The sequence below is a fragment of the Saccostrea echinata genome, unplaced genomic scaffold, assembly GCF_033153115.1.
Source record: "Saccostrea echinata isolate AGI-Se365-2 ecotype Australia unplaced genomic scaffold, CSIRO_AGI_Sech_v1 ptg000022l, whole genome shotgun sequence".
NCBI lineage: Eukaryota > Metazoa > Mollusca > Bivalvia > Ostreida > Ostreidae > Saccostrea > Saccostrea echinata.
In genome coordinates, this window is record NW_026889771.1 from 14,013,901 (window position 1) to 14,085,989 (window position 72,089).

Sequence of the window (72,089 nt, forward strand, 5' to 3'; positions counted from 1 at the left end):
AAAACCTTTGGCCTAGGAGTCATGAATTTTATCATTTTGGTAGCAGAACTAAGCGCAATTATAATCATGCCAACAGTTTGACTGCTTGGTTTCCAGCAGAAAAAAAATATTTTGCATTTCGTTAGCCTCACCATGGACCTGATGTCTCTACCCTTGTGTCGTTAAATCAACAATTCCTGTAAACACTGGTAAAGGATTCACTGCATAATATAACCATACCAACAAATTTCCACTTTGAAGTCAAGCGGTAAAGAAGATTATTAAATATTTTCAATGTATGACATTGTATGCATTTTCACTACAATAGACTAGTAACAGAGTAAATCTATTTTTGTTACCCGATTCACCAATTGGCGATAAGCAGTCTTTTTCCACGGCTTAAGAAACGCTATCATTTCATGCATCTGACTCCAACAAATATTTTTTCTTAGAAGGCCTTTTCAGGAATTTCAACAAGCTCCTCTGATCGAATTTGCTGTTCGCGCCACATGCCAGAATTTTAAATTCGTAATTTCGATCCCGATGCAATTAACTCCGTCACTACCCTAACTCCGTCACTTTCGGGAAACTCTGCGCTGTTTGTAAACGAATGTGATTGTGACATCATTTTTTAAATGCCGATATATTATTATAGTTAAGTTCAAGCATGCGTCAAAAATTAATAAAAATTACACGTGATCTTTTGTATCTACTATATTTTATGTGAAATCAGTAAGCATGCTCATTTTCCTTCTCTGACATGTGCGTCAACATGCTCATTTTCACGTGTCAGTCATATTTATGAAGGTCTTTGCCAAAGAATTAATATGACATACTATATTGAATACGGCTAAAAATATGTTATTTTTCGTCTCAATTTGCCCTAATACGCTATAACGTTTGAGATATAGCGTGACGTTATTACATATCAAATACGTTATATTAACGTTATTTTTTCTGTTGTTGATACGTTTTCTAAAATAAGATTTAATACTATTTCAAAACTAATTTTCTATGTTTACAAGTTTAAGATGAAGGGAGAAAAAAAAACTAAACTGGAAAAAAAAGTCTAATTAATACGTTGACATGTACATTTTGTAGAGGGCCCTGGTGACGGAGTTAGAGTTGATTGGACGCAATATACACGGATTGTGATAGGCGTTCTATTTATAGTAGTTTTGTATAAGCCCAATAACTGATTTTTTAAAAATAGTTCCGAAAACAATGTTTAAATTCATTACTAAGTTTAGCAAACAAGAACCAAATCAAAAAATAATTCAGGGAGTAACCTAGCGTGTTTTCCGCTCATGGTGACGGAGTTTGGGTAGTAGGGGATAATTCCTTTGCCCCTCCAATTATAGACAATTTCTGCAATTAACCTAGAATATGTTCTGCCTCTAAACAGGATACAAATATTCATGCCTCAAGTCTGTCTTGCTATATAAGGGCAGTCACTAAGTTTCTGGGATGGGGTGCGGGGAGTACCTGAGCTAAACTTTTTTTTTTCAATGGGCTACCATTTTGATGGATTCTGGTGCATTTTTAGTAATTTTTTCTTCACATTTTAAATCAATGAAATTAAACAGCATACCTTAAAACAGAAAATTAATTATTTTGTTTAGTCTCAAAAATCGATTTTTTTCTAAAAAGATCAGATTGTTAACGATTTTCCTTTAAGAAACTTAACTAATTTGCAAGTGTTATTCATTTTCAAAAATGTTTACCTTAATGTTTGTTTATCTGGAGGCTCCCATGAAGCATTTTCCATATAAAATTGTATATGAATTATTCTGCAGCGTTAACTTGCCTGGTATTGTTTGTTACTGCTTTGTGAATTCAGTAGTGAATAATGGTCAAAGACCAAGCTCACGTGATTTAAGTACTATTCATTATCTCAGAGAGGTAGTCACAAACTTAAAAGTGGGGGGGGGGGGGGGGCTCAAATCCAAGAAAGATCTAAAACGTGTAATATAAAGAAATTAACAGGCCTGTAGGAAGCATTTTCACTTTGAGTGGGGGCACAACCATATATTTTCAGTTGGGGGGCACTATCAATTACCAAAATTCATTGATCAGACATTATTTTTGATATAGTAGCTATGAGGTTTACTATAATTTCAACATAGCTGTGATTTTGTTCTACATTAAGTGGGGGGGGGGGGCACAGACATACTCTTGCCCCCAAGATCTGAAAGTGGGGGGGGGGGGCTAGTGCCCCCGCTGCCCCCCCCCCCCCCCCGTGACTACGCCTATGTATCTACTGTGGTCATTAGAGTGTAAAATAGTGAAATAAAGAGTACACAAACAAACTTTTGTTTTATAGTGAATTTCAACTGAGATTCAGGTTTACTTTTGTATTATTATGTTTAATTTTTCGGCATATACACGGTAGTAGTATACGTAAACGAATCTTGCAGGTATTTTAATAAATTACTTTAAAATTCACTAAAAAATTACAAAATTTTTAAAGTTATTCAATTAATAGCCAAAGAATGACCTTAGACCTCCATGGAAAACAAGGACACATAGTAAATTGGTATGGAAAGTCACAGATATGAAGGAAAACGACATGTTCTATAATTATTCCGAGATGAAAAAAAAAAAACATGCGCGGATCCAGAAAGGGGGTCCAGAACCCAATGGGATTTTTGGAGTTATATCTGAAGAAAATTGACTTGGAAAGTGACTTGTCCTACACTCCCATCTCAACCCCCAATTTAGTTGTTTTAGGTTTGGGCAAGTTGATTGTATTTTATATTTCCATATTTTCCGAAGAAAATGTCGGTATATTGTTGTTATCCTGTTCTGGCCCAGTGGTTACTAGTTTTAGAATTAGAATTTTTGAGAATTTTTTTTTACAACCAGGCAGCTAATTTAAAAATTCAGAGTAAGTGACCATTCTTTAGAAGTTGACAGTGGTAGACACAAAAATACTTCTCGAGATCATCTATTTTTTTTTTATTTCTAGTCCAGTGATTCTACAGAATGTTTGAGATTTAACTGCAACAGTTGATATTTTAATCAGATTTGTAGATAGGCAATTGGTAGTTGAGAAAGGAAAAGTTAAGAAAAAAAACGTTAAAATTAGGAGACCCCCCCCCCTCAAAAGTCGTACTATTATTATACAATGGGGATAAACTGTCATTGCAGAAACAAGAGTTTGTTGTACAACACTAATACTGTATAAAATTTTTCATTTTCATTTTTCATTTCATTTTCATGTCAAGTTTTGGTAAGTTCATTAACTACAGTGTACGTGCGTGTATCTTTATAATGGAACTCTTCTGGAAAGAAGAATTTTCATGACGTCATAATAAACAATCCATCTTCCGTTGTCAATGACGCTATCGCGAACTCTCAAAAAGATGGTCAGTCCACCACTGGAGAAAAATAACGAAGATGACGGAAAAACAGTTTCCGAAGAAGACACCGAGTCTGTAAATTTTGATTTTCGACCTGTTGCGTTTTACATCCCAGTTAATGATCAATTTGACAATGGAAACAAGTATAAAAAAAAGAAGAGGAAGAAGTCAAAATCCAAGGTACGAGAAAATTCGGAAAAGACCCGGGATGAGCCTACGTTTAAGCTAAATCATGATGAAAAGATGCTACAAGCAGACATTTTACATCAGGATCAGTTGAATGAAAAAGGTTTGTTCAAAACTCATCGGAAGACTTCAGGAATACATTTCAAAGAAAAAATATTACTCGGTTCGGGGTGATGTTAAGGTTAGAAGAGGAAAGAAAAGGGGGGGGGGGTCGGAAACAACAAAACTTTTTTTTATTCTTGATACTCTTTTTCTTCTTGTTTTGCAAAAAGAAAATATTGGACTTGTTTGTTTGGAATAATATTTTAGAAAACTTCTCTTCTGTGGTGAGATAAGCATATGTCCTGCGAAATCGACAATTCGTTGCAAGTTCATAATGGTCAACATCTTTTCGTTTCTCTGGCCTCTTTCTCCATCAATATCAAAGTATTGTTCAACAGTTTTTAAAAGATACTTGGCATGATTTCAATTTTAATTTTATTAAAATTATTAAATTAATTTATGTAATTTTTTTCTCTCGCTTTAATGGTGTGTGAATCCAGTTTAGCCTTTTGACACGTTACATGACGTACTGTATATCGCATATAGTATTTCGCTGTTGTTCTTTTTTTTCTTTTTTTAATGAGTTTTAAAGTATTCTGATAGTATAAAAAAAATCAATGCATTTTTTTCAAGGACCCTGTTCATTTTTACATTTTCAAGCATAACAAAATGGATTTTTTAAATTCCATTATGTGTATTATACAATGTACATGTGTAATATGATTTCCTAATCCAAGAAAAAAATTTCTAATGATTGTTTCAACACATAACGTTTCTTCAAATTGATATTACCTTTGCACAAAAAGGGAGAAAAATCCGCAAATGTTTTAAATAACAATTTCTTTAAAATAAAAATGTACTACGATTGTGTACTACAAATGTGTAAGATGGATCACTGGCACACAGTTAAAAAAAAAATACAAAAACAAAACAAAACAAAAAAAAAAAAAAAACAAAAAAACGAAAACACACACACACACACACCCTCACACATATATAGAGAGAGTGAGAGAGAGAGAGAGAGAGAGAGAGAGAGTTTAATATTGAGATAACACGGTAAAGTATGTATGATAAAATATCGCATACCGATAAAATGTCATGTTGCACCTGTATGTAGTATACTTAGCACTCTGCAGCACTGAATTATTCTAGTAATGTACTCTGGAAAGTGTTAATATGACAGTGCATATAAAATTGATTCTTACTTTTTGACAGATCGATACAAAATGACACCCTAATATTAGCACTATATAGAATTACTTTCTGCCAGAACATCGGGCATCAAATTTTGTATCCACCAGTCCTTAAAAATCCACCTGGCAACTTCGCGTTTCGTATATTTTGCTTTACACAGAAAGTCACGTTTGTCTGGTACTGGTGCTGTCAGTGATAAAATTTTGATGTATGTTGTTGTTGAAGTTTTCGAACACATTCATGAACACAAATGCAAAAGATGTGGAAAATGAATTGTGAATTGAAATGGACTCTATCTAGTCACCCGAGTTGTGGAAACGCAATGCTATATACAATAATAGCTGTATATTATTTTGCAGAAACGTATCAGAGCTTTTTGCGGAAACGTTGAATAAACTTTTTCTCTCTCAAATGTTGCGGAAAGGTAATACGCAAACTTGTTTATATCTAAACGGATAATATGTAGGTTTTGCATTTCTTTTTCAACTTTAGGAGAGATGAGTAGGAAACATCAAGAGAAATACGAAAAGGCTAAAACTAAACGAGAAATGATAATTGAAAATCTACGGAAAAAAACTGAGGATAAAATTATTCGAGCTGAAGAAAAGAGGAAAAGGAGACTTGCCAAGCAGAAAGAAAAATTAAAAGCCGCCGAGGAACGCCTAGAAAAAGTGAGGTGTCGTAAAGAAACAATGGATCAAAATTTCCGTGAAAAGACTGCATCTAAAATCGTCGAAGACGAAGAGAGACTCCAAAAAATGAAACAGAATGACGTGCCACTGCGCGCCATATTTCGACGAGAAGAGATTTTGCGATACAGACAGAAGTTGTATGAAGATCGCCAACTATCCAAAGAACGCACAGATAATAAAAACGAATAATTTCTGTAGTGTGTATAAGTCATGTCCTGGTGCCAAAATATGTCATTCTCAGCAGATGTCGACTAATGTCAGACAGTTTTATGCAACGTTATGAAAATAAATGTGATAATATATCTTTGTTAATCAGAAATCATATTGTTTATAATTTGTATATTTCTTGAATGACTATAAATCTATTTTGGTCTCAACGGAAGTAAAAATTGAATTTGATTTGAAATTAAAGTTCAAAGATTTACATTTAATATAACATTTTCAGTAACAAATTGCTTTGTAATTGTCAATGAAGTATCAATTTTTTTTTTATTGTAAACTTTTTACCTGGCATATACCTCTAGTATTTCATTAAAAATAGAACTTTCTTTTTTTTCTATGATCATTTAATAGCAGAATCTTTAAAGTTACGATAGTAATCTTAAATGAAAAGAATATAGTTGACTGACTGTTATATTCATAATACAAATGGCTCTCTAAGCATTTTTATTCGATCAGGGACCTTACTTGAAAAAAAAATGTACATTTCTTGATCAACTGCAGTGACTAAGGTTTATATTAAACACTGCTACATAAGCAGAACCCTTTCCAATTTTTAAAAGTGTGGAGGGGGAGGGGTAGTATACTTAACAAACTGAAAGAAGAAAATGGAAGGGAACATCTCATTCTGTGGCCAAGTTCATTTTCTCAACCAATGCACAATCAAACTACAAATGTTAAAGTGAAAATTGTGTTTTTAAACTTGTTACAACGAATTCTCTAAATACTGGGACTAATTTTTGCATAGCCCAAGATCTTTCAAGCATTATCTTGTCATGATCGTAATGGTTTTTGGATATTTCTTATATAAGCAGGTCAGAAAGTAGCAATAAAAAAAAAACAAAAGCAAAATATTTTGTCCCGACTTGTTCAATTCATCAAGTCCTGAATTTGAATGACAATAAATAACAAGAAACAAAATTGACACCTTCAGTTTATTGAAACAATCCTAGCTGGATGTCAAAAGGAGGAACAATATTTTAATAAGTTAAATTGACAAACATCTATATCTCGCATGCTATACCTACCTAGGAACCCTGATAGTAATTAAAATAAAATGATCTGATATTTCGTGAGCATTTTTTTTCTCCACTGGACTATTTCAAATATGAAATACATAAAAGCGTTCATACACTCTCATCAATGTTCAAACTGACTCCGATTGCCAGTAAGTTAGAAATAATTAATTTATCAACAGTGTTATTACGGGAAAACAGTGGGATGACATACCTAATGGATTAATTTAGATATCTAAATTAATTGTCTAATTAAAATTATTTGATTTTACACCACAATTAAGGTTTTATTTGGGTAACGGAACACTTGGAGTCCTTATATTCACAATATACACACTTTTCAAATATCAACACAATTGCCACATCCTGTGGATAAATACGTATAAAAAGGGAATTAAAACTTAATAAAAATGTCTGGGAGGGCTGATTATGTTCCAATGGAAAAGGGGGATCCGGGAACTTCCTCGTCACCAAATCTGACACACAAGGTGTGTTCCCCGGCCTCCACCACTTTGTAACTGACGGTGTATGATGTTGGATTGTTCTTCTTGATCATAAGTTCGGGTTCCGGAAGTCCGCTGGGAGCTACCATACCAACACAAAGCATGGCATGACCTAAAATATAGTAAAACATTGAGTTGCTTTCTAAATTTGTTAGTTTTTAAAATTTTTCTTTTATTTTTTACTTCTCTATATTATCTAATGGCGAGATCAAAAATGCTAACTCCTAGTTTCCCTTACCTGCGTCCTTGACATCAATGCTGAAGGTCTGAGTCTGATTGGTTCTGGCTTTCTTGAGGCCAGGTCCTCTAACCTGCACCTTACTGGCGTCACCACGGAAACGCCTCAAGGACTTAGCGCCCGGTTTCTTTTCTACAGTCTCCACGACCATGGAGGATGTTTCACTCAAAGGAGAAGGCTTTCGTCCAGATCCTAAAGAGATTATTAACACAAGTCTATTATGCATTGTTAAAAACAGAAATTTTAAGGAACATTTACGAAAAAAAAATTCATAATATTTTCCAATGCATAATTATACGATTTCAGTTACTTTTTAAAGTTTATTTGTCGGGCAATTTGAAAAAGGTAGGTAACTCGCACAGCAAAACAATTCATCAAAAGGTAGGGTAAAGGACAGAATCTAGCTACTTTTTAAAGGAAAGATCGAGGATTACACATTTTTGGTGTGAATCTTAAAAAAGCTTTTAAGATATCATGAAAAGGGTAAGAGAATCTCTATTTAAATTTGAGTGAAACTTCACTTAGAATTATAGAGGACATATGGAGCACTAGATTGTTCAACAACCTTCAATAAAATCGACTTCTAGTGACAAGATAGTGCATGCAGCATTACAACTTTGGATTCCCTTTTTAAAGAATATTTACATACAGTAGGGTACATAATTTCAATATATATATGTCACTGATATTTACTTAATATTGCTTTTGATAAGTAATGTCTATTCGATAAAATATTTAATAAAAAATGATTTATTCTTGGACTCTAGATAACCTAAAAAATACTCAAAGCAATCTTCTCGTAAAAGCGATGATTGAACACATACATGTACAATCGCTATTAAGCAAAAATAATCGAGATAGATTTCAATCCTTCTGCGTCGATCATTTTTCTTTCATCATTTCTCGCCGTTTGCAAACAAGCTTCAAAAACAGCATGCTGATTACTTGCTGATTAAAGAGATGTGAAATTAACAAACTTCCGATATTCATAACAGCTTTAAATGCCTTTTGATTGAAATCTATCACGAATGCAGCTAATATAGCAAGCCTTAAGCTGGAGGTTGTGGTATTACTATATACCTGAACCGCCTCTAGCTGTATACGTAAAAGATAAAGCCAATATAGTTATCAAAACTAAATATCAACATTGCACCTCCCTCAGCGAATTTAATTAACTCTCTATAGCTGAAACATACAACAAATAAAGCGCTCAATACAACGCAAGATAGAAAACAGCAATTAAGTGTATATTTTGAAACAAATTATATGTATTACATAATTATTGTTATTTTCACTGCAGATATACATGTATACATGTGTAATAAAACAGCAAGCAAGTAAAAACATACATGAAGTTATTCGAAAATTTGAAATAAGAAGAAAGAGAAATATATGCTGACAGAAATATCCTTATAATGCTCCAACTGTTTATGTGTAGACAAGTACCTGTGACTTCCGCCTGGTATGGACTGCCAGCAATGTTGATGTTACCATACTTTATAGTAATGAGGTAATTGCCCGGGGCAAAGGGTGTATAGCTGAATTCATATCCCTCCTCTACCTCACGACAACTGAGGGCACATTTGGAGGGACCTTCGATAAATATCGCTAAGAAACTGGATCCAGCTCCGGCAGTTCTGACGATAAACTTGTTCTTAGTACCTGTTAGAAATGAGATTTGTTTCCCTTTTTTTAATTTCTTTTATTCAAATAGACTAGATTAAAAAAAATGTACATTGGCACTGCTTCTTCGAAATATTCCTGTTATTCGACATATCGGGGACTGAGATATCTTTGGCCCACTGTATTTTTTAACTGAGAAAAAATAAGCTTTGTAAATCATATACCACATGTTCCGCGCTCCAGTCCTTCTCCATGAGCAAGCACCATAGCGGGATCGGCAGCCATAGAACCCACCATCACGGCAAATGGGCTGTCTGGAATATGGTGATCGTTCAGCTTGATGTCCAAGTAATGGACACCATTCTCCTTTGGAATAAATCTGAGACCGTACAACCCTGTGTCCATTTCCTGAATGAAGCAATCCTCGTGACCTCCCGAAGGAGTACGTACACAAGCGTTCAGGGTACCTGCTGCACCATTGTAGGATACGGTGAATGTGCTAGCTTTGTCGACCTGTGATAATACTGTTTGTTAATTCATCATATTTTTTTTTGGAAGTGAACTATTAGTTCTTCAAAAAAAGATGGAAGACGCTGAAACTATACGAGGGGTTATCAAAAAGTTCGTGGACTTATGCGATAAAATTAATACTATGTAGTCGTTGATTACAAAATTTATAGGGAACATAAAACAACAAATTTGAAGAAGTGCTGAAAATTTCAGCTTGATATGTTGATTATTTCCCAAATTATCATTAAATAAAAACGGCATTATGTGATCACCCGGCGCTGTCGCCGTTTAGTTTCATGACTATACATGAAACTGACTACAAATCTATATTAACCGTGTGTCTCTTTTATTGCTGAATCTCTTTTAGTATTTAAAAACAAGTACTATGGATGAATTTTATTTCTCTGTAGCCTGTTTAAACATTTTCTAAGGCTATGTCAGATTTTCCAGGTGCTGAAACTTTATAGAATGTTTTAAAATGACACCCTACCCCCTTTCGACGTAATTTTTAACCCTTTATTGTTTGGACATTCAAAATAAAAATTACGATAAAATTTCATTGAATGTACAGAATGAGGTAAAACTTGCAACTTTTACAAAAAAATTGCTTCATATCACATGAGTGAATTAATGGGATTTTCGGATGCCAAATGCTCATATAAGAAGAGTTTTTCTCAGTTACACTCAGGTAGAAAATACGGTCTTTTCGAGGCTGCGCCGCCTGGACATACCATTGTCACAAAAGCATTTACGATTCACTAAAAAATAAAACTTATGATTTATAGTTTATTTTACAGATAGAAAAGATGATGCTTATTGAATGTTTAAAAATTCATTGATGTACATATAGCGGTTTTATTTTTATGGCGCAAGTCCACGAACTTTTTGATAACCCCTCGTACTTGAAAACTGAATAAAGCTTACAATGGGGAGTATGAAAAGAGTGTTACTACAAGATCTGATTTCTCGAAACAGGAATAAATCTTTACTGAATGAAAAGAGTAGTTATCGGATACTCTGTAATAACTAGCTAAATAGGAAAAGTATACCTGAAGACCCCTGTCTTTAAGCGAGTGGACAGTGACGTTTCGTGCCACACCGCTATCAGGAGAAATGTGCACTCTGAATGGCGACCCTGGGATGTGGACATCATTGAATTTGATGTGGATATCGTACATTCCTGATCATAAAAAGCAAAGATTTACCAAAATTTCTAGAGTTTTATATACCTTAGTATATTAATAGTACACGCCAAAATTGGAATTGCAGTTCACCTCTACTCGATCAAGAAAGGTGTCAAAGACATAATCGGTTGTTGAAGTTATGGTTAAATAGACACATTTTGTTGTATTGCATGCTAAACATACGATTTTTGATCTTTCAGAACTTACCTGCTACCTTGACTTTGTACCTCACGCCGAGGAAACCATGGGGTCTCTCCTCCAAATTAATAACAGCATCAGATGGACCTTCAACGGCAACACTCAGTTCCCCTGCCCCGGCCTCACGGGTGTAGATATTGAACACGTCTAGAAAATATAAACATGCGTTGTTAAAGTGCTAGAAAATGAACATACATAGTGCGTTTGAATCACATCACACGTGAAATTTTATTTTCTGAAATTAGAAATTACAAACTGACCACTGACACAGGGATAGAATCACAAACACAAATCGGGTCACAAACCAACACATATTTTTTTTTTTCTATATCAAAGGATGGACAACATGCTGGTCATAGATATGAAACCAATTAATTTCAGGTAAGTAAAAATTAGGACATGTATACATGTATCATTCAAAGTGTGGGATGCATATGCGTAGGTAAAATTATTGTTTTGTTTTTTTTCACTCATTGGCAAGTTTGGTTGTGAATAAACATTGGTAAAACACGCTTTAAAACGTTGCACACGACAGAAATCCCAAGAAACAATGACAGAATGTTTTTTTCCGTTTTTTTTTTCGGAAAAATATTTCATTCCCCCAGCTTCCTATTTCACCGAAACTTCATGAAAACATCTTTTTTCCCCCTTTTTTCTTTTCAGCAATAGTTTAAAGAATAATAATAAAATGTATTGAGCATTTATTATATACGAAAACTTATAGTTTACCAAATTACTAACTTCAGATTTTTAGAATTTCAAAAAGTGCACGTATGAAACATTGACGGTTGATCTGGATCGGATATCTTGTGGATCCATTTTTACATGTAAATCTAGACTAAATATGAATGGCTGAGATGATTCTTCAAATCATATAAATCACAACGAACACTGACTACTTACTTATCAATCTGATCACTAATATTTTCAACTACAGATTAACAATTCATCATCAATAAAATTCAACATTTTTTTTAAATCAAATTTTAATACGGTGATGAATGAATTGTTAACCATCAAATCACAACCAATGTCATACAATATATATTCAAACACCACCACTCCTTATACTTATCCTTGTAAAATACGCTGAAAAAAGACACAGTCAGTCAAAAACATGTGAGTGCTGGGAGAAAAGAAAATGGATGGTGCTCGAGTTATTTTTCTTGAACAGTAAAGTAAGAGAGAAAGGAAAAAAGCCAGTTTTGCATGGTTTCAAAATATAGGATATTTATCTTTTATTAATTTGGTATGGGGAAAACTTTTCCTACATGCATTTAAGACTTTTATCATGGATTTTCAAACAGTTATTTTTCAAAATTATGAGTGATATCCTCGCACTTGGTAGGAGGAAAGAATGTTATGATGTCAGCTTTACTCAGAATTATTTCTGGGATAAAGACAGTACATGCATGGATTGTTTTTAATTTTTCTTGGAATGTTATACAATTAAATATTTCATACATTATCTATAATACTTTTGTGTCTTATATAGTAATAAAAATTACCAAAATTTCAAAGATGTGAATATAGACAATTTAACACTAAGTTCAGTGCAGTAATCGACTAGTTTTCGTCATGCTTATTTGTGACTTACACAAGAATTATTTTCATTCAATATCTACATTATGTTAGTGTTAGCTAAAATAAAAATTACACAAAAGGAGTTTCAGAAAATTAATCAAGGACTGATCTATGTAAGGTTCATAGTAATAGCTTAATTCGTAATTTGTTCCATAATATTTAGATTTCGTCTCCTTTGAGCAATAAATTTTGGTTGTTTTCGAAGTCATTTCTTAACTAAACTGGTACTTACTACTGAAGCCCACTTCTCCCTTCTCTACTCCTGGTCCTCCAACTTGTACTTTATGATAGCCACCAGATGACAACTGCCCCACGGAATAAACGAATGGACTGCCTGGAAACCAACATAGTATTTCAGTAAGAAAAATATATAATTTTTCATGAAGAATTGAACAAAACTCAACATTGCATGTATAACATGTTACCTGAAATATGAAGTCCCTTGTGTTTGATACTGAGAGTGTGTGTTCCCTCCATTTGTGGGGTGAACCTCATTCTGTAGTGGAAATCTTCCTCATCCATGATCTCACACAGTTCAGTGGAACCCTCGGGATCTGTGACAGATGCCTCCATATCGAATGGGTTTGTTCCTGGAGAAAATGAATATCAGATCTCATTAACATAGGTTTTTTTTCTGTATCTCATTTTTTTAATTGTCCTAGAAAATAAAAATAAATTTGCATTTATCTTTAACAGAAAGTTTTCAAATTTAATTAAATGTTATTTTTACACATATTTTTCAAAGTTGCAAAAATTAGCAAATATTATAGCATCATAACGTGGATTTTTAACTCAAGATCAAATTAATGTTGTAAAGTACTCATAAATGCACACTAAGATTTGCGTTTGTCTGAATTATTGTGTGAAGTAATTCATAGTTACCTGGAATTTGAAGGTAAAATTCACAATTTTGATTTTTCTTTACGGGTTCGGCTTGTTCCATCGTCTTTGTAACAGTCTCTCTGATTCGTCCAGACGGTTCACCCTCTACTTGTAAAAGGAAAGGACTTCCTACAAAATAGACATGAAAATATAGTATATTATAATATATTCAAACAATGACATGGTAAAAACATTTTGTCCATGAACGCTACTTTTAATGCAGTTTTTCTTTCCAATTTTTGTTTACTAGAATGTGAAATAAAAAACCCCCACTAAATGCATATAAAATATATATAAAGTAGAACTGAAACTGTTCTTGTTAAAAAAAATATGCTTTAAATTTTGCCTTTTAATGAATTATTACCTGGAAGATGATCATCGGCAAATCTGAGGTTCAAAATGTAGATTCCGGGTTCATGAGGGCTGTATGAAATCTGGTATTTTCTATTTTCATAATGTTTGCATTCAATCTCGGAACGATGTGGTCCTTCTATAACAATACTTAATCCACCATATCCTGTTAGAAAATACAAAACACATTAAGGGAATTTCTCTTCCAGGTCCTTAGTTTATTCAGGGGAGATCATTAATTGTATGGATAGCCAAATAATAACGATCTATAATTAGTTATTGTTACCTAAGAACAATTCATAAATAATCAATCAAGAAATTTTAATAATAAAATAATGTTTTCCAATATTTTTTTCATGTTTCATATTCATCTGTATTGTGCCACGGTTCATGTTAAAGAAAAAGAAAAATGTTATGTGTTGTCAATGTAGATATTTTTTCAGGAACCATTTTGTAACTTACACTACGTATCATACCCCATTCAATTACACATCCACATTATGAAATATATTCACAAAAATATGCTATGTATAATATGATATATTTAATATATGTGATATATTTCAAGAAATTTTACCTGCTTCACTGCAATCGATGTCCAAAATGTTAGGTTCGTTGGCCTTTGCTTTGGTTGTTGGGCCATTAACTTTAACCTTGGCAGCATGGGCCAGTTCTTTGTCCCCAACCTTGATGTGGAAGGGACTGCCCTTAATAGGTTTTTCTTCTCGAGAAATATGTACAGCATAAAGTCCGGTAGATTTTGGTGCAAATGAACCCACGCCTGTAAGAATATTATTAATTTAGGTTATGCATGCATTGCAAAAATATCTTTATCTCTTTCGAAATGAATTTTTCGATCCCCATTATTTTCGTCTTAAGAAACCCTTATTCAATAAAAATGGACGAATATGTTAAAAGGATTGGCTTTGTTTATAATTCCAATATCAATATGCTTACAAAGATGTCCGTCGGCATCCTTTTTCAGAAGGCAAGGCTCGATTGCGCCAGAGGGCAGTTTGATGGAACCAACCAGATCAACAACGTTGGTTTCCAAAACGTTGAGGGAGTATTCAGCGCTGTTTCCGAGGGAAAGCTGGGATCGTTTTCTTCCCTCACCTGTGGATCATTAATGATGGACATTTAAAAAATTGGAATCGGTATGATCATTCCACACATTTTCTTTGAAATTAGATGTCTATTTTAGGATTCCTTGAAATGTTTTCTTGTGTGTAATGATGGTAACCAATCAACAAAATTTTTCAAGATTTTTTTGTTTAAAACATTAGATATTTTTATTCGTGGTATAAAAATAATATACTTCCAAACAGTGTTCGATGATAATTGATACTATAAATTGCTAAAGATGAAAGAAATTTCATGCCATATGTTATGCGATATCATCACTGAAGAGACGCCCATACTTTTGCAATATCGTTATCACAATATATCTAACCCCAAATATTTTGCGAAAAACAGCAAGAAGCGCTTTAAATTAACACATATTAAAAGCTAAAAATCCGGGGGGCTTCAAAATTTGTTAAGAGTTGTCATTATTCCCCAAGAATTGTTTAATATGAAGGTATAGCATTATACATGTATACCATGAAGACATTAAAAATAATATATTATACCTTTGGCTTCTGGTTTGTCGGCTGCAATAAAAACCCGGATGAGTTGTTTTTGCTATCATGCAACACACCTCACTGTCTGAAGACAATGATCAAGTGGCCATTCTCCTCTTTATCGCATGCTTTGACTGCTCAATTAGCGAGTTAGTAAAAAATAATAATAACAGAAATGAGCGCAGATCTAGGAAAAAGAGTGAAACATTTTTATGCAGATGAAACAAAAGAGCCGTAGGCCTATTACGTATACAGCTCCTCCTCTGTGCAAAAACTGAAAATGATCAAACTCTATTAAAAAAAAATCAAATTTCAGTTTTTAAGAAGGCACCAGCTGCCTCACTTACATGTAGATTTATCATAAATAATTTTTTTTCCGAAACCAGAAGTTGAATGAATTTTTCTTCGCGACTGCAATGTGCATGAGCTTTTCGGATCTTTAGGGTTCTGCAAATGTTTGTTTCGAAACATCAACCTAAAGAAAATGGGTTCCCATGTACTTTTTATAAACTATAAATATAACTTTCAAATAATACCATATTCTTAATATAATTTTGATGTTCTCTCAATCTAAACTACCTCTACAGACATGAAAAGTATTAGCAACGTTTGCAGAAACAGAACAAAAGCTTACTGCCTGCCCGAGAATGCAAAGAACTTAAAAAAGTTGAAATCTGCCATTCTCTACACTGAATATTCAATACATTTTCTGAAAGAAAGATGCATTTCCTTATGTTTTATTAGTAACATAATATCAGAGCATGGTACGTGAAAATAAAACGACACCTACATGTATATTTTGTACGATACAAGAAATCTATATATTACATGTATTTCTATTCAGTAGATCATTTATAGCAATGACTAGATTAAACTAAGACTACAGCGAGATGAATGACTTACCAGGTTTCATAGGTATACCATTTTCATGAACTACGGGTAAAAGACATTATAATGGCATTACGAGATGGGATCAAAATATTTGGAATAACCAAAGTTAAAAGGTTTGTTTCCTTTCTATCAAACTCCTTACAAAATTTGCAGATGACTGTTAACATGTCTCACGTTTCCGCAAATTAATGTTACTTTTCCGCAAAAAATAAGTCACGATTCCGATATACATTTGTATTTTTTTTATGATTCAGCAAAAAAAAAAAAATCTTGTATTATATTTTCATATAGATATGTTACCTGGATCACTGGCACACAGGTTAAAAAATTATATAAATTAAGTTATATCTTTAGATAAAATAACACAGTACAACAAGCATGATAAAATGTCGCATATTGAAAAAATGACACTTGTAAAATATCGCATACTGATAAAATAGCACTTTGTAGCACTGTATAAAAATGAAAGCTACAAAATGACACCCTAGCTATAGTACATGTACTAATCCTATATACGTGATATTCTCTGTACTTTGTATGAAAGTTACTAAGGGCATCTTGCATGTCTGTTCGGGTACCAAATCTGTACCTGACAGCCCTAAAAAAATTCAGCCCTGGCAACTTTGCATTTTTAGCTCACCTCGACGAAGTCGAGATGAGCTTATGCTATACCCTCGGCGTTGGCGTTGAGGTCGCGTCCCGGTTAAAGTTTTAGGAGCAAGTCCATTCCCAAGTATAACTATAAGCCCTACCTGGACCAAACTTGCATGGTTGATGCATCTAGGGATGGACACTACCACACTTGCTTTGGATGCTGGATCTGACCTAGATTTTCCAGATGAGTGACCAGGTTAAAGTTTTTGGAGCAGGTCTATTCCCAAGTAACTATAAGCCCTACCTGAACCAAACTTGCATGGATGATGCATCTAGGGATGGACACTACCACATTTGCTTTGGATACTGGATCTGACCTAGATTTTCCAGATGAGTGACCAGGTTAAAGTTTTTGGAGCAGGTCTATTCCCAAGTAACTATAAGCCCTACCTGAACCAAACTTGCATGGATGATGCATCTAGGGATGGACAATACCACACTTGCCTAAGATGCTGGATCTGACTTAGATTTTCCAGATGAGTGACCAGGTTAAAGTTTTTGGAGCAGGTCTATTCCCAAGTAACTTTAAACCCTACCTGGACCAAACTTGCATGGATGATGCATTCAGGGATGGACACTACCACACTTGCTTCGGATTCTGAATCTGACCTACATTTTCCAGATGAGTGACCAGGGTAATGTTTTTGGAGTAGCTAGTATATAATATTATGGCATGTTATGATTAAACTTGCATGGATGGTGCATCAAAGGATGAAAACTTCAAGACTTGCTTTGGATGTTGGAACTGAGCAAAATTTTCTTGATTAGAAAACAGGTTTAAAGTTTTTTGAGCAGGTCTATTTCCAAGTAACTATAAGTCCTTCTTAAAACCAAACTTGTATGGATATTGATCTTGGGACGAACACTAACTAGAAAAAATATGATGTGAGATTTTCCTTACTTATAGATAACCTTCGTCGAGGTGAGATTCGTAATCTTTGATTACCTATGTTTATATTTTGCATATTCTGTACATAGAATGTCAGTTTTGTCTTTGTTACTCAATACTACATGTAAATTGCGGAGACGTAGTGCTTTGATACAATAAAAGCTTATATATATTATTTTGCGGAGACGTAACAAAACTCTTTGCGGAAACGTAAAAGTTAATTTTATTCAAAATATTCGGGTATGTTTTTCTTCTATTTTAAACTTACAGGTACATTTGCGTTTTACATTGAACAATTTCAATTGTGTAATTTTTTTGTACAACACTGATAGCGGTAAAGTACTGTTCTTGAGGAAACATTGTAGAAATATTAAGATATAAAATGCTAAGCAAAACTATTTTCCTTTTTGTGCAAATAACACATCCATAAAACTGTTAGGAAACAAACATTTTTAATAATTTGGTCCAAAGCAGTGTAGGGGATAGGAAAAAATAACACACAACAAAATCACAACGTCAACACCATTCCTGGACCTCACATAGTCATTAAATGATTGGATATATAATTATATATGCATAATTTCACATTGATTTCTTTAAAATTGGTATATGATATGCTATTTGTTCGTGTAAACAAAGATTACTTAACATTATAATTTTCCTATGCGATTAATTACAGTAAGCACACTGTTCAATAGTGGAAGAAAAAAAAAGTAATCTGTACTTAGGTTATTTCCTCTTTTTGTGCTTCGCGTATGACCTTATAATACTAAGGTTTGAAAAAATGCGGGTAAATGGCAGAGTGTTCAGGAATTTTATCATATCTGTCACATAAATGACATCGAGACTATTTTCAGTTGGCATTTGAACGGCACTACCATTTATCATATCCATGCCGAGATGTATATTAGTATTACTGCAGTAATGTCAAGATCAAGCGCTTCACATTGGAATCGCTGCATCGGTTGAATGTGGGCGATGGCATTACCTGAAACCTTGGATACGAAGGGGGATCCTTTCATCTCCTTCCCGTTGTATTTAATAATGATGTTATAGACACCAGGTGTCATGGGGAGGAACGAAATGTCACATTTGTCTCCATGATCTTTTCTTGTAATGTCTGTCTTTGTAGGACCATCCACCTTAACGTCCAATTTACCTGCAAAGGTAAAAAAAAATTACATTTTTAAACGAAATTTCTATGGCGGTTTCCAATATTAACAAAAATATATGTATGATTTTGATACTAAGTAATGCATATTTAGAATCTAGGTCATTAAATAATGGTATAAGCATATTAAAACTGCACCATTTTGGGAGTTTGAAGAATAATGAAGAGCGTTTCAGAACAAGAAATTCAACATTAGTACACATGAACCTAAAATCTCTTGTTTTTATTTTTTATTTTCTTGCAGAGTATATTTCTCTTAGTGTACTTTAAAGTTGTTTATCGGATTCTTGAAAGGATCTTGAATTTTTGTGTACATCTTCGTGTGTGTTTCTGACAAATCAATACACAAATCGACACAAAACAGGTTACCCACTATTGAAATCACTCAAGTATAATCAGAAAACACTGTTTCAGCATCAGAAAATCTATGTAATAAGGCAGCAGTGGCCCGTTTTTTCCCCATACTATCGTAAGTAAGCATGTAAACCTCTACATGCATATTGTAGATAAGTGGACGATTTTTTCCCTCATTTGAATCGCACGCAGCTTTGTTTTCCTGTCTAGTTGGCTAACACAGTACACCAGCATTACAAGACATTTTGAAATTAGTACCGATACACGGGAAACGAGTACTGATATAATTCGATGTTATGTTGGCCTACATAGAGCACGATTTCACATAGTCTTATGTTTTCTAACTTAAGACAGTGTGAAATCATGCTCTACATGTATGTATCTTCTCTTCTAATGCTGAGGGGCTATGTTTTTTCTTCATTAATTGGTCCTTATTTTATTTGACTTACTGAGGCAACTTATTTAAATACATTAATTAAAACTTTGAGACAAATACCTTTTTTTCCCTTTTCAGTGTGCTAAAAATACTTGCATATTATGCCGAAGTATTAGTTTTTACACAAAAAGATCTCGTGAATGTAACAGTGTAATATTTTTTTTAACCTAGAAGATAAAAAGTATACAAACATGTGGTACTGCGAAGTGGAAATGCTCAAAAGTACGTTGGGGGGGTTACCAGCAGTTAATAAATCCGAGGCTTGTGCATTGAATGGACGTTTTTGCATTCCTAATGTAACTAAGATGGTTAATTTGTTCCTCTCTCGGAAGGAAGGAATATTGGTACTTAACGTGAAAGCAAGATCCTGTCTCAGGAGTTCATTAGTCGAGCGGCCAATAAACCTACAATAGCTACTAAGCTAGCCTCTGTCCAAAGTTCATTAAGCTGGCTCACTTGATAGAAGTGAACAAAAGTATGTTTCTTCTTAATTTTTGGATGAGATTTTGTTTATTATTATCAAAGCTGTTACACGGCTGAGCTAATTTTTAGTCATAAATCATTAACTGAAGAACTGAAGACATGCGAAATAGAATGAAAATTTCAACAATATAAATTTAACAGGATATAACTAAATTCTTTTACATTCCTATGCTAAAATACACGCAGAAATGGTGGCATTATAGTTTCTTATATTTTCATGTAACTCTTCGAGAATCGACGCTGATGCAGGAAGTAATGCTGTCTGTGTTGACAGCAAATTAAAAAAAATTATGTGTACATATTTCGTTCAAAAATTGGCCAGGGACTTTTGGGTGGACTCTTGCATGAACAGAACAAATATTTTCATATTTTGGCAATATCCATAATGATTAATTAGCGCACAAAATTGCCAAATAAGAATCACTCCATAATAAACACATAAACACCAAAAAGAACATAATTTGTCTTCGGGCGACACTTTTGATATTTTTCGAAGTGAATCGTCCGATACATACTAAGGGTGCCTTGTTTGGCTGTGACAGTGAAGGCGACCATTTGACCGCTCATTCCACCTACAAGACCAGCGCCAAATGCTGTCACATAGCTGCCATCGATCTGGTCGACCATACAGGAGAACGGGCTACCTGAAAAATAAAAGTCAAATACCTATAAATGCTAAGCAAGAATTAATATTTACATTTGCAAGCGTTTTCCCTTATATAACACCATTTGAGCAATTCGTATATATCTCCGTATAGATACAGGTTGGTCACATGACCACAAATTTCTTAAAAAAAAACGGTGGAAGTAATTTGTTAATGACGTCATAAGTGATCGTTGAGACTTGAAAATATAAATCATTTCATGGGTTTAAAACTACAATATAAATCAGTCACAGATGTAAATAATTATGATAAATAAGGTATCATTTTTAAACAAATACTGGTTAATTCGTAACTTGGTAATCGAATCTAACTTATAGCCCTTCGGGCTCTATGGGATTTGATCAGCTGAACAACCCGTATTTATATCATTGATGTTTAAAAATGATACCTTATTTCTTAAATAAAAAGAGAACACTCAGTAAAGATTTAGTTATGCAAGTACGAACTATATGGTATATATTCTGATATAGTTCATGATCATGGCATTGGCATATTGTTTCAAATGTTCTTGAATCTATATAATGACCTTTGAAGTACAATTCTGTTCCCATAGCAGCTCTTGTTAATCTTGCAAATATTGACACGAATTCGATAAATAAGCAAGAAGATGAGAGTTCTACGGCATTGTTTCATTAACATTAAATGCTTAACATAAATCATGCAGAACTCTACAGGAAGGAAAAAATGGTATTTTTTCTCCACCTTGATATGTAATAAGGTGGATAAATTATACTTCAGTTTGGTGACAAAGTTTGAATCTGTATTTCAACAAATAAATACACAAACGAGTTTGCTTTTTACCCTAGGACCGAAACCAGTTCTTATTTTTGGAGTTTGGGGAGAATACAATGTCAAAACAAGTTCGAAATCAGGCAAATCTAATTTAACCATTGTTGCAACGCAAAAAAGTTACCTTCATAGTGTAAAGAGACTAGAATGTAAATAATGACACAAAAATAGATCGTGTGTGAGTTCTTTAATGTAAATCAGCAAGAGGCACAGAGGCAAACAATAAGAACCAAAATGAATCGCTTATCGTATACATTCCAAAGATTGCAAAATGCATTATACTGCAAGGAAATGAGTCAAACTGGAATGTTTTTTTTGTGATGACTTACACAGACGCTGAGCTTCTTGAATAAGTTTTCTAAGAAAAACTGGAAAACAGGGAACGTGTCCAACGACCAAAAAGAAAAAAAAATGACTACTGGTATTTCTATTGAGTGATGTATGTTCTCTATCAAAACGAGTTTGAAGGGTTGCAAAATTGGCTGTCGAGATTTAATGGTGAAAATAAGGGCCAAAATTCAATTGCAGTTTGAGTGATTCTTCAAAAGCCAGTAAAAGTTTAAGTACAGGCTAATTAAGATCCGTACTCAGAGAGCTACAGTGGGTGCTTTGGTACTTTGTAGAAATGTTTATTCTGGTTTTGTGATCTATATATCCTTGGTAAGGTACAAATATACTACCTGTGCCGGAATCCTTTTTGAGCCAGATGTCACGCTGTTTTAATTTTGTAAATGTCTATTATGATAAAACTCTACACCAATTTCATTCTAAAATATTTTGAAGAGCTTATTTGGGTCACGTTTGATATACATTGTATATATATCTTAGCGCCAAGAACAACTGAAAATAGTTCTGACATATATAAAAAAGGACATAAGGATCAAGCTCTTTGTGAGGACTTCAAGAATCATTTTTTTTAAAGATGAATAGAAACGAAAATAAAAATAATTCTATATCATTTGAAAAGTAATAAACACCTGTGATAAATAAAAATTAACAGCAGGATAGATAGTAGCATCACAATTTCCAGAACCCCGTACGCGTATTTTCGTGTTTTGAAAAAAAGTTCCATATAATCGTAAAATATAATACTACATCTTAAGAAATGGAAGACTACTGATTAAGAAATGATAAAGCAAGTCCATAAAAAAAATTATTAATTTTGCGAGAACTTAATATGTTTGTTTTGTTGTGGATTTAATATGATCATAAAAGTAATACAACGTTTAAAGACCCACAATAACAAGAACTGTTGTGTTAACAAGATCAATTGCCAAAAGCCATTGTTTACAATAAAAATTTGTTTTATTTCAGCAACAAAGTTAAGGGTTCATTGATGTTGTGTAAACAGATTATACTGTTTCGTCTTGCTGATGCAACAATTTTTGCTCGCAGTTAGACAAAACACAAGGCTGTAAACAAAACCATATGGCATGATTCTATTATGACAATCACGATCAAAGATAGTAAATTAAACTTCGAACCCACAAGTGCACTCTAAAAGCCCGACCTGTCAGTTGATCTTTTGAAGAAAAAAAAGGTTCTGACAATGTACTTTTTATCGTAAGTTCTTGTATTGTTTCGTGATTTTTAAAATGGAGAAAACGTGAACATTTATTGATTTTATCGGGGGGGGGGGGGGGCAGGGATTTTTTCACACAAATGAGCGATTAACTGCTCTAAGATTAGATAGTAATTCATTTTCTGAATTTTGTTTTTATCATACAGAGATTTGGCCAATTTCAGATTAGTTGGATTTCGGTGTTCAATTATTAGTTAATGGCACCAGTTCCATTCTTAGTTTAGCAGGGAGTCCTAGTTTGTTCGATAAAGCGCGGTTCTTATGATCTCTTGCGTATCACTGTATTCATAAAATCTTTTTTGTGTTGGAATTACCACGATGGCAGAAGAAGATGTTTAGAGGCGTCCGCCATGGCATGGCGTCACAACTTAAAAAAGAAAGGATTTTATTAACGCGAGAACGAGAGTTCAGCCAAAGTGGCGCTGTGATACACGTTGTGGTATATAGTGTGATACTGGCATTATCACTGATCAAATGCAGAATTTAATCTGACAGCTGATACACAGAAAAACTCCTCCAGCAAAAAGATAATTACGCAATACATACCAATAAATTTTAATTTATTTTAAAGTTACCTAAAATTGAATGGCTGTTAACAATTTCTGAATAAATTCTATCTAAATGTAATCACCACCAGAGAAAATGGCTCCCTTGTGTGTTTACTTAAATATTAAATATCATATAGAAATAAAGCGTAGTATTCAAATATCAGCTACAGTCAGTTGAAATATTTCTGTACAGTCGTCAAAATTTGGTAAAATATGAAAAAAGAAAGAAACAATGACTTCTTTTGAAATTTGTAAATCTTAGTAACATATTCCATGTATCTTACATTTTTCTAATGAAATTCAAGAACTTTTTGCAATGGCCCCAAGAATACATGCACTATATTCGACAGTTGCTTCGACATGGGCAAAACTAAAGATTCCCGTTATCTTGATGATAATTCATTTTCCGGAGGATGTGATTCTCAGAAACATTTATCAATCTTACAAATGTTTCGCGCAGTTTGTTGCAGGAAAAATGTATCTGGCAAGCCATCATCATTCCACTTGAGTAGAAATCAACTGCGGTTCACAGGTAGTAAACAGCTTATTGCAGAGCCATTGGAGTAGGGTGCTAACCGTATATTTTGAACGGAATCTGTTTCTGGTTGAAACTTTTTACTATTTACAACTCTTCTGACCTGAGATTGGAGCAGACTGACAGATTAAGAGTAATAGGCCATTAATCAAGGCATCTTTGGTCAGCGTGCGTTTCTAAATCTTTGTTGCAGCTTTTATAGGCCATCTAACCTACATGTTAATGGAATCATTTTCTTTTCTTGATTTTTTTTTATTTTTTTGTATTGTGTACATACATGTATATGTGCGAAACAAACATTAGGAATAGTCAAAATCGAATATTTAATCAAATACATTCTTGAGTTTTATCGTTTGTTTAAATTCTTAAGTATTCTACATGCTCTATTTGTACAGGGGTTTATCGGTTCAAGAGCAAAACCATTCTCTTTCATCGGTTTGTGATTTGAGTCGCATAAACTTGAAGTATAACAAAAGTCAAATATTCTTGATCTACAGAGTCGTATTAAAGTGAGCAGACCAAATGTATATCCTGTAAAAATAATTAACACTCCTAGCTTGATCTACAGCATCACAGATTTTTTTTTCTACACGGATCTCCTACCAGGGTTCTGTTACCAACTAATATCACTCAGACCCATTGCCCCCGAGGCCAACAATAGCACAAATCTGTCAGAATTTCTGTTTGATTTGATCGTCCGAATTTCTTCAGAAAATTGCAGTGAAAATATTTATATAATAGTGTTATGATTTGGATGTAGTATGCCGAAATAGTAGTTATGTTTTGACACATAGTGCACGAGCCGGAGGCTATATGTCAAACCCTGACTACTATTTAGGCATAGTACTTCCAAATCATAACACTTTTATAATTATTATGGTGATTGTTGTATCTATACGACAATTTAATTAAATTCTCGATAGCAAACCTTTTTGCAGACGTAAAATCTAAATGAAAATTTTCTTGAACATTCTTCTTCAAGTATTACATGTATATCAAAAAAGCGTTTTAAAGACTCCGAAGTGCCAGTTCATGTTACGTTTGGTTATTAATTTATTCGAATATTTGTTAGAGAATTTTTGTTCAAGATCGTTATCAATGAGTCTTTTAAAAATGATATTACTCCTCCATGGCACCTGATCCCACCTCTGATGTTTTTTAGATGTCCGTGTTTGCTCTGCTCCTGATTGTATTGTTTCAATGGACTTTTGAGCTTGATTACTGTTCGTGATCTCCGTATTTGATTCATTTATTTCTTGTATGAAAACTACTTAAAAATACATTTTTAATGTAACAATGTTCGTGGCGTAACCGGTTGGACTTATATGCTCGGGATCGTGAGTTCGATCCCTATGCCAATTACATTTTCTCTAGAAAAGGCACCCGTACACTATTTCGGCATAGTATGCTTATGTTTTGTAAATCCTTTGCATGCTATGCGAAAATAGTTGGGTATTGATCAAATAGAGACAATCTGACAGGGTATATAATTCATATTATATGTTATCGATAGTTACTGCTTTGTCATCCACATATTTGTGGCAAATATACATGAAACGTTGTAACCTTGTGAAAATAAAAAGTGCCAATTGCCATCGTCATCTAAAAAATCAAACATATGGACATTCACTTAAAACTTTCCTGCAATACATGTGGATACTTTCGCTAGATATTTACAAATAACACTATTTTCCTTTAACTTCAATGACAACCGCTTGCTGTTCGATCTCTTTTTTTTCTGTCATTGTATATAACTTGAAAGAGAAAAGACCTATTTGCAGAATAAAAATATACTGATATTTTGAAAGATAGTTATCCATTGATACATCTGTGAAAAAGTCAACTTATATAATTTTTTTTAAGTTGTTTTGAAAACTCGACTATAACACTGAGTTGTGTAATATTTGATTAAATCTATAAGTGAAAAAAAAAACATCCTAACATAAAAACGATATGTACATGTAAATTGTAGCACTTGGTACAGTTGACACTGGACACTTAAAAACATGAATACAATATTCCATAATCATGCCCTTTGAAAGACCTCACAGCTTACAGCTTACAATAGTATTTTGATTGGCTTCGGACTCGAGCATTAATAACAATTGGAAGGTAGATGAGGTCAAATAGCGACTAATATAAACTTATCTTGTATCATCCAAGTTATGATAGCATTACATATTGTTGATTAATCGTCAGTAGGAATGCAAAAAACTCCCGAACAGATTTTCTCACCTTCCACTGCACACCCTTCGTAACACATCTGGACTTCATGTCTTCCGCTTTTGTTAGGGTGGTACTGGACACTGATAGACCCGTCTGTATTATCCTTGATTTCCGGTCCCAATCCTTCGGCATCTGGGGCAGGCATTTTAAACTGTAAAAAAAAAAATCAAGTGTCAATTGACGACTACAGACAAATAAAAATCCTGCTTCCACAAAAGAAGCTCCGCTAAGTGATCTTTTGGCATTGGCATTCGATGGAGTGTTAGAAAAGCAACAGCATCCGGATTCTTTTAACTCAAACCATGTGGGGTTCGCGATATTATATTGACTAAAGGTTGAGGACAATGTTTTGGTGATTACTATAGGGTTACCAACCTGTTGTCGAACTCATTCAACACTGAATATGATAGGTTCATATAACGAATGTGTATAATATGCAAAAACACCAAAAAACACACATAAAAACTTGATGTTGTGTGGTAGTAATTGGAGGATGAAATATTGCATTGTTGACTTTTCGCTAACACGGTGCTATTGAACCATGTAGAACAAACATTCTACATCTATTTCAGATTTTCCTGGGGAAAGCAAACTGACAATTTTCATACATCTAAATCACTTCTTGTATATTTTTTTTACTTATCTTATTGTTGATAAATTCTCCAAATTACCTTATTAATACCAGTTCAATTAAAGAAAATTTACGTAAAACGATCAAGAGTTATGATGAGAAGCTCGAAAAAATTAATTTCAAAATATAGTTATCAGAGAGATTAAAGTATAATCAAAAGACGAATCTTTCTATTTATTATATCTGTCAATCATCTTATGAGTGCTTCATGTTTTTGAAATTTGAAACCTAAAAAGCGTGTGTATGTCAATGAAAACTGCTGGGAAAGCACTTGTACTCGTGTAAAAAATTATTTTATGATCCATCCACGAAACTCTCCTACAAACAAGCCATTAAGTTATAATTGCCTCTTTGCTTTTCGTTTTATCTTAAAGACAAGGAAAGCGTTGCATAATGAAACCGAGGGCCTTCGTACGCCTCCACTTCACCCAGACGGATGGAAATATATTCTTGCTCTGTTGTTTGATGGGCAAGGCATATAATTGTTTCGACGTTGTACACGGGCATATATTCACAGAACAAGGAGAGAAAGGGTTTTGCGGAAGCGAGATAAAATTCTACGGAGTGTCTTGGCAAAATTCTTTTTATGGTTCTGTCGATTGTGGTTGCAAGCAACTTCCGCATTGACTAACGTTACAAAAACATAAAAAAGGGTTTTTGAGGTTTCGAAAATATGCCAGAAATCGTTTTCTTGAATTTTTGTAAGTTTGGAAGAGAAAACCATCTGCTGTATATGACCACTTTTTTTTTACATCTCTCTCTCTCTTTCCCTCTCTCTCTCTCTCTCTCTTTTTGACAGTACCCATTTTCATTGATCTTTAAAAACTGTCCCAAATAGCCTTTATGTTAATAAAACTATTAAAATGTTAATAAAGCAAGCTTGTTGGGATTTGTCTATCTAGAACCTTGTGAGGATTCTTCAGATATGAATTTAATCGGAAAGAAGAAAAAATGATTGCGTCAAAGAGAAACATCAGAAAATTTGGCCTCTAAATCATGAATGTCTAAACGACCTCTTTTTTCACTTGCCAATCTAAGTCAATTCCCTACACCTGCTGAGTATGCAAAACCTTCTTGTGTGATAAGATGCAGCTCATTCTACGCTACTGTTTTCGCAAAACATGGCGTCGAATTTTCCTCTGTTGTAAATACCTCATATCTTGTCTATAATGCTAAAACTCTCCTGCCCAGTTTGCATCACTACAAAATCCAATTGATGAAGTTGGCAATGGCTAATTATTGATATTATTCATATTATCAAATGAACCGGATATCAGAAAACATCATGTGAATACCCTTTTATTCAGCCCTACACAAAAAGCTTATTTTAAAGAAGCAAGGTTTGATTGATTTCTTCCAACTGTTGGTAACATACAGACATGACATAATCTTGAATTTAAAAAAAAAATAAAAGATTGTTTTCAGATGTGCATTCCAAATTAAGGTGTGTCAATAACACAGAACCGTCTGAAGAAAAAGATAACAGTTTATTAAAAAAAAATATCAACGTTCCATACATACTCTTCTAATTTCCTCAGGGATTTCCTCTTTTTCATTAAAATCTGACCCTCTTTTGTCCAAGAAAACTATGAACTCGTATTATTTCTACATCATAGATTAAGAAATCTGCAGAAACATTATAAAGCTGTGGAATTGAATTAACAATTAGGTTCTGTTCATTGGCATTATATCACAAAGATAAAACAAGACTTATTTGAAGACATTCCGTTGTTAAATTAATGACTCATGAATTCAATCTTTCATCTTGTGCAAGAATTAGTGTTTTTATACACAATCTTTCGTTACCGCTTCGTTAGAATTTGAACAGAATTTTCGAAAGCCTATAATTTCACAAAGATTGCAACATTTAACATTGTAACTTTAACATTTTTATTCGAATCTCAACAGACAATTGATTCATTGAACGACATTGACCTATCTCCCACTTTTCTAATACTTCAGAGGGGAAAAGTCCATTATTATCCATAAATTTATGAATTTCAAAATATTTGACTATTGTACAACATCAAAAGGGAAAAAACAGAGGTGACAAGTACTCACATTTTGGAATGTATCAGCAACTGAGCCTAAAATAGTACCACTGTCAAAAACAGTAGATGAGTTTTATATATAAGGTAGATAATGATCACCAGGCGCGGCTCTGAGTACGATCTGCAGGAACTCTCGAGTTAAGCTATGTCCCGCTGTAATCCAATCAAATGATCCATAATGTTCCGCCAAGGATAACTATTTCCCGGGCATACTTGCTGACCAATCCGATTAAGAATCTAGGGGTTATATCATGACCACTTTTTTTTTACATCTCATATATTAAATGGAATTATTAATGTAACATCCTTACCTTAATTCTCCTGCGAGTTTAAAAGGAGTGTGCACGAGTTCCTTAGATTTTTTTTCTCGGTACGACCAGTTCAGGTACAACTATACACGGTGGAATATTGGGCGCACACCCTTAGTACATTTGCACGTGTCACTTGCAATAGTTGCGATATTGTTTTGTACGTGTATTCTGTCTAACACGATTCGTTGAAAATACTGCATACAAATGTTGCTTCTCTTCCCTCTCGTAAAGGTTGCTATGGTTACTTTTTTTGAAAAGAATCTTTTGTAAATATATATTCACATTTACAGATGCGGAGAATTATCTCCTAGCCCACGTTTACTTGATGAAAACCGGAGCAAAAAGGCACGTAATTTTTGCCGATCGCACCTAGCAAATAATGAAATTTATCGTTTACAAGCAATAATTTTGATTGTATGTCGGGAAAAAAGTCAAAACACCCTGTAATTTTATAACCATAAAAAAGAAAACGATTGCTGTCCGTGCTGAGGAAATATGATATCGCTACATACAGCTCTTTGTTTTAGATAAGATCTTTTGAGCATGATTATACTGTTCGTTATCTTCATATTTCATTTTGCAACAAATTTCTCCTCGAAATGAGATAAAGTTACGTGACTCATCTATCTGTTTTGACTCAAAGTTCTGTGCCTTACAATATTAACTTGCTTTCGCCATAAAGAAATCGTTTTAATATGAATCAAGTGTATCTCAAACAAAGATCATATGTATTAAAAATAATTTCAATTTTATTTTCTGCCCCATGCTAATGCCTCGTTGAGAGTTCCCTTGGCCCTGGTTGCTCCATCTATTTAGAGAGAGGAATTCTGCTTTGTGATGCCGAGGCTCGAGCATACGACATATCAATATTCTTCTACATCTTGTTAAGTCAACTGCAGATGCAAACCACCTAATAAGATTTGATAGATGAAACAGAGCACGCGTGCACCTTACAAGTACTATCAATTAAGATACAAATAAACTTCTGAATGGTAACTGCCAAAGGGAGTTTTGGAGTAATCCCTTCTCTGTAGAGTTTCAAGTGAGGCCATATACCTAATGTCAAAGCTGCGCATAGAGAAAAAAGCTTAAATAATAATAGAAATAATAATAAGGTTGTTTTTTTTAAATTAAAGTGCGGGAAGTACAGTCTCGAAAATTATAGTTATCTACCCCATTTTATCAGAATTGTATGAATAGTATATGGTGTTTCAAAGTTTACATGAAATAATCATTGAATATTTTTTCGATGCTACAACTTTTGCTTGTACACTGGTCGCATCTTTGGACTTAAGATATTATGTTTTGTTGAAATGCATTGGAAATCTAAATCGTTCAACCACCAATAAACACACTCTAAACCTTGTCACGGCGCAAGAATATTCAATAGGAAGTACAGTGTATATACATTTCTAATAATTATGAATTAAGATCATTTTGCATTGATTTTGCTCAATAAAATTGAAATTTATTACTCTATTAAATTCTTGTAAAATTATGACAATTCTACGTAAAAAAAATTATTTTTGCCATTTTTTCCCTGGTCGTATAACAGCACCTGACCATGCCGACAAATTATCATACCGCACTAATGCAGAGTATTCAATTTGTCGGAACGGCCAGTTGCTGTTGTACGACTGATGACATAAAAAAAATAATAATTCAATGCTTAAATAAACATATTATTTATAAGGCATCTTAAGACTTTTAGGGGGGATTCTAATAGAAATATGCAACATAAAAAATTGAGTTTCCTTCAAACTTTGTCATAGATGTATATAAAACTTGACTTTTGTTTAAAATGAATGAAAGGTTATGAACCATTAATATTCACGTAAAAAACTTTGCTTATTATTTCCTTTTATATTTCAAAATTCGTATCAATATAATATTCCTTCCTTCCTGTACTGTATATTTGTTTCAGATGTATTTATCATCTCCAGCACTTGACTCGGATACATTTGTCTACAGTACAGACGTAGTCAAAATAATCCAGAGTGTTTGTAATTTACTTCTATCACATGTAAGTCAAGAAAGCGCGTGTTTACTGGTCGGTTCGGTAGTATAACTTAAGTGCGCGCGCAGAAAGATCACCAACATCGCAGGCAATGTGGTGGATTCAGAGATGATTATTTGGTAATCAGAGTTAGTCTCAGGCATGAAGATCATACAGCTAAGTTTATGATTCTATTGAGTTGGGTGAATGGGGATTCATACTTCATCTTTAAATCAAAGAACTGCAGCCTGATGCAATGATGGATTGGATTGTAGGTTGTTTTCATAACGTCTGATTCGAGAATTTTTTCACTCGTATAAATAAAAAATGAAATATGAAGATAACGGACAGTCTTCAATCTCAATGTCCAATGAAACGATACATATAACACTGCCAGGCACGTAGTATCCCGGGGGGGGGGGGGGGGCTTTGTTGGCTTGTATTAAAACAATATTTGGGGGTGGAAAAAGAGTTGGAACTTACTACCCCCACCCACCCAACACACACACACACGAAATGGGAATTTTTTGGATGGGATTTTAGAGTTTGGACAATTTCCTTTTTTTGGCTTGTCAAAGAGATTTTTCAGGTAAGTTGTCAAATTTTCTACCAGGCTCCCCCCCCCCCCTTTCAAAAACGAAATTATGTGCCTGGCTATCATTGTCAATCATTGACTCAATGTGAATGTCGTAGTATCTCTAGATCTGTCCTTTCTGCTTTGTAGATGCATGTTCATTTTGCTGAGCGGTGGTGATATGTACAGAATGTGCGAAGCACGCTGGATATACCAGCAACCATTTCTATATAGTGTAACAAAGTACATGCATAACTAGCTCTTCGAATTGTTGGCTGTACATGTCACTGCTTATCTATCGAAACTATAGAGTTTTGTAATAAGAAAACATACGGATACAAATTTGAACCAACGCCAGGGGATGAAAATTTAGCTGTAATCGGTCAGAAGGATTATCTCTATTTTTTTTAAGCTCAGGTATGCATAAAAACTTGGGTTATTGCTCTTTTTTCATGTTTTTGAGGGACATTTTTTTTGTGTTTGTGTCTGTGTAAAAGTGTAGCATTCGAATATTATCGATTCTTCTAAGGCACACCTTTACACCGTTTCTTAAAAATTCGTAAAATTTGTTCACGTGTAATATTTTGTAGACAAACAGAGTTGCATTTTACATATATTGAAATAAACACTACAAGTATATGTCATGCCTTTCTGAACAAATATGTTTATGTTATATGATGATGGTTAATTGGCAAAAAGTATCGTCAATGGATTAGACCGTCAAAATGATCAACGTTCCAAACATGCACAAGCATCAATGCCAATTTCTTATCCTATTTATCCTGTGCAGTTGTGCACTCAATTGTTTACTCTGAAAGTTGCTCTCCCGCATTATGTCCTAAGATTGTTTGATTTAGGAAATGTATAATGCTTTGATTATATATAGATGACAAAAAAATGCGTCAGTATAGCCAGATGTCGAACAAAATAATTCCAAAACAAGACAAGCGAAACATAGCAAACAAAAAAAGAAACAAACAAACAAACAGAAACAAAATACAGAGAGCACTGCTGCCACACTGTGGACGTGCAAGAATGTTGCATCGTGTTAACATCACTGTTTCATATTTCGTCATTAATTAACTTCCAAATCCCGGGACCATGAAGGCGCTGAAGAATAAACTGTTAAATGTGTATTTCTCCCAAGAAATACACAGGTGAAATATGAAAGCCGAAGCACCAATCGTTCATAAGTTATGGCCAAGGTTAAAGTTTTCCAAAAGTAGGTCAAACTTCAAGGTCAAGGTCAAAGGGTCAAAGTTGTTGGTATCCAAAGGAAGGTCTTGTCACAAGGATTACACGAGTGAAATATGAAAGCCCTAGCACAAATTGTTCAAAAGTTATGTACAAGGTTATAGGTTTTCAAAAGTAGGTCAAACTCCAAGGTCAAGGTCAAAGTTTTTGGTATCCAAAGAAAGGTCTTGTCACAAGGATTACACATGTGAATTATGAAAGCCGTAGCACCAATTGTTCAAAAGTTATGGCCAAGGTTAAAGTTTTTCAAAAGTAGGTCAAACTCCAAGGTCAAGGTAAAAGGTCAAAGTTGTTGGTATCCAAAGAAAGGTCTTGTCACAAGGATTACACGTGTGAAGTATGAAAGCCCTAGCATCAGTTGTTCAAATGTTATGGCCAAGGTTAAAGTTTGGTAAAATTTTGCAAAACTGGGTCAAACTCCAAGGTCAAAAGGTCAAATATGGTGGTATCCAAAGAAAGGTCTTGTCACATGGAATACACATGTGAAATATTAAAGCCATAGCTCCAACCAATCAAAAGTTATGGGCAAGGTTAAAGTTTTTGCGGACAAACAGACAGACAGACAAACGGACGGACAAGGCAAAAACTATTTTGTATATTTCATATGGGACAATTAGGTTTCTGATCCAGGAATTATTGCACAAATAACCCCACCACCACCACTAACCCACCCCAAAAAGAAAAACAAAAAGCATGCACGCAGTATGTAGTAAATATAGTGTCGCCCATGATTTGTGATTGAATATGATTTTTATCCATCGAGTCCCCTAGCCTTTGATGAGGAGATAGAAAACGCATAAGTTGGGAAATTGTTATATCTAATCACAAACCACTGGAGCATCTTTATATGACATGCCTTTCCCTAATCTTAATGGTTTCTATCCCTTTTCCCTTCCAATTTCCTTTCCCGCATGGCAACGTCATCATTAGTACTCCACAAAAAATAGTGCGTAAATAGTATGTAATAAAATAAAGACGAAAGCTTTTTAAAGTAGAATCTGTTATTTCAACAATTTTGTTAATTAGATTATTTGGAATTAAACTTCAGCCTTCCTTTTAACAAATGCACACACGTTTATGACAGCAAGAGAAGTTCGATTACAAGATGTTGGAAATGAAATTTTATCCATTGAGACATATTGACTGCATAGGTAAATGGGTAAAATGTTATAAAAACTAATAATATATTTTAATTAATGTACACTTTCTAAATCATATTTAATATAATTATACAATATATCTCAGACCTAATCACCAAATGTGGTTTATTCCGACAAATAAAATTCTTGTTTTCTCTTGCAACGAAGGGATGAGAGCTCAAGTCAGTTTTTCTGCAGATTGTTTTGAGACAAGTGCATGGATCTTCGTGAAAGGTTTCTTTTAAAATTCACCAAAAAAGTGCATTTAACTTTTTTTTAACAACTTCCCTCACAAGTGCAATTTACTACAAAATTAAAAATAAATCTGTTCACCTATTTTACAATCTTCGATATTATTAGCTCTTCCCATGCCTTATACATAATTTCTGCTATCTTACACGCACAGATTTGCATTTTAAATACATGTACTAATAGACTCAATGTATTACAGTTGTTTATCTTCTCGATATTCCACCCCTTTGGCACGTAAAAGATCGTTTCTCAGGATTTCGGTAAAGAGTAGACTCATTGGAGGCCGCCAGAGAAACCAAAACCTTTCAAGAACCGGTCATATAAACTTAATTTTCTGCCGAAATATGGCTGAAATATTAACGAATCGGCGTTAATCAACAACAATCAGTCAATCGATCCATTGATTTGAAACGGCAGAAATTCAGAGAGCAACAGATCAAATTGCAATTTTTTTCCAAATAGCACAAATTATTCATTGCATGACAAATTATTTGATTTTAAAGGTGTATTCTCAACAACAATTTTAACTGAAAAGGTGAAATGACCCTTCTTTCTAAAACTACAAGGTTTTACGATCAAACAACACGAAAAAAAATATACAGAATTAAAATTAAAAAATGAAAATTATTCAGTAAATTTGAATTAATTACTATTATCTCTCACCTTTTTATGTACACAAAAATGAAATATTTTCGACATTGTGGAAGTTCAGCAAGTATTCCTTCAACAGAAATTTATCAAATAAAATGGGATACAAGCTTAAAGTTGTATTATATGATTATGTTGGAGATTTCACACCATCCGTCCAATCATCAGATGCTGACATTCATTACTTTTTCTGCCTGCATTTTCTGCAAAATGTCCTACACGAATTATCCAATAAAAAAGTTATTTTGTTGTAAAATATAACCCCGACCGCGTGATGAAGCATTACTTTCACATTGTAAGGATAATCCTTGGCTCCAGATAAAAGGATGCTTCATCACGTGTGACAGTGTGAATACCAAGGTAAGACAGTACCACCCACAGATCCTGAGATCAATACACACTAAAAACTGACCCCAAGGAGGAAACAGCATAAAAAGCATGAATTCATATACATGTATTTCATTTAGATTTGTTTGTGGTCGTCAATTGTAAGAGTAGATGAAAAATATAGGGCAAGTGTCATGAAACGGTTGTGGTTGAGTATTAGCTGCAGAACTGTAGCTCTCTGCTTGAGAAAATTCGGACAGATAAAGCAGAGATCTGTCCGAATTTTCTCAAGCAGAGAGCTACAGTTCTGCAGCAAGTTGAGTATATACATGTACATAATGATTACACAATATTTGAAGAACTTGGGAGGATGTGTTTGAACTATTATTTAAGACCTACATGTGTCTTCTACTGAGGCATGTTTCTTTTCTATAATTTTCTGTTGTTGAAAACTAGTCGTTTTGATACGATATTTTTAATCAGACAGTACTGTAAACCAACAATTAGTAAACTTTAATCCGCGATTCGTCAGTTTGAAATTCACTCGCGACTATTAATTTTCGCGACCGGCTATACATTCTATTCATGGTCGCAAATCTCGCAGAAATATCTCGCACGAAAAAAGTCGGTTTACAGTATTTTATATTTGGAAACATTTTCCGAAATAATGCTACAGACGAAAGTTAACATAAATCATCGTGCTGTCAACTTAAGCTCAAAACCTGAACACAAACACATGTGATGCTTAACTTACTTTTATATGTTTCATTTAGTATCAGAAATAAAACCCCTACATCTGCCTGAGTGGTCAGATGCACATTTTTCTGATCGTAAACAAGATTTTCAAAGACCTTTAACCAAATGAACTCCTAATGGCAGAAAAGATTGCTTCCACTTCATAAAACGACTTTTATACTTATTTTCTTTACAAGTCTAGGAGGGAGCAGGGGCTTGCAACTGAAGCACTTCTTTCTTTCTGTCAGCCTTAGGCAATCAGACATGTTGCAGTTCGTCGAGAATAAGTTCATGCATATTGGAAGCCTTTGAGGTAACCCATTCGACCGTGTTCAATTAAAAAAGTAAATACGTTCAGGATTCATTTTAAGACCGCGGAACATTAACTGGCAAATTGGAAATATGCAGCTTACGTCATTTCAATCTGTCGCAGTCAAAACACTTGGTGATATACAATCAATTTGACACGGACGTCTGCGAAAACATTGGATTGAAATTGCAATTCGAAATTCATTTTTAATCCACCTGAGCTATTTTTCGCAAAGTTATAATGTATGATCGAAACGACAAATAATTTCAGTTCCCAAATGCGTCTAGTTTGAAATTAATATATAGCAATTTTCTATTTTGAGGACAAACAAAAGTTAAAGAAGATGTAGCTATATGTATATATTCTTTTAGGGGAAGACCATTTGATTCTAGAAGTTGGGGGGGGGGGGCTGGCAAATTTTGTCGAATCAGATTATTTATCGTTATGTCTCACATGATAGTATATATAAAATATTTGTAGGATGACAAAAGACATTATTTATTTTCTTCTTCACTGAAAAAAATTTGAAATTCAATTTTAATCCGTCTGAGCTGTTTGCAAACCTTATGTGTGAATGTATGATTCAAAAGACAAATAAATTCAATTCCCAAATACATATTGTTTGAAATTCATATTTATATTTTTTTAGCGTATAATTTTAAGGACACGTCAAAGTCCTAGAATACAGAGATTATTTTTTCAGAGGACGGTTATTTGATTCTAGAAAGGGGGGTGTCAAAAATTGTCGAGTCAGATCATGCCTTCACATGAAGAATATATTATTTTCTAGGATGACAAGAGTTTTTATTTTTTAGTTTTTTCTTCTCTGAAAAATGTTTGACAAACAAAAACAGGGAGGGGTTGTCCAAACTAAAATAAAACGTTCTTATTCATTTCCAAGATCGTTCAGCCCCCCCCCCCCCCTCCAACCCCCGAACCACCCAACACACACATACCAAACAGAAATCAAATATTTGTCCCTTTATATTTCTTTAAAAACACGGGATAGAAAATTTTGATTTATATATATATTTCAAATTGTTTGTCTTCTGTGTCAATCAGTAACACCGTGCGTTCTAGCGTAGTTGAGGTGGATTGAAAATGAATTTCGAATTGCAATTTCAATCCAATGTTTTCGCAGACGTCCGTGCCGAATTGTACCCGCCCATTTCATTGTCTATCATTAAATGTTTTGACTGTAACAGATGAAAATGACGTAAGCTGTATATTTCCAATTTTGCCAGTTAATGTTCCGCGGTCTTAAAATTTTTTTTATACAGAGTAATTGGGCAATTTCATTTTTTCACACGAGAATATGACAATAACCAGCTGAATGTAGACTATTTCACAAGTGCGCTGTAAAAACGGTGTGATCAATGAATTTTCTAACCGATTATCATTATGTGAATTTTCTAACCGATTTTCATTATGTGAAAAATAGGGCGCTTGTGCGATAGGCATTTTGTTGCTTGACTTGAACCAGATTCGAATCCAAAACGGTTACCTTGCTAGCATATATTATTTATATTTAATTTTTTGCTTGAATAAAACTTTAAGTGCATTTTGGGGTTATATAAGTAGTATCATTCAGTATGCTTGATAGTTAATTTCCAGGTTGTATTTGGCAATTATATACATGAATGCAAATAAAAATGTTAGAATACATTGTCATTTTCCTGCATTCATATATCTAGCGATTATTATTAAGCATCGTTACGTAACATATGGGACAGAAACGTGAACAATTTGCCGAGTAAATCTTTTTTTTCAAGATACATGTACTTGGACCAAAGCCACCGAAGAAGTTACTGAACTCAGGCACAGTCAAGACTGATTAATTAGATTTCAGTAAATCCAGTAATTCAATTGCTTCAAAATCAGCAAGTTCTTTACATGTCCAACAAGATGTGTTTGTGAAACACTGATGCCCCCGTATGGCAGCTTATGGCGAAGGTTAAAGTTTCTCAAATGCAAGTCAAAAACCAGGCCAAAAGATAAAAAATGTTAAATTTGAAAGCCCTAGCTGCAACTGTTCAAAAGTTATGGCGAAGGTTAATTTTTTTAAAGTAAGTAAAACATCAAGGTCAAGGTCAAAGTTGTTGGTATCCAAAGGAAGGTCTTGTCACAAGGATTACATATGTAAAGTATGAAAGCCCTAGCACCAACCATTCAGAAGTTATGGCCAAGGTCAAAGTTTTTCGAAAGTAGGTCAAACTCCTAAGTCAAGGTCAAAGGGTCAAAGTGGTTGGTCTCCAAAGGAAGGTCTTGTCACAAGGATTACATAAGTGAAGTATGAAAGCCCTAGCACCAACTGTTCAAAAGTTATGGCCAAGGTTAAAGTTTTTCAAAAGTAGGTCAAACTCCTAGGTCAAGGTCAAAGGGTCAAAGTGGTTGGGATCCAAAGGAAGGTCTTGTCACAAGGATTACATAAGTGAAGTATGAAAGCCCTAGCACCAACTGTTCAAAAGTTATGGCCAAGGTTAAAGTTTTCAAAAGTAGGTCAAATTCCAAGGTCAAGGTCAAAGTGGTTGATATCCAGAGGAAGGTCTTGTCACAAGGAATACACATGTGAAGTTTGAAACCCCAAGCACCAACTGTTCAAAAGTTATGGCCAAGGTTAATTGTACCCGCCCATTTCATTGTATATCATCAAGGATTACATAAGTGAAGTATGAAAGCCCTAGCACCAACTGTTCAAAAGTTATGGACAAGGTTAAAGTTTTTCAAAAGTAGGTCAAACTCCTAGGTCAAGGTCAAAGGGTCAAAGTGGTTGATATCGAAAGGAAGATGTCACAAGGATAACATATGTGAAGTATGAAAGCCCTAGCTCTAACCGTACAAAAGTTATGGCCAAGGTTAAAGTTTTCAAAAGTAGGTCAAATTCCAAGGTCAAAGGGTCAAAGAGGTTGATATCCAGAGGAAGGTCTTGTCACAAGGAATACACATGTGAAGTTTGAAACCCCAAGCACCAACTATTCAAAAGTTATGGCCAAGGTTAAAGTTTTTCAAAAATAGGTCAAACTCCAAGGTCAAAAGGTCAAAGTGGTTGGTATCCAAAGGAAGGCCTTGTCACAAAGAATACAAATGTGAAGTTTGAAACCCCAAGCACCAACTGTTCAGAAGTTATGGCCAAGGTTAAAGTCTCATAAAATTTTGCAAAAGTGAGTCAAACTCCAAGGACAAGGTCAAAAGGTCAAATATGATGGTATCCAAAGAAAGGTCTTGTCACAAGGAATACACATGTGAAATATGAAAGTCATAGCTCCAACCAATCAAAATTATGGGCAAGGTTAAAGTTGACAACAGACAGACAGACAAACAGATAAACAGACAGACAGGACAAAAACAATATACCTCCGGGATCTTTCGATCCGGGGGCATCATAAAAAGTCGCCGAGTGGCGCATTGGTTAGAGCGTTTGCTCTAGAATCGAGGAGTATAAAGGAGTTGATCCTTACTTCGGAGATTCGAATCCCACTTTCGGACGGGGGACCGGTCCTTCGGATGTGACCGTATAAACCGAGGTCCCGTGTCGCAGTAGTGCTGGCACGAAAAAGGCCGCAAGTGCTGAGTACAGGTCTAAAATTGCAGCCCTCCACCGACAAGGTGGGGGGGGGGGGGTCTCAATATGAGTGAAAAATCTCAAAGGGACGTAAAAACACAAACAAACATGCCCAAAAATTGTCATTTGTACATGTTAATGATATCTCCCTGACACCCGATATTTTACCAGTAGTAGAAAATATATTATAATTAGTAAAATGTAGATCAAAGCCCAAACCTAATTTACTCTGTCTTGCAATGAAGTAGATTACATGTAACTGCACACTGATACTGTAACGCTGGGGCCGATTTTCTCAGGCAATTTGGGCTTAGCTGTAAATTATCTTACAGTACATTGCAATCTGTTTGGAGGTCAAAACTACAAGCCCCAACCTCTAAAATTCGTTTTTAATCCAATGTACCCGAAATCGAGGCATTTTTGAGAAAGTTATTAAATGTATTTTGAAAGGCGCTTGGAAAATTCCCCGAAGGATGATTGGTGTACAAGAAATTACTGCTGCACTGTGATCTACTCATCCAGCATTCATCTGGAAAATCTAATTTAGAAGATCAAGACATCAAAAAATGTCCGCAGTGAGGTCTCAAAACCTTTCTTTTTGTTTGCTGAATGATTCAGTAAATCTGAACCTATGCCAAACGTCATCAGTAAAAATATCGCATTCTGTAATATACTGGCAGTCAGTGGACCAAACTTTTCAATCTGAACCTATGCCAAACGTCATCAGTAGAAATATCACATTCTGTAATTTATACTGGCAATCTCTTGACCAAACTTTTCTGTACTTGATACAGATTCTTACACCTCAGCTTCTGCAAAACTTCATCAATTTTCACAAAAGGTTAATGTTGATTATGAAGAATCAATGCTAGAATACACGATCCTATACAAGTGTTTGTTCTTGGTGACGATTTTCTATGTCCTCAGGAGCACAAAGAATACGATCATAAAATCGACCTAGCGAGATTGTCAAGAACCAACGGAAGAAAATCTTAAAAATCTTCCACCGATGAAAACGTCAAGCGTTGAAAAATTCAGTATACGTAATTGTTCCCAGAAAAACTTCCTGCAATAGATGCCACTTTCTTTTTCCGGAAACAGATTGCATTTCCTTACAGAATTGTTATTCCTTTGGTGCAGATGTTAAAAAAAAAACAATCTGTCTGTTGAAATTACGATATGCATCATGTAGGATTCAAGATGGGTTGGTGCATATGAAATGTGCATGAACATAATTGATCCCATGCGTTATGAACAAGGAATAAATAGACTTTTTTGAACTCTGCAGCACTTTAACCATTTCAGATTTAATATTTGTTGAATTAAAAAAAAATCAAGTCAATTTCCACTCCTTAAATTTCAATGAAATAAAATGCTTTAAAAATAATTCTTTTCTGCTGAATAGTCATCAAAAGTGAAAACCTCTATTTAAATGCAATCATCAATTTCCTTAGCATTATGGCATTAGTTTACGAAAAGAAGTATCATTATATTCAAATGACATAAGCTTTAATGATTAAAGAATACAATTTGATTAAAATTTAAATTTTTTATCATTTGAAAATTAACTTTCTTACCGTTTTCTTATAGTTCTCTATTGCTGAATGCGGCAGGATAGACCAGGGCCAAGGTTTTTTTGACATGTTGAAATGTAAATCAAGATGTATTAGAAACTGTTTCCTCTCGGATTCAGGGACCGAAAAAAAAGTGTCCGCTCTCTAACAGGGGAGAATAAGTGTGAAAATTGGCAGAACTCCCAGAACTTTTTTCTCGAATATGATATCCGCCTTTTTCACCGATGGGTGTCCTCGATGAAAGGTAATTTAGGACACATGTGAAGAACGCTTTCCAGGTTTGGCAGTTCACAGAATCTAAGATTATAGTTCTTATTGCAAATAATGAAGATGTCAATGTTATTAATACATTAAGTTTGCGCAAGGATTTGATGAATGTTGTTTGGTTCCAGACTCCGCTTATTGTTTCTGACGGTATCGGGATTAGTCTGTCACATCAATGAGGTGTGCGGAAGAAGAAGGAAGATTTTGGCGCTCTTATCTGCCCGGTTCATCCAAACGTCATGGAATTAAAGCTGCTTAAGAGCAGACCCTTTTGTTTTTGCAAATGCCTGCATGCTTCACGCTGCTTTGCCAATGTCTTTGATAATGAAAATATTATTGTTGTCTCTAGGTTGTATTTGCTCTTGAAATACACATACCTGGTAAATTACAAGGGAAAGAAGACAAATCCAGATAGGAATGCTTAGAACGGTAAAAATTTGAATCAAAGTTTAGAAAAATTACTTTGAATACACTCGTAATGTTCGATAGGTCGTCAAAGAATAAAAAAAAAAAACATTCATTGACTGGGTTCGAAAGCAATATTTATTATCTGACCTGAGAAACCAAATAATGTCTAAGGTCGTTAGGCCAAAAGCAAAGTTTTGTTCGAGGTTTCAACAAAACTCATTTAGTCCGAAAACCCTGTCAATATTGTTTTCTTCACAGTTAATTTGAATTTCTTCAGCTTATTCAGTATCATTGATAGCTTGACATAGAATAAAAAGGTATATATGTATCTGATAATTATGCATTTGTTGGTTTGACCATAGGAGCTCGGATGTATTTTTTGTACTGTGTGTTTTTTTTGTGTGTTTGTCGAAATATTCTGATTCTAATAAAAATCAAAAATCGCTGTAATTCGCAGTTAAAAAACGTATTTCTTGAACATAAAAAAGAGAGAAGGGATGAAACTCGCCATCTTGGATTCCAGGGGTGCCTCGCTTCACACTTGATTTTTATCAATATCCTCACTTTTCCTACCGGTGTCGGGTGAGGTCTAGCTTCAATAATGATTGAATAACTCCCTTCTATCGTCTGCCGTATAAAACATGCAGTAAACCAAAACGTCCTCGATACCTAGCACCTGTGTTTGAAATAACCGTGCGCCCGACCGCCCGAGACGCACAAATTTTGCAGCGGGAGAACAAATTGCATGCATTGATGCCCGACTGGACCTGTTAAAATTTTCGATAATTAAAATTCATATATTTGATGAATCTCTTTCATATCAACTAATAGTTTCGGTAGCAAAGTGTAACAAGCCAAGAGGAAGAATTCATCAGCCTATAGATTCTGGTTTGAAGTTATGGTGACCAGGTTCCAGTCACATAATCGTTAAAAATAAATTTAATTTTTATAAAAGACAATTATTTTCTCGGGCGAGTAGATCTTTGGCAGGGCTGACAACTTTAACTAGCAGTCAGCCCTGCATGTCTGGCTAATTTTGCAGTGAGTTTCAAACACTGCGGCGGGCTAGCACTGAAACTGAAAGCAACGGAAGTGATGATTTCTCACTGTGTAAAGTATAGAGGCGTCCCGGAATTGCATGGAAAGTCTAGAGAGGTCAGAAACCGCGCCAAACTTGAGAGGTCAGAAACCGCGCCAAACTATTAGATTAAATATGGGTAAAATTTAGAAATCGACACAGGAAATTCGAACAGGAATAATTAACAAGCTTATTGTTCAAACTCTAATTGCTCATTTATATTTAGCAACACTAATCCACATTTTCATTATCCAAAGAGTTTTATTACTTGTTATTTTTTTGTGAAAAAGAAAATACTGGCCATGCTTCGTGTTAATATACAAGTGAGATTATCTTTGCGGAAAAAAATAAATTTGTCCCCGTTCAAAAATGATAAACTGTAAAATGACCTATTTTCAAGGGGTCAAATTTTCGTGGTTTGCAGAGTAAATATTGCTCGAGGAGATTTGATTTTGTGCTTAAAGAGGAAGCTTCATACTGTATAGAATTTTTATGTTTCATGGTGGACATTAATTCGTTGGTCTCTTTGTCCAGGAAATCAACGAAAATTATACCTCCTTGAAAACTTGTGATTACACAGTACATGTACACTTCAGCTCAGAATGTTCCTATAACCGTCAACCTTATGCATTTTCCGCTCAATTTATGTCAACTGAACACAAAACTTTTATTATATAGAAAGTTGTGAAGAAAATTAATGTTTATACAGGCAAAAATTGTATCAAAAACATTTTACATGTATATGAAATTTTGACGAAGATAAAGAATAGTGCAAATTAAAGTATTATATCTATGTTACGACTCTCGATCAGCAGATAGATCCATAACACATTGTTACGTTTAGAAAAGACAGCTTAAAGTTACTACCTAGTACTTAAAAATCTTGAAAACAAAAGTAATATCATATGTTAAAATGTACGGAATCGACATATATAAAGTTCTATATGCAGAAAGAGAAGATGAAAACTGATAAAATTCCAAATAATCAATATCTGTTAGGATTTATTTTCTCATACAGAATAGTGAATGCATATTGTACAGAATAAACAATTAATGATATTCTGAATCTAATGTTATAGTACAAAAATCATCAAAGGACCAGAGAAAGCGACCACGTCAAATGAACGCCTAATTAGAATGCGTTCAATAACTCTGTGAACTGCATGTGACTTAATTAATAAAAATTTTTAATTTGTTTTGTTTTCTCATCTGTAACAGGTTTCTTCACTAGTGCAAACAAAAGGTGCCAAAAAAACGTATATTTAACCAATCAGATTGATATAGTACCAAGTGTTCGAATCTTGAAGTCAAAGAATTTTCTCATCAAACAACCACATGGATATGGTAGATTTTTGATTTTATCATTTGTTATCTTGCTGTGGCGTATTTAAAATTGCATTTTTTGAAATTCATACATCATGTCATATTGGATTACTTCTGTTTCTCATCGAAAAATCACATTGTTAATTTCAGATATAAACTTGTGACACTGATGTTCGTTTATTTACGTTTGGCAACATTATAAGAAGACAAATCCACTTAACCATGATACGAAAATAATACAGCAAAGCACAGGTGAAGAATGTAGGTAGTAATACAAGGTGACAAGAATGTAATATTGCATATAATACACATTGCTACCCAGTGATAAGATCAACCGGTATAGATGCTGCCATCTAATTTCCCCATAGGAACTTGGAGAGAAACTGTTTGCAGGTTCCATCCCATCACCCCCGCAATGTATAGAGGTTACATTTTAAGGTCATTGTTGTTTGGTCTTTAATAACTCTGCTCTGCATTTTCGTTTTGAGGGTAAACACAGTTCAGGGAAGACTAAGCATTCACTTACAATTAATATCGGTTATTAATTAAAAAAATGCTTTAAAATTTGCTGAATGTAATATAAGCACAATTCTATATTTGTTTCCGGAGTTTTTTTAGCCAGCACATTTTGCTTGGGTATGATATGAAGATGCCATTGATATGCATTGAAAAGATTTATTAGCACAAACAACTATAATGTATTTAAAAACAGAGACGTTAAGCAAATTTGAAACTGTATAAACTTCTAGAAAGGAGAAGCAAATACGTGCGGTTGAATTGTTTGATGTGGTAAATTGGGGGGAAAAAAACCTGATCGATTTGCCAATTACCAAGAGCACACAGTGTATTTCGAAGTGAGTCATCTACTGTTCTAAGTTTAACTTCGATATCTTCGGTTCCTATATATCCCTAAGTTTTTTTGTCAGTCCTGACTCAGATATCTCAAAAGTATTTGTAAGATTACTAGGGTTCGAGGTATCAAGGTTAAACTGTATTAATGTATCTGATCAACGAAAATCTCGGACCTCTCCGGAAAAATTAGATATTTTACCATAAGCATCGCACAATTTGAAATTTTACTTTTTGATTAAAATTATCTACACTGTAGTACTCTTCGTCACTGACAGTTAACCCGAATTCCTGAAAATTTCGGATTCACTTTAACCCACATGTGCTCAGAATTCACAGGTCCTAAAACTGGGTCTTAATTTTCTATCTATGAAATAAAATTTTGAGATTGTCCTACCTTATTCAGATCTATTGATATGTAATGTGTACGAAAAATCTTAAAGAAGGTACATTACTTATATATTATTATATAATAGATATTATATTGTCTTACATCAAGAGCTCAATGATCAAATGACGAAGACTAAAGCTATATATATCAAATTGCTCAATATTTCTATCAGTGCTATTGGACATTTTCGGTTGGGTGAACATTTACAAAATAGCGACTACGGATCTTCAATGTGGAACGCATTAGGGCTGTCAACTAGTTTGGAATCATGCGTTGATTTTTAGAAGAAAAAAAAAGGATACTGGGGACCTTACAAGTTATACTGGCAGTCAGCTATACGAAATAAAAGGGATAAATATTGTAGAAAGCTATACCATATGACAAAGTATTGATCAGCTAAAGACTGACAGAAAAGACTGAAAAGAAAGATAGTTATTTTATCAACAGATACCGGAGAACCATTTTGAACTAAATCTCTTTGTGATATGGAAAAAAATCGAAGTGAATATTATTTCATATAAAAAATGAACGTGAATGTGATTGTTTTAATTATTGGAAATTGTTAATAATCCTCTATACACTTCATACTAAACAGTATGAGTAATCTGCCCTTAACTCTAAAATAAAACGAATTGAAATCTTTCATTGTTTTACTAAATTTCTAATGATTTTAAGCATTTTTAGCATTTTATTAGAGCGAGATTTATTGATAAAATGTTTGTTTGCAGGTATTTCCCCCATTAATTAAGCAAGCAACAGTGATTTCTGTTCATTATCATTGAACATTTGTATTTGAAAATTTGGGTTATACCCTATGTTTAAATGAAATAAACTCAATATTTACACCTTTATGATTTTCTTAAAGATTTTTGATTAACAGATAAGAGGGTTCTAAATCAATATTTATATTGATCCCCAATGTCCTTTTTTTGTCTCGATAAAGTTGCTCTTCTGTTCTTACAGTTTCAAAGAAAAGTGGTGATTTTTCTAACTGAGGTGACATTGTTTACTGCAAAAGTCACAGAGAGCCTTAACTGAAACTTACTTATTCATTATAAACTTCGGTTATATTGTTGTTATCCCGGTCGATCCGTCTGACCGTCACACATTCTCCTTCCTCAAACCCCTGTTAATTACAGTTTAAGCAGTAACCAATTCATCCTGTGGAATATGATAGATGGTGTCCTGTAGATGTGCAATAAGTTTTGGCATTTTCATTTTCATTATGGGGGCCAAATGGGAGTCAAAAAACGACATTTTTTTTCACAAAACCTGGTTCCCAGAACTCTTCTTACATTTTACTATAGGTAGCCAAATCATCTATTGGAAGATGATTGGGAGTGATCTGTAGATGTGCAATAAGTATTTCGTAATTTTCGACCCATGGGGTCAAAGGGGGTCGAAAAACTCGAAAAACGACGTTTTTTTACAGAAACCTGGTTCGAAGAACTCCTCAGGATTTTGGCCAAAGCATTTTTGGAAGGTAATTGGGGTGTCCTGTAGATATACAATAAGGTTTTGGAATTTAAATGTTCTTCCTGGGGCCAAATAAGGATTGAAAAACGGCATTTTCTTCTTATTTTACAAAACCTGGTTCCCCGAGCTCTTCTTACATTTTACCCTGATATGCTAATCTTCTGCAAGATGATTGAGGGTGTTCTGTAGATGATCAATAGGATTTCGTAATTTTCATTTTCACCCTGGGGCCTATAGGGGGTTGAAAAGTGACGATTTTCTACAAAAACTTGGTTCCCTGATCTCCTCTTACATGTTTCAAAGGAGCCAATTCATCTTTTGGAATATGACTGGTGGTGTGTTTTAGAAGTGAAATAAGGTTTCGGAACATTTTCTTTACATGGAGAAACGCTGTTGACTTTATTCATGAAGTAATGAACACGTGACCGTTACTTATTAATATTCATCGTTATTGTGATGTTTCTAAAAATCCCCATAATTTATTTGTTTATGTTCTTTCCTTTTGAAATAAAAAAAATTAAAATTTGATCATCATGTTATGTCAACAATCAAGTGTAATATTTTTCAAGGCCAAAATCAACTGTATTTTCCCCACTATGAGGCTCATTCACTTTGTCTAAATTCTGGCCTAAATGTGATTTACATTTTTCACAGTAACCAATTCATCTTGTGGAATATGACTTGTGGTGTGCTTTATAAATGCAATAGGGTATCGGTACCTTTTCTTCCTGAGGGCCGATAGGGGGTTGAAAAAGTGATTTTTCTACAAACCCTTGGTTCCCCGAACTCCTCTTATATTTTCCACACAACCAATTCTTCTTTTGGAATATGATTGTGGTGTGCTTTAGAAGTGCAACAACGTTTCGGAATTTTGATTTTCACCCTGGGGATTGATTAGGGATCGAAAAACGACTCTTTTTTTTTCAACAAAACCTGGTTTATTGTGCATGGTTACCAAATTTGAAGGAGAGTACATTTGGCATATACCTACATACGGCTCTTATGACAGCATCTAGTTATCTTTATGAATGACTATTATTTAACCTAGTGCAAGTTCTAGTAATAGAAACACTGTTTAAAGCTTTAACTCTTCGTCAGGCCCATTCTAGCTAGTGTACCAGAAGTTTACATTATTGCCTTAATTCCACTTCTAATTGTATAATTTTATTCCTTTTACATTTTTAGACATATTATCTCATTCCCCCCCGAAAAATGATCTAATAAATCTGATTTGCATATCTTCCATTTCACATAATTCCTCTAAATCCTCTTCACCATGTTCAGCCCCCCCCCCTTTTTATATTCGTGAATATAACACCTTATTGTTTACAAGCATCATATTCATATGTTAAAATTTTCAAGGAGGTCGCTTTGATTGACCAGAATTGACAAGTATAAATGTTTCACACAAAAGTGGGAAACAATTTACTTATCATACATGTATGTCTAGTTGTAACAAATTTTCGGATACTTTGATTGATGACCATATATTCAGGAAAACTACTAAAAGCTATTAATCTAATATAAATTGTTATAATTATAATCAAGATTTTATCTTACTTTTTTAAGGAATGAATTTAATAGCTACCCAAGTTATACTGGTATAACCTGGGTTGGAACAGTTTACGTTTTTTTATAAACCGCTTCGCGGTTTATAAAGCGTAAACTGTCCCAATCCAGGTTATACCAGTATAACTTGGGTAGCTTTTAAATTCATCCCTTATAATTTAATTTTCTATCATTAAGTGTAAATAATAAGACAGTTTCTCCTTCGAAAATGCCTTCAAATCGTACGTATTTTAAATGTAACGTCAAGCGGATTGATATGTTTTTGACGTAAGGCATTGTGACGTAGCCAACCCAGGTTATGCGATTTATTCTAATTTATTTATCCAATCAAATGACGCGTTTCAACCAAAATTAAATTATTTTAATATAATTTAAAATATAAAATATTAAAACCTTAAAATATAGTTTCTATGAATTCATTAGTCAGGTTTATCAGGTCTTCAGAGGTTCAGGTCATTAGTGTGTACTTTTCTGTCCTGTTCTCCTGTCTCAGAAGTTAGAAATATTCTCACTTCCTGTTTTGACTTTTTCAATAATGTTGGCAGGTTACAATGCGGTTTTCCAAACTTTATTGGGCACACTCTTCACATGGGGCTTAACAGCTGCAGGGGCTGCTCTAGTGTTTGTATTCCACAGCAGTCAGGTAATTTAAATGACGTAATGGCATGATTTAATGTTCTTTTTGCAGATTGATTAATCCAAATTTTGACACATCACCACACTCCTGCTCATGGAAGTATAACGGGTTCGATTCTCAGTCCAATCATTATTTTCCTCCTTTCCTGTTACAAAAAAATGCCCTTATACTATAGCCAAGCATTAATTAAAGGTCTTCTAGAATGATTTTTTATTTATTTTGAATAATATCAAGGTTGATCTTCTCATCCAAATGAAATATTGTTCTGGCCTTAACTTGAAAACTCCTTTACAATAGGACTTCAAACTTGGAACACGGAAAGAGGAATGACTTGACTTTACCGATCCTCAGAAAATGCTAAATTTCTTTCTCTGAAAGCATTCCTTAGCTATTGTTGTTTATTCAGTGAAAAATTGACGAGAGTAATAGTCAATGATGGTGTGTGCCGCATACTTAGTGTCGTTTCTTTAGTATTTAGCAATTTTTCATGTAAACAAACCAACAAGATGTCATTGAAGCTGAAAGATCTTGCAAAAAATACAGATGCAACTGATTTCTTAATTAATCTAAAAGAACAAGACACTAACACTAATCTCTCAGGTGGTATTGACTAACCCAAATCTCCCGGGCAGATGCTAGACTAACCCTAATCATAGTGTACGAGGACTAACCACTTAGATTATGAGATGGATGCAAGACTAACTGTAATCAGTCAAATACTTGTGCAAGGACTAACCTTAATCTCTCAGGTGGGTGCAAGATTAACCCTAATCAATTGAGGAGTGTGCAAGACTAACCCATACCAGTTGAATGACATAAATCATAGTGCTGTGAGCGTAGGGATCTTACAGATATGGGGACATGTAAAGTAAAGTCTACCTGTACCCTGGAAAGATGATATTTAAATGTGTTACACTGCACCAATTTTTTTTTTTATTGGCCCATTTTGAATTATCAAATCAAATCCAAATTAAATTGGAATGCACTGCACCATATTTTTTATTTTACCTTGATCCATTATTTTTATTTCAAAGTTTATTAAAAAAAAAAATCCATGCCATATATTAGGCATACATGTATAACTTGAGAACTCATTTACATTTAGATTTCAAACTTGCAACATTTAAGATAATGTAAACATGGGATGTACTATGTAAAACTTAATGATATGGTTAATTTGAGCAATATGAAAATGGTTAAAACCATTAAGACATTTAGACTGGCCTTTGATATTGCCCACATAGTACACTTGCACTTATCAAAAATAAATGCTGTTTAATGTTGTCCTACTATAGTAAAAACCAAACTTTAAAAGAGAGATGTGTTTTTTTTCCTTTTTGTTTTATTTTTGTAAAAAAAAAAAAATATGTACTTCATGCTGCTATATTTATTACACATTTAATCTCAACATTTAAAGAAGAGTTCATGTATTCAACAAGCAGCAAGCAATTTAGATTGATGTAGAAGGTAGAAATTAAACTTAATTGTTATACACGAGTCTGTGGGATGTAAACATTCACAAAATGACTGCTCAATAGGGATAACTATTCTACACGGCAAGAAGTGGTAGTCAGTGGTCATACATTTTGTCATTTGTAAGTGAGACCTGAGTTCTACCATGTTAATTAAAACACATATTGTGTTTACAGAGTATTATTTACAACACATTCAAATGCAAAAAAGCATTTCAAAGTGTTTATCTTAATTCTCTTTTTCAGAGGAAAGTTCTGGATGCTAGTCTGGGATTTGCAGCTGGGGTATGTTATTGTAGTGACTTTTAAAGTATTTTCATAAAATTCAGAAGCTTATCTAATGGATTATCTTTTAGTTTTATTTACACAGCTAGCTTGATATACATGTATATTAATGTTTATCAAAACAATTGCTAATAATTTCAGAATATTTAATTTTGACCTAAACTCTAGAGCTTCAACAAGGTAAAGTTGAAGTTAGCAATAATTTATGCATATATATTCACATATGAGCATCATAACACATTTAGGTCCATCATGTTAAAAATTGATCATATGTCATTAAAACTGAATTCCTGTTTGTTTAACAGTTAATTGCCTCCAAAGTAAAATTAGTTTTCCAGTTTACCAAATTCAACCTTAATTGTTTGAACCTAATTTTTACTAGACTTGGTTGTCTGATGTGCCTTAATAATGAACCCATATGTATGACATACTGGTACTACTTTCAACAATGATTAAAACTTTTTTAAACAGTATTTCAGATTTCAAAAGTCAAAAGAATATAGCCTGATATTTTTCACTGAGGATATTTTTCATGATAACTGTGTGCTTCATGAAATATACCTGTGTGAAAAGTATCAGGTCATATCTTACTTCATAAATTTTCGAAACTGAAAAAAAAATTCTTAAATGCATTTATATTTAATATTCAAAATTATTCAAAACACAGAGAAATTAATTTAATTGACAAACTGTCTTGTTTTTTTTTCTTCATTTTAGTTTTAAGTAGTGCCATGTGACTGCAATATTACTCCTTTTCAGGGGTTGAGGGGTTGATTATTGCTTCTCTATATAAACGAAGTAAAAAAAAAATACATCAAATTTATAAATTGGGTTCATTTTTTTTCTTTCTTTCTTTCTTTTTTTGCATAGCACATTTTTTTTCCAGTATGTTATGTGTAAGAAGAAAAAGGTAAATATTTTTTATGTTGAAATCTTATCTGTAGGTAATGACAGCTGCCTCTTACTGGTCTTTACTTAATCCAGCGATAGAAATGGCCGAGCACTCAGGGTTTTATGGAGATAAAGGGCAGTGGGCATTTGTCCCTGTTGCTATTGGTTTTATACTTGGGGCAGGATTTGTGTATGGAGCAGACATCTTCATGCCTTATTTAGTAAGTATGAAAGTAAGAGGTCACATCTTCATGCTTTATTTAGTAAGTATGAAAGTAAGAGGTCACATCTTCATGTTTTATTTAGTAAGTATGAAAGTAAGAGGTCACATCTTCATGCTTTATTTAGTAAGTATGAAAGTAAGAGGTCCCATCTCCATGTTTTATTTAGTAAGTACGGAAGTAAGAGGTCACATCTTCATGCCTTTTTTAGTAAGTATGACATTCAGATCAGAAACATAAATAGCAGAGATTTGTAACTCTTTGAAATCTCATGATATCTCGAAGTCTCCTATTGTAATAAGTTTATATATATTCACTCGCTGTAGGAAATTGAAGTATACATGCATGCAGTGGAGCCTTGCATAGCCCTCAATAATCTTGATAACTTTGTTTCCAAATGAAATTCTTAGGATTATAGCAGTGATGTAACTTTTATTTCAAAGCTTTTTGTAATGTGATGGTAAATTGTTTGCCCAAAGGCGTCCAGAGAAAGGTCATGCTACTAGATTAGTGATGGCCAGGCTTACAAAGTGTATTTAAGCTGGCTAGATTCTTGTTCTCTTAAAACATTTTGCCAAAGTCTTTAGTTGACTTCCTTTAGGTTGAGGGACAATCTTTTTTTATCTTGTGTCATATACTGCTTAAATTCTTATAAAGGGAGTTGATGATAAAAAATATGCCTGTGTCATATTTGAAAATTCTTAAACAGGGAGTTGATGATGCATCAAGTCTTATGATGTCACTTGATTCCAGCATGAAGGAAGAAAAAGATGGTGATATACAGATGGAATCTTCCACCAATAATTTTTATGGTGGGTATTCGGTATAGTTATGAAGCAAAATATCTTAATAATTTTGTAGACAATTATACTTTCATAAGAAAAAAATTCTAATATAGGTAGTAATGATTTCTTCAGAAAATTGGTGCAATCTTATTAGTATGAGTAAAAATTTTGCATGAATCTGAAAAAAAGACATCCCCTTCAAGCATATCATGGTATAGCATATCTTGAAGTGAATGGCTTAAAATATCTTAATACAGTAGTGTGCTATATGTATTTTCAGAGTAACATATTAGTACTTTTTGAATTTTTCTATCAGTCAAAATATATATTTTGTTAGCATAAAATCCTTACTGCATTGAAATTCAAAAATATTGTAGTCTAGTCTTTTTGTATCATATTTACTTACCAAGTCACTGTTAAATTCAGATATAAATAGGCAGCAGTCCTTCAGTCAGCCTCTCCGACGTAAACCAACACAGGAGCAGATTAACATGGACAGTTCATACATATCTTCACCAGCTCCATCTAAGTCCCAAGCCATAAACTGGAAAAGGATATTACTACTTATCATAGCCATTACTATTCACAATATACCAGGTAATTTGTGAAGCAAAAATAAACTCAACTCAGGATCGAAGAAAGAACTATTACTCTGTGTAAGAATTTGAGAAAATTTGTTAGTTATCTCCCTTTATATTGTACTTGTTCTTGATGATCTCTCTTAATTATTTACAATGAAAACTGTGTGGGCTCACTGCACAAATAGGATGATCCCCTTTATGCTTACAGATATGTTTGATTCCATTTTTTATTGTTCAAACAATGTTGAGTGGGTAAAAAATTTAATGACGTTTTATTTTCTTGTTTTTCCAGAAGGATTAGCAGTTGGAGTTGGATTTGGAGCAGTTGGTAAATCTCCAGCTGCTACTTTTGAAAATGCAAGGTCAGATACCCAGTTTATACTAGTATATATTATTGGTATAGTATAATAACATAAAATGTGCAGCATTCAGCCTCAAATCATTTCATTGCTAGAATCCTTGTAATACTGTACACAGGGAAATTTTTGCCTCCGTTTTATTTTCGCCCCTTTCGCCCAAGACACAAGCAAATTCAAGACGGTACAAATTCAAAGAAGACAGTATAATTTCTTAAACAGAACTGTGACTGGACAAATTTAAAATGGGACAAAATTGTTTGCAAGTGTGAAAGGTCGAAAATAACACTGGGCAAAAATATCCTGGTATACAGTAGGTTAACCTAATATCTAGTGATTTAAATTAATATATAATTCTTCTTTCGTTACAAAGATTACCAGTCTAGGCAGTTGTTCTAATATTTGCATAATTAAGCTACAAATGTCTAGCAATTAACCCTTTCACAAAAATTGTGGTACTACTCTTTTGCAGGGCAAATTAATAACTTTTGGTGAAGTTTTTGCTAACAGATAATTAAATGATGTAGCTTTTATGTTGTATTTCACCAAACTATATCATTTTGCCCTGAAAAGAGCAGTACCACAGTTATTGTGAAACAGTCTATACAAAACAGAGGAAGCGACTTCATTAGTATTGAGTTATGTCATTCATAGGTTAAAATCTGGCATTGAGATGAAAGGCCAAGTGGAACTTGCCAATGTCAAGGGGCAGTGTCATTTACAAATTACATCTAGTTTTTGTAGTTTTCTATGCTTTAGCTATGCATACATGTACCAGTATTTGGTATTTAATACATTTCCTCTCTACAGGAACTTAGCTATAGGAATTGGTATACAGAATTTTCCAGAAGGTTTAGCAGTAAGCTTGCCACTCAGAGGAGCAGGAATGTCTATATGGAAAAGTTTCTGGTAATGTCTGTAATATATATTTATTGAATACTTACTTTATACTTTGGTTGAGTGGTATAACACATGAATTTATATACATGTAAATGTGTTTTTCCCCTGCAAAATCAAAGTCTTTGTTCTCCAGGGTACCTACACATAATTTATATCAGGTAAGGCTGCATAAAAATGAAATTATGGTTCTCAGGCCCAATTGCATCCCTTTTGAGGCAGATGCATTGCATTGCAAATTTTATATTTTCATTAAAATAAAAAGTTAGTAATGGGGAGACCAGTCTGGGAAAAAAATTTCCACGCTCATTTCCTCATAGTTTTGCACTCCATTTTGTTTCCGGTAGCCATTTTGTTTATGAAGACTAACATTTTGTTAATACAAATGTATGAAATGTTAATGCCTCTACACTCCTTAAGTTTACACTGTTACATTCTAAGCATGTCAAAACAATGGCTGTATATAGATAGTTTCCATTCAGGTTATTTCCCTTGGCCACCCTCCCAGTATGGCAACCAATGGGAAATAACTCTTGCTGAAATTGCATCTATTGAAAACCTTCTATACATACTTGTTGAAAATGAAAGAAGGAGAAAATGCAATTGATGTAAGAAATAACTAAATACACATAAATTTGGACAAAGTAATTTTACGCAGGAAACTTCTGCTTCCATTAATTTCTTGTTCAACAGTTTTGATATCAGTCAGAGGTTAAAACATTGACACAGTGTTTGCAATGAGTTTCACATGTATCTTTTATTTATAAGTAGGTATACATGTGTATGTTTTTTCCGAAACAAAAAAAATGTTTAAAAAAAATTTCATCCAGTATATATTCATAATTTTATGTTCTTTAAAGTACGGTAAATGGAGGCCGGTATAATATTAAAAAACTTGAAACATTAAAGTTATTTTGTTGCATACGTGAAAACAAGTATGTGTTCTTATTTTAAAAAAAACATAGGTATTGTCAGCTAATGTTTTGATATGTGGTTTTACAGTTTCAAATAAACATTTATGGTGCAAACACAATTTTCAGTTGAAGTTTAAAAAAAAATTAGTGCTCAATGTCTGATTTTATTGATTAGAACAAAATGAAGACTTTATGATACAGTTGAATCAACAATGTACAAATATATGTATTTGGTAATTTTTTGAGAATCAGATGATGAATAAATCTACAGGTTAATTATAGTATATTTTCGAACAAAGAATTTTCATCATTATTCAAAAAAAAAAATATGGAATAAGAAATACCTTTCTCTTTTACTTTATCATTAATAAAAAGGAAAATAAGTTTCCCCTTCCCTCATCTGTATTTGAGAAAATTGGCCTGAGAACCAGAAAATTAAATTTATGTGGCCTTTTTACTCAGCTTGTCTTGAAATTAAATGAAATCTGATCATTTAGAAAAATTTTAAAACCACATCTTTGCTTTCCAAGAAGTAGTGTATACAAGTATTATAGGTATTAAATTGTTTGCCTGATAATAGATTATGGTCACTGTCAAAAAAGATGCAGTTCTATAAAATAATTGTCAACTTCCACTGTTTTCTAGGTTTGGTCAGTTGAGTGGTATGGTAGAGCCAGTAGCTGGTCTACTGGGAGCTATTGCAGTAGTAATTGCCGAGCCTATATTGCCTTATGCTTTAGCCTTTGCAGCAGGTGCTATGATTTACGTGGTTGTGGATGACATCGTTCCTGAAGCACAAACCTGGTAAGTGGAGCATGCTAATGTGATGTAAGAAAGATAACTCATATCCTGTCTAAGCTTTAGATGGAAGAGTTTTGTCTCTTGGTGGTGCATTAGAATTTATTAGTCCATCCCTTTTGTCATATGTGAATGCTTTATTCAGGACATTATTTTACTCCTTTTTATGATTGACTCTGTGTTCAGAAAAGTTATATAACAGCCTATCAAATTAAAGTCTATGAAGAGTCTGAATAAATTGATGTTGCTGTATGAAACTGAAAAGGGAAATACGAGGCAGGGGCAATATTCAATTGTCCCCTATATCATTATAAGTGAATGTCATGTGCGAGAAACATCAATTTTTTGACTGTGTGTACTTTTTTCAGGTGGAAGTTGTTCAAGTACATGTATTTTAGTTTGCTTAGTTTGGAAAATACTCTAAATTTTAAGGAATGGCTGATACAGAATACAGAAACATATAAGAAATAAAGGGTAAAATGTCTATGGGATATTTATATCAGATTTAATTGACATATGGTACCAATACTGAAACAGTTATATTTTCATATCTTATATTAGAGCAATCATGTTCAATCTTTGAAGTACAGAAATACATGCATATACTTCCTCTTTTCAAGTTAGCACAGTTAAGTAATAAAGAAGTTAGTGTGATCATTTTAGACTCAAGAAGTGTATTTTGGTTCAGCCCTTGAAACTATAGTAAAACATGTAAGTGATCAGTTGTTTTTCAATTCTATTGATAATTCCTTTTTAGAGACATGTTTATAGAATACTCTAAAATGCTATTTTATGTAATTTTAATTGAACATGTTTATTCTGGAGAAATGCACTCACAGACAGGCTTCAGACTACATAGGAACTAAATACAGTACAACACGGTTACAGCAATAGATATGCTTAATATAATGAATACAGTAAAACTTAGTTATAGTGAAGTCCTGGGGACCTGTGAATTTCCTTTGCTATATTTGTAATTTGTAATATCTGTATAACGATTTCATGAAAATATAAATAGCAAATTCGCAATTATCATGTTTTCCTTCAAGTCTGACTACCAAATATGTTGAGGGACATAACAAAAACTTGAGGGTAAAAAAGTTTTCAGATGAAATGAATTTCAAAAACTCGGTTCAATATTTTAAAATTTGGGATATTAAAAATTAAAAGATGTAAATTTTGTTATTTTTAATCTCTACAAGACACAAAATCAATTTGCTATATCTGCAAATTTTTATATCATAGTTCATTATAACCATGAAATTTTACAAAGAATTGTTCAGAATTTTGTTGGGGATCTGAAAAAATGTTGCTTTATCTGTAAATTTACTATATCCTTGTTCACAATAAAAAAGTTTTACGGGGGTGTTTTTTTTTTTGTTATGGAAATTCTGTATTTTTCCTGGATTTTGGTGTCAAAATACGGATTACAGAATAAGCTCAGAAATAATGCTTCCCAATTATGCTACAATGTTTTTTAGCCATTAAATGATAAGCCAGGATTCACACAAACGTTTCAAAGATTCTGATGATCAACCTCCAGACAGATTTGGATGTATGGGAAAAGCATTTATTTTTTAACATTAATATCAATTTTAAAAAAGGATTGATGATAGCTTTTACAATCAATTAGCATTTGTACATAGAAAAGCAAAGTTTATCAAGGGTACTGCCAAGATGAAATTATGGATAAAATACTCATATTACTGACAAAAACCATGTACATTACGGAAAGCTGCAAAAGGGGGTAAACACCTTTGGTTTTACTATAATTGCCTACAGCAAAGTGATTTTCATTTACTGTAGTTTTAAAACATATTATGAACTTAACAGATATTTATAACAAATAAAAATAGTTCATCCCTGGCACTTTGCTATAGATTTGTTTTCTGTATTTTTTTTAATTTGTTATAAATTTTGAGTATAATTCTCTAAATGGGAAAAAGGAAGAGAATAGTTTTTTTTGTTGTTTTTTTTTAAAAAAAAGCTCCATTAATCTCAAAATGAATATGTTTTAAAAATTAAATATGAGATTGATGCTTATCTACAAACTTATCTATGTACAATACACATGTAAAACATTTGAAGTTAATGGAAAGAGGACACAGAGATAATAAACTAAAAAATCATAAAAAAAAAAAATGGGGGGAATGGTGTGTAATTTTAAACTCATTTTTTGACTTAATAAAGCAAAATTGTGGACAGATTTTCCCTCTTTCAAGTATGTCAAAAAAACTATCAACAGAATATGAAAGATTATAGATGAGGCATTGATGAAGTTTTGCACTTCATATTCCTGCACATTAAGCACCCAGATTCTTTAGCATATTTCCAAACCTTAACGTGACATACATGTACTTAATTGATATTCACCTAAACATTCCACTTAGTCTTTTTTTGTGTACTAGTATGTGCTGCATCAATTATTCAGATCAGTTTTTGGTTACTGATAGATGCACTAATCTGCTTTATTTTACCAATAAAGAGAGATTTTACTGAATTAGCTCACCTGAGCCGAAGGCTCAAGTGAGCTTTTCTGATCAAAATTTTTCTGTTGTCTGTCATACATTGGAATATATAGGAAAAATCTTTAAAAATCTTCTCAAGAACAGCAAAGCTGTCGTTAGCTATATTTATATGGAAGCATATTCAGGTAATGTTGAGTCAGTGTAGATTTAAGTTTGTTCAAATCATGACCCCCAGGGCTAGGGTGGTTCACAATGAAACAAAGTTTTACAATGGGACATATAGGAAATATCTTTAAAAATCTTCTTCCCAAGAACAGCAAATCCAAGATAAGTCATATTAATTCAGAAACAACCTCAGATAGTGTAGATTCAAGTTTGTTTAAATCATGTTTCCCATGGGTAAGACTGGTCACAGTAGAAAATTAAGATATACAGTAAAACTCATTTAGTACGAACATGGATATAATGCATACATGGATAGAACGAAATTTTAACTCACCTGAGTAGAAGGCTCAAGTGAGCTTTTCTGATTGAAATTTTGTCCGTTGTCTTTTTTCGATGCCGTCATCGTTGTTGTTGTCTTTAACTTTTCACATTTTCATCTTCTTCTCAAGAACCACTGGGCCAATTTCTAGTACCAAACTTGGGTAAAGGAGATTCAAATTTCTTTAAATGAAGGGCCATGCCTTCTTCCAAGGGGAGATAATTACAGATTTGTGAAAAATTAATGGCATCAATTAAAAATCTTCTTCTCAAGAATCACTGTGCTAGAAAATATGAAACTTATATGGAAGCATCCTAAGGTAGTGTGGAATCAAGTTTGTTCAAATCATACCCCCAGGGGTAGAGTGGGGCCACAATGGGTGATCAAAGTTTTACCTAGGAAAACATGGAAAAAATATTTTAAAATCTTCTTCTCAAGAACAACAAAGCCATGTTTAGTCATATTTATATGGAAGCATCCTCAGTAGTGTAGAATCAAGTTTTTTTTTCAAATCATGACCCCCGGGGTAGGGTGGGGCCACAATGGGCAATCAATGTTTTACATAAGAATGCATAGGAAAAAATTGATAAAAATCTTCTTCTGAAGAACAGCAAAGCCAATATGTGTCATATTAATTCAAAAGCATCCTTAGGAAGTGTAGATTCAAGTTTGTTTAAATCATTTAAATTTACATTATTTATAGCGAATTTTCAAAGACTTCAATTTTAAAAATATTGATTTGATATCAATTTTATTAGTATTTATATATGAAACTCAATTTATCTGAAAACTCTTGAACTCTGAGGTAAATTTTGCATGATTTTATACTTCCCTAAATACATTTGGTAGTCATATTTGAAGGAAAAATGTATATAGCAAATTAGCTATGAGTTTAATGAATTCGTTATATGGATAAAACGAATTACAGATATAGCGAAGTCAATTTGCAGGTCCGTAGAACTTTGCTTTAACCAAGTTTTACTGTAGAAGAAAAAAATCTTCTAAAGCCATGATTAGTCAAAGAAATATGGAAGCATCCTCAGTTAGTGTAGATTCAAGTGTGAACAAATCATGCCCTCCTTTCCCCCGGGTGGGTTGGGTTGGGTTGGGTTGGGAGTATTTGCAATCACATACATATTTAATTTTTTTCAATACTGTACTGATTTCTGCTTTTTCCTAGCCAATGTGCTCAGGTGAGCAATGTGGCCCATGGGTCTCTTGCTTTATACAGTATAGCTATTTTTGCCATTAAATTAAGGCACTATATATACCAGCGTTACTCTTCCAGACAAACAGAATGGTGAATGGAAATTATTTAGTAAGGAAAATAAATAACTTCACTTTGATTAATTTTTGTTTTTCAAGGCACAAAGTTTTGAGGGTTCACCAAAAGAAACATCATGCATAATATACTCTGTATACCATAATTTGTACATGACGGCCAGCTGGGGTACAGCAATGATTGCATGACGTTGTAGAATATCACTTTACTATTTATAATTCTAAAAATGTATATATTAATGAGGGTTTAAAAAAAGCACTGAATGGCAAGAAGATCTTTTAGAACAATGTTTAGATTTCAGATATAAATTGTGAATTTTAAATAAACCCAAGGAAAGGGCATTCGTAGAATAAATAAATTCCATTCAAAGGCAAAAATGCAAGGGATCGAAGAAAAATAAGTCATGCATAACAGAGTAAATGGGAAAGTTGATTCTTTTCTAGTGTGAAAGTTCAATGTTCGGATAACTATTTACAGAATGTAGAAATATTTAAAAAAAAAAACAAGGAAAAGTAACTCTCGTTGTGTTCTAATCCCTAAGAAATATGTTATCTGAAAAATGTTTTTAAAGAATGTAAAATTTAATTGATCTTTCATTGTAATAATGAACAAAGCACAGTTTTACATACTTATATTTTACTTCCAATTTTTTTTAAGGAATGTGGGTTTTGTTGTTTCTATGATTATTTTCAATCAATATAGTTATATACAAGCAATACATTTTTGAACTTAAAGAGATTTTTAAATACCAGCCCTTTAGATATACAATAAAAAAAAAAATCAATTATTTTTTTTTCCTTTTAAAAAAATTCTTGACATATCAATGTGAAGTAGATAATGAAAACAGTATGGGTCTCCTTTGGGTACCAGTGACCTACATTTACAGTGTATTGCAGGTTATCTGATTTTTGTGTGGAATGTGGAATGTCAGCAGTGAGCATGTGCAGACAGGATGTTAGGATTGCCCTACCCCTGAGTCGTGACTGCAGGAGGAACTCTTCTGTCACATGCAGGCAGTCATTTAAATCAAAACACATAAAATTGTCTATATCATCAGGCTTATTGTGTTCAGTGCTGCAAAGTCATAACCTATAGACCCGAAATATTTCCCATCATGCAAAAAGCATGCAAAGCAAGGTCACCTTTTAGCTCTCAAATAATTTTGAGGTATTTTCCTTTGTTGCAGTATGAGATTGATAGTTTCAGAGAGCCTTTTTAAGATCCACCTATTTTGCTTATGCACACACAAGTGTGCACTAAGAGGGTTCAGACAAGATAATTATTTTTATGTTCATTCTTTAGGCCCACGTATGTGCATCCTTGTACTGAAATCATGTGACCTGAGAACAAAAAGGGGGTTAAATATAAGATAAATGATGGAAGAACAAACCATTTCTGCTGTAGTGGATCAGTGGGCCATTTTCATGGGGGATTCCTGGGAGGGTAGGAACAGATTTACTGTGATTATTATGGTAGTGAGGAGGATATTGAACCTCACTGCTGTCAGTTCCGACTCTGTTCTTGCACATTCTAGAGCAGCTGCTTGGCATACGGCTCTCAGATTCTGAACCACTTTTATACATAAGCAGATCACCCGCTGAATTGCTCACATGCTGAACACAAATTATGGCAGGGAATTTGTTATTTAATTATGAGAGATTGGGAGAAAAAAGATGCTTTTCACATTATTTATAGGAAAATTGCGTTCAATAATTGCATGGATTTTTTTTTAAGCACTCATGAGTGTTGGCTAAAGAGAGGTTATTTAAAGTCATTCAGTGTAGGTGTTTGATAACCCAGTGACCCACATTACAAACAGGTATTTCCTGTGGGGTTTGATTGATGAGTCTAAGTATAGAAAAAAGTATGTGGAATGCACATGTGAGGCCATAATGCCAGATGGAGTTATGGCCCTTGACTTAATTATTCCCTGACTCTGTTGTGAGCTACACTAAGTGGCAAATACAAACTACAGATATAGAGTACTATGCATATTATTCTTATCCATGCACCTTGCATGACTGAGAATCATTAATTATTCACATCACTAATTGTGCTTTGCCATGAAGATCGTGCATGGATACTCCCATTCATATTTATACATAGCTTTACAATGTCAATAGGCTAATTTCAAGTTCACACAACCTGTCAGATCTTTTCTCATCAGTAAAATGCATACAAAGTACACAGACAATGAAGACTTCCTGTGAAAAATGACACATTCATATTTTATTTAACCTGAGCATTGCATGTTGCCTACATCTTTTTAAGAATATATTTGCTCATGTTAAACATCATCAGGCTTTAAGGTTACTTCTTTGCTTTGACCATCCATGAGTTTAACTAAAGTTTTCAGGGCAGAGGTCAGGCATAAAACACACACCCCTTCTTGCCCCATATATATTCCTTATTTGGTCCCCATAGTGCAGGCTCAATCAAATTTCATCTGTGATGTGTCCTTGGGTACCAGATGTGCAGTAATTTAAACACTTCACTCCTTGTCATTTTTAGACTAAATGGAGTAAGGACTCTCATTATGACTAAAAAATTTACAAACACTTCATTTTGAAAAATTTTTGGTCATCTGGCAGGAAATCTCTTTTTCTCTCTCCCCCCCCCCCCCCCCCCCCTTGTTTACAAGGTTTGTCTATCAGTTCGCCTGTCTGCAATCATGTTTTGGCCATAACTTTGAAATTGAGTAACATATAATTTAGCTCATACTTAATACAAAACTTATGTACGACCTGAGGGTATATCATGACATTGACCCGGGTCATTTTGGCAAGTTGAAGGTCACTGGCAGAAGAAGTGTAAATTGGTGTCTGAACCATAAATTTCTAAAGCAGAAAGATTGGAAGTTCTTATTTCACACAAAAATTACCTTTTGACCTGAGGGTTTTTCATGACTATGACTCAAAGTCATCTGATCAATTTCAAGGTCACTATCAGAAAAAAATTGCAATTCCTGTCTTGACCTGTCAATATCTTGACTCAAGGTCATTTGGCAAGTTCAATGTCATTGGCAAAAAAAAATGTCATTCTTGTCCTGGACACCTTAGAAACTCATTCTTGGCACAAAGATCCCTTTTGGGCAGAGGTCATTCAAGGACCTTGATCCAAAGCCATTTTGGCAAGTTCAAGGTCACTGGCAAAAAATATGTATAATCCAAAGCCTAGCCATATTTTTTTAAGAATGGAACATTGGATGCAGCTCTTTATAAAAAATTGCAATGATTTTATGATTTTATGTCAGTGTGCATGAGCTGACACTCACAGTGACTGTGCCATTAGTTAATGTATATTTTTATGTGTTTGAATGTGGCACATTTCAGCATGTACTGATAAGTACTGGCAGATCCAACATGCACTATTCTTTTCCACTGGTACCTAGTAAAGCAAATATGGTATATGTAATATCTATTCTCTTGGTCATACATGTATATCACAATATCATTCATACAGTAGGTGTCCTTTAGAAGAGATTTAGAAGACCCTATCAAAAGAAAACCTTATAAATTCCTTGTTGGTTCATATGTATTCTTTTGCTTGCATTTCACAAAAATGAGGGAGGTCCTTAAAGATATGATAGTCATACTATATATACACATATATATGGTTCTTTTTGTGCCCACAGCATTACAATGCAAACCTGTGCTACCAAATCAGTATCAAATTGCAAAATAATTTTTCTTGTACCTGGAAGAAAAAAAATTTACAAAGATTTTGACTGCCTCAGCCATTTTACAATACACAATATTTCCAGTACACCATAATGTATAAGCCATTCCTCAACTCTCTTACAGCTATGTTAAAGAAGGAAGATTTTCATCATGCCATGACAAAAGCTATTTTTTTTTATTGGAATCATACATGTTCTTTCATATTTTTAGTACTAAATAAGTAGGAAAATCAATTTTTTTTTCTCCCCTATTGATAATTTTACACATTGTAATTGGAGATAAAGCAAAGATGTCTACCACGTAATTGTTCTTAGATTTAAACTTGATTGTTTTGGATTTTTTAACAGCAAAAAAAGTATATATTTAGAAAATATATTGATTCATTAAATTGGAAGGGATGGAAGCCTGAGAAGTGTAGGTGTATGGGATTGTGTAAAATGTCAGTGCAAGGTGTACCTAAAGTTAGTCATTTTATATAACCAGAACAAAAACTGAAAATTTCATAAAGAGTAAACTTTTAAGGGAATTTTAACTACAGCTGTTTCCAATATTTTAGATATTAAGGACATACGCAACATACCTTACCTACTGATAATTTTTCAAGATCTTCTTAATTTAAGATTAAAATGCCATCAGATGTTCGTAGACAAAAAATCAGCATGTATTACCAGGGGTTTTGAAAAGATATCAATTGATGAAAATTCTTGTATAATTCAAAGAAAAATATACAAAAATTACTAAACATATATTCTAGATGTTTTGTTTATCCAAACTTGTTTTAGAAGAAGTGTACAACAGCATATATAGACATTAAAATGTAGCACACAGTTCCTTCAAGTATTGGAACTCTTCAACTCCATGGAAAAATTCAATAAAGTTCAAACTATGTTGTGTATGTCCTTAATGATTGTTTTTTTTTTGTCCCCAGCTTTCCCTAAGAGTGGAGGATATTCATTTTGTTCTGTTCTTCCATTCATCTATCATTCTTTCTGTCTGTAATACTGTAGTCTTTGGATGATATTCTAATAAAAGTCCTTCAGTTTTGCAATGAAATTCTATGACACCATATGACTTAAAAAAATCTATATTGATTTTGAGTTTTAAAAGTCAATGGGCAGGGTCAAATATTCATATAAAATGGTTTCCAGACCTATGATAACTTAATTAAGTTTCTGCAAGTTTTTAGTTGAGCTTTTGCAATGAAACTTAAGATGATGATTTTCTCTAACTTGAGAAAGACCCCTATTAATTTTGAGCCCAAAAGGTAAAGAGACAAGGTCACAAATTCATATATGGTATGGAATGGTACACTTAATTTTGGGATATCTCTAAAGGTCCTTTTGCTTTTGCATTGAAATTGTATATCATACAAACTATTGATTTTGAGGTAAAAGGGTCAAAGGGCAAGGTCAGAAATTCATATTTTGCATGGAATGGTTTCCAGATAATAACTTTAGTTCCCTTAATTTTTTTTCCCCAGGAAATTCAAGGTGAAATCTCTAACTTAAGAAAAATCCTGTTGATATTGAAGCCACATGTATTTTATGAAATGATTTATAGAGTCACTTCAATACTGTCTTTTTAACTTAAAAACACAAGATAATATATTGATGCAAAGCATCAAATTGTCTGCAAATGATCATAATACCCCTGAATCTACATATATGTATGTCTAGTGATGATGCTGATAATTTCTGCAGGCGCAATAGTGGACTCAAAATAAATGTTAACTGTTAAGTATTGAAAATTTATTCTTTTGTCATTTGCACCTGTAGCAAAATCAAAACAAATTCAGAATCAATTTTTCTCTATTTTTTCAAGTACATGTACTGTTATTTTCCAGAAACTTATGATCATATCAAGTTGCTTTTATACATAATACACTCCCATTTAGGGGAGCACTTCTTGTAAAAAAAAATTGTAAAATCATAAATTAATATCTGATTAAAATTGACAAAAAATTGAAATACATTAGTAGCAATAATAAAGACATAATAACATAATATAAAACTATTTCAAAAATTATTTTTCATAACTTTAATGCATGCTATCAAAAGGAAATATTCTGTCTAAACAAGAAAAAATAACACCTTATTTCCCCAAGTGCACTTTTTAACACAACCACAAATAGATCAGCCGCTGCTGTGGCCGATAATGATCCCTATTGATTTTAAAGGGTAAGGATCAAAAGTCAAGGTCACAAACTTGTACATGTATATTATTGTTTCAGATAATATCTAAAATAGACTTTTGACCTAAAGTGGGGACATAAGTTCTCTGAATTAGCTTGTTTGCAATTATTATTATTTTTGGGAGCAGGAAGGGGGATAACCCCTACAAAAATTAAGCTACATGTAGCAATCTATAATTCGATGTATGACAAAGCCTGGAGTAAGAGTGACTGCATGCTTTAAAAAATATTTGACCATCCTTTGAAGCTAATTTTAGCTGAAGAAAATCTATGGTAAACTTTTTTTTCTAAGACTGTAGTAATCAGATTTTGTTTATTTTTCAGTGGTAATGGGAAGATATCCTCATGGGGAGCAGTCATTGGATTTGTGGTAATGATGTCCCTGGATGTTGGTTTAGGATGACCTTATTGTTAATCTTACTGCCAATTAGACAGACTATGAATATATATTTTAAAAAAATGTTTCTAAACTGATGCTGTTAAAATCAGATAGATAACAGTCAGTTTTTCCACTTAGTGACTGTAACTGATATATGGGTGATGGGCATTGAGCATTTTTTATGTGTAAACCAGCAGACCTGAGGAATGGAAGAGGTCTTATTTAAGAGAATGGAACCATCTTTCAAACATCCTTTAGGATGTGATGGATGAGTGTCATTTTCTGAATTAGGCTATGGGGTCTTTTTTGTCTAATTCCCCCAATGATAATAAAAAAATTGTGTTTCACAAACAACAATTTCAGGGATATGTAAAAATGCCAAGCCTGTGGTTGAGCATAAATTGTTAGAATATCCAATTGAGAATGATAAAATACCAGAATTGTAAAATTTGTTACCAATGATATTGTATGGGTTAATCAATCAATGTTATGTTCATGAAAAATTTTATTTTTATCAGTATGTAAATTTTGTTGTTAATAAATATTTTTTTTTTAAGTTTGTGGTATTTTCATGTTTGTGGTATTTTCATGTTTGAATTTTTATACCCTGTATTTTACTAGTCAGTGCATATTGAATGAAAGAAAAACCGTCAGAGGTTTCATCATTATTTGTGGGAAAAAAGTACCATCCTTTTAAAAACTAAGCGGGATTATGCTTGGAGTTTTTGGTGTTGGTTATATATGAGTTTTCAACTCCCACTTAAATTGGACCTGCTACCATTGCCTGTAGCCAGTGCTATATAAAATGTGGCCCTTCAAATTGAAATCTGCTGTATGCTAACTAGATTTGGAGTTCCGTAGCCACAGAGGGATCACAAATATTAAAAAGTCTTTCACATAGGAGATGAGCAAAAATTCTCTACAAATACAAAGCAAAATGAATGTTTCGCGGCTATTAATATTCGCAAGTTAAAGTAGGTCACAAAACTCACGGATATTTCTTGCATGTGAATAAAAGTTGGCTTACAGTATGCGATAGTAAGTTGTCTGTCATCTGTCTAGCTGTTTGTCTTTCTGTGGGTATTTTCCAGCATTATCTCTCATCTGTCTGTAAACAATTTTTCAAAACGCTACTCCTCCTACAGTTTTGGTCTGATTTCAATATAACTTGGCACACAAGTAGACTACACTAAGATACATCATTCTGTGCATCAGTTTTTGATTTTGATGAACAGTGTTGCCATGGTTGCTAAATCAGAAATTTAAAATGCTACTCTTACAGTTTTGGTCTGATTTCAATATAACCTGACACATAAGTAGAATACACTGAAATAAATAAATCAGTGCATCAGTTTTTGATTTTGATGAACAGTGTTGCCATGGTTACTAAAAATAGAAATTCTGTGAAATTCCTTTAAATACCATTCTATCTACTCCTCCAATAGTTTCTGTCTGATTTCAGTATAACCTGGCACACAAGTAGACTACACCAAGATAAATAATTCAGTGCATCATTTTTTTTATTTTGATGAACAGTGTTGCCATGGTAACTAAAAACAGAAATTTCTGTGAAATTCCTTTAAAATGTTACCCTCACACAAGTAGACTTCGCTTAGATACGGTACATAATTCTATTTATCGGTTGATTTTGATGAACAGTCTTGCCATGGTTACTAAAGATAGAAATATCTGTGAAATTCTTTCAAAAGGATAATCTTCCAACAGTTTTAGTTTGATTTCAATATAACTTGCCACAAAAAGAGACTAAACCATCATTCTATTGCTGTTGCATAGTTTCAAGTTCAAGTGCTACTTTTCTCTTCATTTTTATAAGTACAAACAAATAGAGCTACAGTCTTGTCAGAGATTTCTGTTTTATTAAAGAGTGGCAGTTGTCTTACATATCACCAGAAAGGAGAAAATGAGTACTTTAACCATAGGTGAAAAGGTTAGTGCCAAGGTTATGAACTGACAAACTTTTGTATAATTTCAGGGCTGTGCACAAAATCATTGGGCTGGAGAATTTCCCCACCTATAATGACATAATCCTCTGGCTATTCTGGCATTGCCCCCTCAATCCCCACTAGAGGAACCCAAGACACCCTTCTTCTTTTAAAATGTCCCCTTCTATTTCATTTCGGGGATATCCCTGTCTGTGACCAAGATGAAGTCTAGCTCGAGTAGAAATGAATTACCTGGTGTAACATTTTTTGTACTGAGGCAGTAGACAGCCGTTGCTTTCTAAGGTCAAAGTCAGAGTGAGTGTCCTATGTAAATTGAAAAAATTTGGGGACACATGAAATAGCAGTTAACTTTCAATTAATACAGATGATGTATAAAATTCTCGTTTTCACAGCTGTCCACCAGAAGATAGTTGTTAAGGTGAATATGTTGAATCTGCTATTATATGGATGCGACCTTGGCATAATGTACACCCAAAATACAATGAATTGTGCTAAGCTTGAGTAAAAAAAATGATGATATATTGCCTTCTAGGTTGATAAAGAGAAGAACATCTGATTTTGGGGTCACTTGATAAAAGCCATTCTCTGTAATGTCTTGAACTTTTATATAGGAGTTGTGGCACGCATAGTCTCAGAATTTCTCCATATTCCTATGATAAAAGTCTTTGATACTGTAAACTCAAATCAGTTAAAAATTGGTTGCTACTTGTTATGGTTACCATAGCAACATGTCCTAAAATTTGAAAAATGGCATTTTTTAACATGTTCAGAGTCTCACAGTTAACATTTGCAGCAAAGCAAACAAGTGGCAATGACTGTTTCTGAATGGTGAAGGTCTTAAATGCATGATAAACATGTTTGGTAAATCAACTATTACATACATTACTATGGAAACAAAGTATTCAAAAGTAATAATTTTGTTCAATTAATTTTATAAAGTCATACACTTAAGAATAAAAATAATTATAGGTTGAAATGTAAGCAAATAATAGACAAAAGATCCTTGTAACATATACCAAGGATGAAATATGATATTTCTTATAGGTTGGCAATGGTTGCCATGGTTTTAATACCATCAAGGGATTTTAAATTTATTCTCTTAGTATTTTAATCTTAAACCATCTTTTTAAAAAGCATATTTTTATATAACTTATGATCAATTTTTAAAGGCTTTGATGTGACCCTAATTTTCACATTTCAAAAAATTCAAATTCAATTCTTTAAATAGAGCGTTGCTATGGAAATTAGCCGAAAAAATATGCATAAAAATCTAAAAAATATTCCGTTTCCTTGGATACGTACCCTTGTATGTAGATTCTCAAAATTTTTATGATTGATATTTATGAACAACTAACCTGACTTTCAATTTTGACCACCACCCAATCTCTTACTGGATGCAAAAAGCTGGCACAAAGGGTTTAATATTGATGTAAAATTAACAAAATCGAACTTTTTCCCTTCTTGGTAACCGTAGCAACAGTGTTGTATTTTTCAACAAACTTTATCAATATATGAAATTCAACTTTAGTTCTACCAGATAAGTACTATTCAAGGTGTGTCAAATGATATGTTTCTTGATTAAAAGGTAAATAAATTCCTAAGGCAGCAAAAAATATCACTTTAAACAACTGGTACGTTGTTTCCATGGTTACAGTGCAAAGTAACAATTAATCCCAATTTTTCTTATGTTGTCGCTGTTGCAAGGTCATAAGCAGTAACAAATTGAGTCAGACTTGTATATTTGTTGAGATCAAAGAGTTCTACTGTGATTTTTTACATGTCAAAGTTAATCCATTTACATAAGCAGAAGAAAGTCCGGTTCTTTTCACATTATGCAACGACAAATCTCATTTTACAGTCTATTTATAGGTAAATGAACACATAAAACCAATATGAAACCAAACTTTACACTAAAAGCTAGACTTTAGAAATGAAGCAGATTAAATGAAGGATGCAGACATATTATTATCAAGTAATTAAGTGACAAAGTTGAAAGAAATATAAGAATTTATTTAGTAAAATTTAGTAAAAGTTTTTGAACAGAATAATATATTTCTGATAAAACTGGTGTGTGGGCACTATGAACAAGATGTTACATTAGTGTTTGGATAGATTTACAGACAAGCTGGCACAATCCTGCCTACTGATATAGTATTCATTGATAAATTACTGTTTTCATTTCATACTGTAATGAAAACATATTTGCCCCAGATATAAACCAATATATAACAACCATTCTCATTTTATTATTGTACCTTTGATAATTCATTGAATTAATCCACTTATCTTAAAATTTCTGAGAGATATGCATGATACAGTCACGTAGCCTGAACTTAGTTAGTTTCGGTTACATATATAGTTATGGGGGCTATAATAGGGCTCGAGGAATCTGTGAAGTCTTGCAAAGGAATTGGGACACTTATCTTTAAAAAAATCTTTCTATGGTACAGTAGGATTTCAGATAGTCAAAAAAA

At 33.5% G+C, this 72,089-nt stretch overlaps 3 protein-coding genes across 8 annotated transcripts; 2 read left to right on the plus strand and 1 right to left on the minus strand.

Moving 5' to 3' along the window:
* Nucleotides 1–3,341: 3,341 nt before the first annotated feature.
* LOC133190482 (inner centromere protein B-like) lies at nt 3,342–5,980 on the plus strand. Its single transcript, XM_061326139.1, has 2 exons — nt 3,342–3,630; nt 5,256–5,980. The coding sequence occupies exons 1-2, from the start codon at nt 3,345–3,347 to the stop codon at nt 5,642–5,644; spliced, it is 675 nt and encodes a 224-aa protein (XP_061182123.1). The 5' UTR covers nt 3,342–3,344; the 3' UTR covers nt 5,645–5,980.
* A 615-nt stretch (nt 5,981–6,595) lies between these two features.
* Nucleotides 6,596–42,222, minus strand: LOC133190457 (filamin-A-like). 6 transcript variants are annotated; one of them, XM_061326106.1, is made up of 18 exons: nt 41,976–42,222; nt 26,618–26,759; nt 20,779–20,907; nt 18,808–18,978; nt 16,289–16,318; nt 14,721–14,879; nt 14,341–14,544; nt 13,777–13,929; nt 13,413–13,541; nt 12,956–13,120; nt 12,766–12,864; nt 10,956–11,093; nt 10,614–10,744; nt 9,279–9,567; nt 8,878–9,093; nt 8,512–8,526; nt 7,432–7,623; nt 6,596–7,305 (listed from the first exon to the last, which is right to left on the minus strand). In XM_061326106.1, exons 1-18 carry the CDS (start codon nt 42,039–42,041, stop codon nt 7,118–7,120), a joined length of 2,616 nt encoding a protein of 871 aa, XP_061182090.1. In that variant the 5' UTR covers nt 42,042–42,222; the 3' UTR covers nt 6,596–7,117. The 6 variants fall into 6 exon arrangements, with proteins under 6 accessions (XP_061182090.1, XP_061182089.1, XP_061182093.1 ...); XM_061326105.1 differs by having other exon boundaries at nt 12,763–12,864; nt 41,976–42,221; XM_061326109.1 differs by lacking the exon at nt 41,976–42,222 and adding an exon at nt 29,602–29,815 and having other exon boundaries at nt 12,763–12,864.
* Nucleotides 42,223–49,827: 7,605 nt separating this feature from the next.
* LOC133190476 (zinc transporter ZIP11-like) lies at nt 49,828–68,205 on the plus strand. The gene is made up of 9 exons (XM_061326132.1): nt 49,828–49,973; nt 51,686–51,724; nt 52,669–52,836; nt 53,546–53,648; nt 54,048–54,218; nt 54,495–54,564; nt 55,369–55,467; nt 57,015–57,173; nt 67,597–68,205. The coding sequence occupies exons 1-9, from the start codon at nt 49,866–49,868 to the stop codon at nt 67,673–67,675; spliced, it is 996 nt and encodes a 331-aa protein (XP_061182116.1). The 5' UTR covers nt 49,828–49,865; the 3' UTR covers nt 67,676–68,205.
* Nucleotides 68,206–72,089: the final 3,884 nt, after the last annotated feature.

Bases quoted from the DNA above. Each gene is read 5' to 3' on its own strand.
- LOC133190482 (XM_061326139.1), top strand. From the start codon at position 3,345: ATGGTCAGTCCACCACTGGAGAAAAATAACGAAGATGACGGAAAAACA. The intron at 3,631-5,255 runs GTTTGTTCAAAA...TTTCAACTTTAG, and splicing joins GGATCAGTTGAATGAAAAAG to GAGAGATGAGTAGGAAACAT.
- LOC133190457 (XM_061326105.1), bottom strand. From the start codon at position 42,041: ATGTCAAAAAAACCTTGGCCCTGGTCTATCCTGCCGCATTCAGCAATA. The intron at 14,880-16,288 runs GTAAGTCATTCA...AATGATCCACAG, and splicing joins TGGTATACCTATGAAACCTG to GTGAGGGAAGAAAACGATCC. The intron at 13,542-13,776 runs GTAATAATTCAT...TCTATTTTGTAG, and splicing joins TGCCGATGATCATCTTCCAG to GAAGTCCTTTCCTTTTACAA.
- LOC133190476 (XM_061326132.1), top strand. From the start codon at position 49,866: ATGTTGGCAGGTTACAATGCGGTTTTCCAAACTTTATTGGGCACACTC. The intron at 54,219-54,494 runs GTAATTTGTGAA...TTGTTTTTCCAG, and splicing joins TACTATTCACAATATACCAG to AAGGATTAGCAGTTGGAGTT. The intron at 54,565-55,368 runs GTCAGATACCCA...TCCTCTCTACAG, and splicing joins GCTACTTTTGAAAATGCAAG to GAACTTAGCTATAGGAATTG.